This window comes from Xiphophorus couchianus, chromosome 20, assembly GCF_001444195.1.
Source record: "Xiphophorus couchianus chromosome 20, X_couchianus-1.0, whole genome shotgun sequence".
Classification (NCBI taxonomy): Eukaryota; Metazoa; Chordata; class Actinopteri; order Cyprinodontiformes; family Poeciliidae; genus Xiphophorus; species Xiphophorus couchianus.
In genome coordinates, this window is record NC_040247.1 from 19,633,029 (window position 1) to 19,696,738 (window position 63,710).

At 37.9% G+C, this 63,710-nt stretch overlaps 4 protein-coding genes across 7 annotated transcripts; all 4 read left to right on the forward strand.

Annotated features, from left to right (window-relative positions):
* Nucleotides 1-11,662: 11,662 nt before the first annotated feature.
* Nucleotides 11,663-13,589, forward strand: gpr25 (G protein-coupled receptor 25). Its single transcript, XM_028001888.1, has one exon. It carries the CDS (start codon nucleotides 11,775-11,777, stop codon nucleotides 12,945-12,947), a length of 1,173 nt encoding a protein of 390 aa, XP_027857689.1. The 5' UTR covers nucleotides 11,663-11,774; the 3' UTR covers nucleotides 12,948-13,589.
* A 10,627-nt stretch (nucleotides 13,590-24,216) lies between these two features.
* On the forward strand, nucleotides 24,217-47,328 carry inavab (innate immunity activator b). 3 transcript variants are annotated; one of them, XM_028004186.1, is made up of 10 exons: nucleotides 24,217-24,473; nucleotides 34,348-34,467; nucleotides 38,182-38,315; nucleotides 41,088-41,210; nucleotides 41,300-41,531; nucleotides 41,697-41,750; nucleotides 42,628-42,934; nucleotides 43,964-44,104; nucleotides 44,252-44,954; nucleotides 45,953-47,328. In XM_028004186.1, exons 2-10 carry the CDS (start codon nucleotides 34,413-34,415, stop codon nucleotides 46,043-46,045), a joined length of 1,842 nt encoding a protein of 613 aa, XP_027859987.1. In that variant the 5' UTR covers nucleotides 24,217-24,473; nucleotides 34,348-34,412; the 3' UTR covers nucleotides 46,046-47,328. The 3 variants fall into 3 exon arrangements, with proteins under 3 accessions (XP_027859987.1, XP_027859988.1, XP_027859986.1); XM_028004187.1 differs by lacking the exon at nucleotides 24,217-24,473 and adding an exon at nucleotides 32,211-32,356 and having other exon boundaries at nucleotides 43,967-44,104; XM_028004185.1 differs by lacking the exon at nucleotides 24,217-24,473 and adding an exon at nucleotides 32,212-32,356.
* Nucleotides 47,329-48,870: 1,542 nt separating this feature from the next.
* On the forward strand, nucleotides 48,871-57,198 carry adipor1a (adiponectin receptor 1a). 2 transcript variants are annotated; one of them, XM_028004195.1, is made up of 8 exons: nucleotides 48,871-48,974; nucleotides 50,470-50,684; nucleotides 50,768-50,881; nucleotides 52,740-52,911; nucleotides 52,996-53,182; nucleotides 54,174-54,361; nucleotides 54,594-54,787; nucleotides 55,144-57,198. In XM_028004195.1, the coding sequence occupies exons 2-8, from the start codon at nucleotides 50,538-50,540 to the stop codon at nucleotides 55,270-55,272; spliced, it is 1,131 nt and encodes a 376-aa protein (XP_027859996.1). In that variant the 5' UTR covers nucleotides 48,871-48,974; nucleotides 50,470-50,537; the 3' UTR covers nucleotides 55,273-57,198. The 2 variants fall into 2 exon arrangements, with proteins under 2 accessions (XP_027859996.1, XP_027859997.1); XM_028004196.1 differs by lacking the exon at nucleotides 48,871-48,974 and adding an exon at nucleotides 49,000-49,144.
* Nucleotides 57,199-58,373: 1,175 nt separating this feature from the next.
* Nucleotides 58,374-60,641, forward strand: rabif (RAB interacting factor). The gene is made up of 3 exons (XM_028004210.1): nucleotides 58,374-58,565; nucleotides 59,117-59,253; nucleotides 60,168-60,641. The coding sequence occupies exons 2-3, from the start codon at nucleotides 59,125-59,127 to the stop codon at nucleotides 60,414-60,416; spliced, it is 378 nt and encodes a 125-aa protein (XP_027860011.1). The 5' UTR covers nucleotides 58,374-58,565; nucleotides 59,117-59,124; the 3' UTR covers nucleotides 60,417-60,641.
* The last annotated feature ends 3,069 nt before the right edge of the window (nucleotides 60,642-63,710 follow it).

The window sequence follows — 63,710 nt, forward strand, 5'->3', positions numbered from 1 at the left end:
ACTATTTTTCTACAAATAACAAGCTATTATAGGAATCCAAGGGCAGGTGTGATATGACGGGTTTCATTCATCAGGACTCTGGGAACAGCTTTAGCTGACTGATTACATTACGGTAATTTCACCTTAGTAAAAAATCTGGCACTGTTTCTTCTACGTCCTGTTTTGACAGAAAACCCTTTATTCTGCTAATGTTTTAAAGATTTACTTCAGCTGAGTAAGTAGTAGACTTTGTGTAGATATTGGATTTAGGTCTGAGTGTATGAACTTGCATTTTTGGACAGAAAATGGCACGTCATGTAGTTACACGGAAATAATTATGTGTTATTGGGTAAGTGATTTGATTATCAGAGATTCTAGAGAAAAGATCTATGTGGCTCCATGACCCAAACTAGGGTGACAAATAAAAGAGATCTAAGAATGCAGCCTTGAGGAACCCCTTAGATGATTTTTTTTTATCTGATGAGGTAAAGTAGACCCAGTCCCTCCCAATCTTGCACAGACAATCCCACCCACTTTTCCAGTTTAGAAATCAGTCCTTATATGGTTTTGATTGCAGATTGTTTAAGCTTGCATGAAGGAAACAGAACCTGGTGGATATTTTTACTCGAAGAAAACATCTTTTTAACTTAAATCAAGGCCTGAAGTAGTTTGTAGTGCTCAGCTCAGAATTTGTCACTACCATCCACAAACAGAGAAAGAGCAAATTGGTAAAGTAATGCATAAAATATTAGGTTTAGGTAAAAAAGCATTTCTGAAAAGCCTAACCACATGAGAGATGCAAATAATCTGAAACCATGCAGGAACGGAGGAAACAAAACAACTCTCTGCTTTTAAACCACAAAAATCTTTGTTCTCAAGTAGCACTTTGCTTTCATGCTTTGAGTCCAAATGCAGCTTGTCAGAAGCAATCTTGACATTATGGAAAACAATTTTAAATTGAAAGATCAAAGGTGAAAGGTCAGAATTATTCTGTCAGGGGCAGAGAGGTCATCGAGGGGGAGGACTGACCGAATCGGAGCTCCTTTAAAGAAAACACGAATCCTTTACAGATATTTCTCAAAGAGTTACTCATGGCTCCTTAGCGGTTTAAAAAAAATGCGAGGTTAAAACCAGCAAGTGGGGTTTTGACGGGGTGGCGCCGTGTTTGGGTCATAGGTGCATGATTTGCAAGCTGTCACATGACCGCCGTGCAGATGAAGAGCAGTATCCCCCTTGTTCTCCACCCGGTGCAGGGGGCTACCCACCCCCCTTAGCTAAGAAAGCCTCTCCGTACCCCAGGAGAGGAGGTCTGTTGCGCCACGGCCACACTAAATCAACATCGTCCAAATGAGGTGTCACACTTGACCCCCAGCAGCCTCGGCCCCTCACACGGGTGTCAGAGCCACAATGAGCGACCCTCCATCTCCAGCGCCTGCCTGACACATTTTGATTCATGAGAGAGCCTGGGCCCTGTCAGGACAAAATTACCCCTATCAAAATGCCACCATCAACACATTCATCAACTCCACCTCTGAATCCGCCTTTTTTTTTCTTTCTTCTTTTCTCCTCAAAAAACAATTCTTCTCCAAAATCAACATGCTGGACATGCGCCTGCCCTCTGCCCGTGTAGAAGCGCATGTTTTCATGGTCAGCTCGCATGCAAATGCATGTTCCCACTGATTGCCTCCCATTATTGAGGGTGAGGGTCCGGCCTTCTGCTCTGTGAGGGCTGAGCTGTGTGGCGAGCCTCTTGTCACAAAACACTGGAAACAGGTCCTCACACATGATAGTAAAAAACCAGATAGAATCTAAAGGACGTGTCTATGAGGGCCCCATGCGCCGTCATTAACCTTGCATTTAAGAAGGGAAGTGAAACTAGTTTATCACGATCGCAACTCTGACTCGTGAAAAAGGACAAAAATGCACATTAAACAGAACTGACTTCAGAAGGACCCAGGCCACTCTTCTTTCCCAGGAGATCCTGTCCTCCATTTTGTGGACACAGCTGAGACTTTCCTCTGGCTGGAGTCACCCGGGGAACGGATCACCTTCCTCCTAATCTGCTGGGCAGCAGATGCTCTCCTGCAACTTTGGAGCTAAAGATCAATGATATCTCCTTTCTTACAGTTAGTTACAACTCAGCTTTTCCTCTGTTTTTTGCGTGTGTGTGTGTGTGTGTGTGTGTGTGTGTGTGTGGGCGTGTGCGTGTGTCTTTACAACAACAGCTAGAGCGTTTTGGCCCCATACTGAGAAGATCATTTACTGTTAAATGACATTCAACTTGGCCCACTGAGGCAACCATCTGCTGCAAAGCCTTTCCCCTGGGTGACGCAGTCGCTGCAATAAGACGAGTGTATCTGTCAACCAACTGGTGCCTTGGTGAGATGCTACAAATGTCCATAATCTCGACATCATTATCTTTCAGAATGAGAACCAGAAACTGCCACTATCTATTAGTGAAAACATCAACTACCTCCAAGCAGTCTTTTGATTTATAATTTGTTTATGACATTAATTCAAAAATCTTTACATAGAGCAACTGCAGCAAAGCTGAAACAAATGGTAGCTTTAGCTACGGGGAATAAAATGTTCACATTATGAACTGGTGTTTATGTAAAGTGTGAATAAAACTGAAGATGTAATAGTACCCAGCTGCAACAACATACATGGAAAATATTATATCTCACACTTGTGTCTAAATTTACTAGCATAAATGTCACAACATTTAAGGTAAATAAAGATGTTAAAAGCTCTTGTAGTTTTTCCAAATAACATTTTTCTCTTTCTTATGCCACATGTGTCTGCAAGGAGTTGCTGCAACCAGAAAGTGGCAGCAGCTTGGACAGATTTTCTTTTTTCAGTTCTAGCAGGAACTTCATGTCTATCTTCAACTTTCATAAAACAGAAAAAACATGATACAAAGGTTAAATTCCAAGTACAAGAGAGATGGAAAAGAAATTAGACAACAAACAGCTACAATAACATTTGAAGCAAGAACTGTTTGCAAACATTTGAATTTATTTTATGTCTTTATTTATTCATTATGCAACAAATACGTACATTCTAATATTTTGTAATATTTAGTTAAATGTTCCTTAAGTTGTGGAGAAATCACAGTCTTTTCCATCAACAAACAATCAGGAAGCATTTTATGCCAGAAGCATAAAATGCTTCCTGATTGTTTTTTGTTCGTATGCATTGTGTTCTGGGTTGTTAAAGAAGGTTTATGTTAGCTGCTTTATCGTTTCCAGCACTGCTCTTGGATCTGCGTTTAGGATCTTTGGGCTTTTGGAGCCACCAGTTGTGTCCACATCTCAACTTAATTTGAGGTGAAGTTGAAGAATTTGGAGATGGTTGTTGCACCAACTCTGTGCCAAAGCTGAGCTCGATGGACGCACAAAATCAAAACAAATCCAGAGACTATCAAGAGGAGGCAGCATCATGATGAGGGGCTGTTCACTGGAAGTGGTACAAGTATGATGAATGAGTGAAATAATGAAATCAGCAGCTAGACTGTTAACATTTGGATAACATTGTGTGATCCAACAGGACAAAACTGGTTTTGGAGTAAATAAAGCAGAATGAATTAATTAACTAGTGAGCAATGAGTTTATTTTATTTCAAATATATTATTGTAACCAATAAACGTCTATAACAGACCAGTAAACTCTGCTGAAAACAAATGGACTTTGCTGAAAAAGTCCTTGTATCTCCAGACATTTGATATTTGCAATAACTTTTCTACTTTGGTAGATGAATTATAATCTTGTTTTCCACTACCTGAGAAACTTTTAAAATATGTGCAACACTAGAGAAACAGGAGACTTTTAGTAGATGAAAGGACAAGAGATACAAGTAAGTAATAAGTAACAGAGCTCAGCAGATATCTGGTGCCATATCTGAAAGGGGATGATTTCTTTACATTTTCTTACTTTCTTTCTTTCTCTTCTTTCTTTCTATTTTTTTCTTTCTTTCTTCCTTTCTGTCTTTCTTGGCGTGTGGATATGATTCACACAAAACCTTTCTTTCTCTCCTTTCTTTCTATCTGTTTTTTCTTTCTTTCTATTTTTTCTTTCTTTCTTTCTTGGCGTGTGGATATGATTCACACAAAACCTTTCTTTCTATCTCTGTTTTTTCTTTCTTTATTTCTGTTTTTCCTTTCTTACTTTCTATTTTTTTCTTTCTTTCTTTCTGTTTTTTCTTTCTTTTGTCTTTCTTTCTGTCTGTCTTTCTTGGCGTGTGGATATGATTCACACATAACACACATCCTCTCTTTCTGGTTTGGCTTTGTGCCTACTAAATGCTCTGAGATGGCAAGATAAACCGCTATTGATTGAGACATGTTTTGACTCTAACAGCTCTGTCTGTTTCAAGTCCGGTTCAGTCTTGTGGGTATGGAAAAGAGAGCAAAGAGTGTTTCTCAGTTTCTGTCGCCTCCAAATATTTCTAGATTCAGATCTTAAGGGCAATTTCTGACCAATAAAATAAATAAGGTGCCGTGGAAAACTCTGATGCAAAAAGATGCGCTGATATAAAACCCATCAACACACAGTCAGATTATAATCAAATAAAACGAATGTAATTTCTTCTTGTAGTGAATTAAATAGGTCAGGATGCCACATGTCACTCAAATGTTCGACATTTAAATTTTTCTGCTCGAAACAAGCAAACGACATTTTAGGTTGTGATTTCTTGTAATTTCCTTCTGTGTGAGCAAAATCCCCTCATTTCCTGCACTTTTTAGTCACACTAAAAACCTATTTACTGTAAATATAATTACTGGCTCGCTTTGGCTGATGCTGTCTTACATTTAAAATGACTGCCTGATTGAAGGAGACTTGTCTGCGTGCTTGAATAAATCGAACATGTAGACGTTTTACTCTATTAATTTCAGTAAAACTGAGGTTCTTCATTCAGAGCCTAATGAAAAAGTCATTATGAAGTCATATCTTCATTTCCTATCATGCTTATGGATTTTGTGTGAAATAGGCGTGATTGAGATGCTTTTCTGAAGGTCATTTTTCAGAGATTTCTTCTTGCACCTGCAAGACAAATAAACAGAAGTCAAGTTCTCAGTCTGACTTAGGAATATTTTTGCATTTCTTTTGCCTTTGGGGTATAAAACACATGTTCACTGTGTCTGTCAAACCTTTTACTTTAATGTGGATCCCTATCCTATAGTTTGTTTGTTTTTCTCTTGCCTTGTACAAGACCCTGGACAGAGATTTTCACCTTCAACAGTTCTTGGTTAAATTCATCATTCTTCCACAATGCACAGATTTGTCTGTCTCACAGAAAACCCATATTGCTGCCACAGATCATACAATTGTCAAGTCCAACATCATCATTTTCTGATTTGTTCTGCTATAGCTTAAAGTGAGTGGAAGGTATTATATAAAATCGACTTTTCTGAGCTTTATATCATGTAATAATGTTATTTCCTCATCAAAAACATACCTAGAGATTTGCTTTGATTCATTCATGCACGTTTGAGAAATCCTTCAGTTTTCTGTAGCAGCCATTTGCAGGCGCCTTCATACAGTATGATGCAAAGTCAAACTTCTTTTATGTTGTTTTTGACATATACAACATTTTTATTACAACAAAAGGTAATTTAATGTTTACTTTCTGTTAGCTTAGCTTACTTTAGTTGATGCTAGTTTCTCATTTGATTTTAAGAAGCTGTAACATTCAAATTGCCCATATTTTATAAAATGTCAATAAATAGGGCTGTGAAGAGCATTTTTTCTGTGTATACTTTTTTAATTATACTAAAATATGCATTTAAATCAACCTTTCCCATTCTAAAGTTATATTCCATTTTAATCAGCCCTTTATTTAATTATTCAAGTTAATTTGGCAATTGTTTTTTGTCATCTGTTAGTAATTATTTACGTACTACAGATGAAAAATTAGCAAAGTTATGTACATACAATCTCAATAGAAGTGTCCTAAAGTAGAACCTTACTGAACCTCCATGTTTAATGAATTTACAAGATGAATTTTGATCATTTAAATATTCCTGTCTTCTAAATAAATAGTTACTAAACCGGTTGATGTTGTAGCATTGCAACATATCAATTAGAAAGTCATGGTTATTGGTAGTAACAGCAAACTGCAGTTGCCTTCACATCATGTAGGAAGTTTTAAGTGAATAAAGCATAAATAAAGCATATCTTAGTGATGTTATTCCTTCAAAGGTGCAAAGTAACACCTGGATGTGATGTTGACAGTGTGAGTAAAAACCAGGGTTTTGTTTAGCAGTAGTTCATGTCTCCTGAAGTGGCCGGTGTGGGTCATTCACCCCACGTAATGATGACAAATGAGGGTCAAACACCTGGGAGCTGTTGTGACATGGCGGCTACTATTTCTTGCTTCTTATGCATTAGACAGGAATCACACAGTGTAATGTTTTTTTTTTCTCCACCCACCCCACTTAAATTCTGTGTAATCCATTTTACTTAAACAGTTCTTGCTTTCATTTAGTGCGTGTCTAAATGAAGCAGAACTTTTCACTTTGACTATTTAGGGAAAAAAAATCTTTCTTCACGGCTGTAACAAACTCTGAACAAAGGGCGAGCAGCGGGTAAACACCTCTAACCACCAGAGATGAAACAGAACGGAGAGCGCATCATGTGCAGTTTTATTTGTGTCAGCTGAAATTTTGATCATTAAACAAGACATGCTTCAGAGCCACTCAGTGGGTTAATTTTCTTCATCTTTGCACATATTGAGTGTACAACAGTTTGTGCTTTTGTGGGTGGATGTCGAAGAGAAGGCTATGTAAACATATTTCTACATTACAACCACAAATTTCAGTACACTTGAGCATCTTTACTGCAGATTTACTGGAGAACAAACAGCATCATGACGAAAAGGTTGAGCAGGGTTTAGTTACGAAACATCATCTGAGCTCCTCCTGGGAGTTTTATTTCATTGATATTTAAGAAATGGAAAGAGTGTGGCACCACTGGAAACCTACATGGCCGTTCACTTAACATGACAGACTGAGCAAGGACAGCGTTAACCTGCAAAACAACCGATAAACCTGTGGTACCTCTGAAGACGCTGCAGAGCTCAGACAGTCTGCTGATAGTGAAATTATCAGTTTGTTCACTCTTAAACTCGAATCATTATTTTAAAAAACTACAGCTGAAAGAAAACCCTCAGATATCCACAATCCAAGCAAAAGAAGGTGCTCAGATGAAACCAAAATGAAACTTTTTAGCCTGTCCAAAAACTAAATGCATTTCCCTTAATCAGACACTATCCCCATTGTGAAACATGATGGTGGCTGCATTATGCAATGGAGATGCTTATTTTCATCTGGACGAAACGAAAAACAAGGTAATCCTAAACTAAGTGCATCAGAGGCTTCAAAATGGGGAAATATTGACTTTCCACTAGGACAAACTTAAACATTCAGGTTTAAGGTTAAACATTCATTCGACCAGAGCTACAAAGCATGGTAACACTTTATTTGAAGGCGTGTGCGTAAGAATAGCATGACACTGTCATAAACATGACATAACATCTGTCATGAACATGAAGGAGTCTTTATGAAAGTTTAAGACTGTTGTCATGAAGTGTTATTCAGTAAATAATGACACTTTTAATGCAAAGTTGTAAAAGTGGCATTAAACGTCCATTACAATTGCCAGCGTTACATTATTGGGTAAATAATGACATTTAATGCAAAGTTGTACTAAAATTTCCATTAAAAGTGTCAACTTTGCACTAACAGTGTCATTATTTACCGAATGACACTTCCATGAGAGCAGTCATAAACATTCATAAAGACTCCTTCATGTTCATAACAGGTGTTATGTCATGTTTATGACAGGATTGTGCCAGTCTTATGCACACCCCTTCAAATAAAGTGTTTCCCAAAGCATATGAGCAAGAATGGATAAAAGTCCAGACTTAAATCCAACAGTGAATAGAAAACAGTTTACATGGCTATTCACAGAAACTCTCCATCCAGTCTGGCTGAACTTGAGCTTTGTTTTGCAAACAGAATGGGCAAACATATATAAATATATAACATATCTCTAGACGTTCAAATCCTTAAAAAAAAAACCTACAAAAACAAAGGAAACTGCAACAAAACGTTCTATAAAAAAGTTAAATACTGGTTCACGGAGGCTGAGCACAAATGCAAACCAAACTTTAGAGTTTGGTTTGCATTTATACAAGGTTATACAAAACCTTGTATAATTTTACTTCCACTTCTCAGTTACCACTCATATTAGTGTATCACTTAAAATTCAAATGTGACAAATTGTGCAAAGTTCAAGGGATGTGAGTACTTTTGCGAGGCACTGTTTAAAATGCTAACCCGTTCTTCATTTGCTCAAAAACAAATCAATGCGAGAGTAGAATCATCTTTTCGAGATCCTCTTCCAAACAGAAAGAGTATCCATGGGAATCTTGGCACATTGGGAAAGGCCTTCCTCCCTTCTTTCCTTCCTTCCTTCCCCCCTGCTCCTCGCCACCTTCCCTGCTGCACCCGTGCACCAACGCAATTGTTTATTTTCTCCCATTGAGGCTGCTCCATTCACCGGCTCTCACATTTACTCTGCTCAACTGGAGTGAGACAGCACTTATTCGAGGAGAGGAATGCAGCGTTCCGCTGACAGAGCAGCAAGAATGCCGCAGAAATAATGAAACCTTTTCGAGTAGAAAGCACAGCTGAGGGCAAACCTCGTCAAACCGAACAATGACGGGACTGGCAGGACTTTCTGCCGCGATGAGTATGTCCGCACATCACCTTGACACTTCAAAGCCGAGGAGTGTTTAAATAACGCGCAGTGAGGATCCCATCGGGAGGGAGGCCATTCATTTTAAGTGCTTTCCTCCTCAGAACAATAAGCTGCTCTCTTGTAAGACGTGCTCTGTCCCCCGACCTCACTTTCCCCGACCACAATAAAGCAACAATAAGCAGCAGCACAAAGGTTATCTCTCTTGAGCTCGACCTTGCTTTGGAGAGCTCACTTAGCTCCTTTGTTTGAAGGCACAGGTGCTGCAGCTTCCTCTGCTCTGTCTCGGCCTAAAACCTTCACCCAAACACCACCGAACGAGTTCAATGTGAGGCAGAGTTACATCATTCTGGCCACATTACCACCAGTCATGTCGGTTTTGACGGGCAATGCCAGGCGACTCATAAAGAAACTGCGCTTAAGTTTCTCTTCTTTTAATCACAACCAGTGTTTTGTAACGCATTTTTTATGATGACGCATGTTGCTTTGTCATACAGTTAAATGTGTTTACAAGATTTTGTGATATAATAAGACCAAAACTGCTGACTACATGCTGAGCTGTGGCAAGCAATGACGGCGTGCGTATCCAGAACTGATGAAAAACTAACAATAACTTTAGGTTTTAAACCTGGAGGGTTCAAATAAAAATTGTCAGGCATTTAGGTTTGAAAAGTTGTTTTGCGCATGGTTTATCTGAGCTGCAAGATGAACAAGTTGAATTAATATAAGAGGATCACACCTGCATTGATGAGATTATTTAGAGTTACATATTTGAGCAAATGCAAAATGCAAACAGTGAAATTTCTTGTATGTCACCATTGAGATGGAGATAAGTCTTTGGCATCTAGAAAAAAATCACCCATACAACATTTACAAATTACAGCACCGCCAATAAACCACTACAAAAACAACAAAAACTTCATAAACCTGGAACTAATAGCAGCATTTTTCGTATTGACAATTGTACTCCTTAAGACAATCAGCTTAAATCAGACGTTTAGATGCTGCTTTTATTAAATCCTAGCTACAGTAATGGTAAAAACAGATTAACAAACAATGTTCAGCACTGTAAAGCGACTGGTTTTTGAACGGTCATTGACCTTCACTCTTGCACATCTGAATCTGGTAACTTGCAAAAGTGTTAATGTAGCTTAGCTTGAACTTTACACATATTCTTATGCTGTAACCACAGAATTAAACATCATTAGTGACGAACTAACACCTAGGACATAAAATAAAATGTTTTCCTAAATATTTTCTCAGATAAACAACTGAAAGTGTGGCATGCACCCTGAGCCGAGTGTAGCCAGCTTTCACCACAAACCTCCTGGTGTGTGTTTCTACTTTCTACCAGCTTTGTGACTCTAAAAAACGACATTTCTGCCCATTCTACCTTGCAAAACAGCTCAAAGTTGGTCAGAATGGTTTGATAGGATCTATGAAAAACATTTTTCAAGTCCTACAGCAGATTCTCAAATGGTTTTACACTCTTAACATGTGACTTATGCATTGATCTAAACCAAAGAGGCATTTTGCAGGTCTGTTTGTATGTTTATGGTTTTTGTCCTGCTGGGAAACGAATCTTCTCCTCAGTTTCAAGTTTTTTGTGGCCTCTAGCAGGTTTTCAAACAGAACTATTGTGTGGTTTGCTCCATTCAGTTTTCCGTGGCTGCTTAAAGAAAAGCATTCCCACAGAATGATCCTGCCATCGCCGTGTTTTACCATGGAGATTTGTGTTTCCACCATTCATAGCATTTTGCTTGTAGACCAAAACGTTTGGTCTACGAGTCTCGTGTGTGCCTGTGTCAACTAAATATTTATTTATTAGGTGACTTCTGAAGGCAATTAGTTGCACTTGAGTTTATTTAGGGATGTCAGAATAAAAGGCACTGAAAATAAATTCAACATTTTTTGTGGGTTGCAGCTATAATGCGACAAAATGCGAAAAAGTTTGAGGGATATGGATATTTGTAAAGAGCCAGTACAGCTGAGATTGATCTCTTACTACTTATTATACAATATTAAAATAAACAGGTTAATAATTTAAAGCATGGATTCAGCTGCTTTAACAATATCTCACAGTTCTTTCTTTATATTTAAACAACACAATGAATTTCATGAATCCAACAACTCAACCTCGTTAAGCTGCCACAAAGCTTTGTCATGAAACTGAACTCCCTTCAGCAGAAGCAGCTTATTTAAAAAACAAAAACAATACAACGACATGTAGCGCTGATGACATTTCATCCGCATCCAGCCTGTCGGGTTTAATTAGGGCGTCTGTGGAAGTGCGTTTTCACTTCACAGTTTCAGCAAATGCAAAATGCTTTTTTTGCATTTGCTGTTCAGTGATTACCGAACAGCATTTTCAGGTGATTTAAGAGATCATCTCACATGCAACTTGTTCCCCCGCAAAGTGTTGACATGTTGTTTACAAATGACACAAACTATTGTCTTCTAACTGGTTCAAAAATTTTATGTTAAGATTTTGCCACAATGATTTTAAAGGTTTGAATGTGTGAGAGTGAAGAAGAGCTTAAAAGCAAACAGAGAAGTAAAGCTTACCTGCCCCCTACTGGTCAGATAAATGTAGGAGACGTCAAACTAGAAACTTTCCTGGGCAGATATTAAGATTTTTTTAAGTGAAATCATAGCAAGCCACCTGACTACAGGCTTGTTGACAATCCACAGGCACATGGACGTCCGAGGAGAAGTGTTTTGAGGACATTCTCAAAAATTTACATGAAAAAAAAAATAGTTTGTTTTTCTTTTAATACAAAACATTTGTCGTGGCTTCCTCACAGTCTGTCAGTGATGCTTCTCAAGTTCCAAACTATATGTTTGGACTTTCAGTGCATTGCATTTTCAATTACATGAGAAAAAGCTCTAACGGGAAGTCAAGTCAGACAGATAAAGGAAGACCGTTGTGGCGCTAAGAGAGGAAGAGAACTGAAATAGGATCGCGTTTTTTTCTCTGTGGTTTGTACTCGTAATATCGAGTGGCAGCGTGTTCAGAGGGTTAGATCAGTCACCTCGATGCAGAGCACAACCTCTCCATCACCTCTCAGCATGGGGGACGAAGACTACGCTTCAGATTATTATTACTATGAAAATGAGACTAACATTACTGAGAATGACACTTATGAAAATGGCTGTGGTTTCTCCGCCCTGCCCGGCTCCCACATTTTCCTGCCCACCATGTATTACCTGATATTCTTCACTGGATTCTGGGGCAACATCTTTGTGATCGTGGTGGTGGGAAGCAAAGGCAAAAGAGCGGGTCGCCTGGTGGACATCTTCGTCTTGAACCTGGCCATGGCTGACCTGGTCTTCGTCCTCACGCTGCCTCTTTGGGCCCTCTCTTCCAGCCAGAAGAACGGCTGGGACTTTGGGTTTCCCAGCGAGTTCCTGTGCAAGCTGAGCAGCTACATCATCTCTGTCAACCGCTTCTCCAACATCTTCTTTCTCACCTGCATGAGCATTGACCGCTACCTGGCAATAGTGAAGATGATGGATTCAAGGTACCTCAGGAGTAGTAAGTGCATCCGCATTACTTGTGCTGGGCTCTGGATCATCTCTGGCATCCTTGGCACTCCCTCTCTGATCTACCGAAAAGTGGCGCCATCTGCAGGCGGTCAGTCCTGCCTCGAAGATGAAACTTTGGTGCTCCTGATCGGGATGAATCTGGGCATGGTGTTCCTCACGTTCATCTTCCCAGTGCTGATCATCATGGTCTGCTACGGAACCATCATCATGCACCTCAACAGGCACTGCGCCGCTGCTGGGAACGCCCGAGCCGAGGCTCGCCGCAGACACTCACTGAAGATGGTCCTCTGCATCATCGTGGCGTTTGTGGCGACCTGGCTGCCCTACAACACCTTCAAGTCCATCAAAATCATTTTCTATCTCTCAGAAGGCGATCTGAGATGTAAAGCATGGCTGCACAACGGGTTCCTCATCTCCTGCTGCTTGGCTTTTCTCAACAGCTGCGTGAACCCGGCCATCTACTTCTTCTTGGACCACCACTTCAGGCGACGGGTGAAGTTCCTGTTCCAGAGCTGCATCGGGAAGACAAAGATGCTGCAGAGCTTCAACTCCTCTGCTTCTGTCACCAACCCCGGCACTTCTGAGACCTATGCGACAAATGGTGGGCGAACGCAGATTCAGATGTCCCTGCAGGAGGAGAACAAGTCATTCGTTACCTTCTAAAAGTCCAGTAGAGGTGACGTCATTGTTTTATATTTCAACTAAAATCTATCTGACAACCATACGCAATTTTATTCTTTTTGTTATTTTTATTTTAGCCTCTGCTAATTTTCTCCTGTAGAGCCCTGAGGTATTACAGTAAAACATTAAATAACTCATCTTTTTGTTTGTTTGTTTCTGAAATACTTGTTTTATGTTTAATTGTACAATTTTTAAATTCTTTTTTTTTTTCTTTTCTTTTGACTTCCTCATCTAAGAAAATGCTGTTAATACTGCTTATGCTGGATGGCAGTGCATAACTTGGCTGTTTAGTTTTTGCATGTTGCATTATTATTTTAGCATTAACAATACTAACAATAGTTCCTAATCATAACATTAGCTTCGAATCATTAGTATTTTTATGTTTTTGGTCAAAACTTTCAAGTTTTGTATTTTTCTGATTCATCTTCTGTTATAAAACTGTGAGGATTAAAGTTTTTTATGCGGGAAATAAATGTGTAAGAAAAAAATATGTTTTTCCCAATTTGCATATTAACAAGTTCACCCAGATAAACACTTTTTTATTAAATTACAGAGAAACTGACAAGCTCCAGTAATCCATGGTTTACACATCTTAGCTACATCTGATGAATGGTTTGATTTGTATTATATATTTCTTTAAATAAAATCAAATTTTGTCATGAATACATATTTTTACTGCTGCAATGATGCTCATCCACTTCTTCTTCTTAAGCTTAACCAAATCTGTCAGCTGCTGTTTAAACATGATTTGAAAACAATACAAATTGACACATTGCAAACATATATAATATTGTAGTGACAATAAATCTCTTATCAACAAACTTTAATTATACAAGAAAGATTTTCACACAGCCTTGCGATTTACTGTGCTTTCAAACACTCTGCGATCCTGACAATCAAAGCACATGATACATAAAAAAATCAAAGTGGAAACATCTGGTTTCATATCGCACAAAAGCTGCTAATCAGGTCCTATTTCTTTGCTAGTTATTTAATCATCATAAACCAATAATGACAATATCCAAATTATTGTATTTTATTTGTATGATTTAATTCCCGTTTGCAGATTTGCATGCATGTAATTCAGATTAACTTTAGATACATTACAGAGAAGTTTGTTTGAGAAATCAACTCAGACACTTTTCTCACAAGCGCCTTTCTATAGAGAAAGTCATTTTAAACGAATGCTAAGACCACAAAGTACTGTTACGACTCAAGCTGTGGATACACGCTCAATTTCAAAATGTGTGCTTCAAAAACGAAGTGCACTGTATGTTTCTGAGCTTACTTCATTTTCCACACTTAAAAAAGAAAAAGAGATAGAAAGCCACAGGGTCTGAGAGCGTTGACCGCTTTCTGAGGTTTTTTTTTTTTAGTTTTCACACAACAGGCTCACTGTATGAACTTTGTGCACAGTGTGACCTGTATTGTTTTCTGTCTTCTTCAAAACTCAGAGTGCAAACAAAGGACAGTTAATCGCGGGGGGGGGGGTTGTTAAAAGTCTGTTCAAGACATTAAAAAGATTTTCTGCCTTTACATAGCAGAAAATGTGCCAAAAACACATAGAAAGTTAAAAAAAATAATAAAGGGAAAACACAAGAAAGAAAGGCACAAAGTTGACAGGGCAGTTGAAGAGCAATGCAGACGATCACAACAGGAAACAACAGGAAACAACAGATCTCAGTTCTTTGTTTTGTGCTTCTTGGTGTTGTTTTGAAATCTTAAGAGTAAAATACTAACAAAGAAGATCATATCAAATGTCATTGTCAAATAGTAGCCCACTGATTCACAAGAAAATATACATTTTCCTGAAAAATCTAAATTTAAATCTAATTCTCTAAAAATGCTTACATGCTTAATATGTATTCTAAACCTTTACATTTAAATCTACTGTCTCTTGCACGCCCACATGGTTACTTTTTGTCCTTATGTAAAGACAAAAAGACAACTGAAATCATTCGCCTCTTCAGTTTTCTCACATTTTGCACAGTTAGTCAAAAATAGATGATCTACATAAAGTTTCCCATTGGGGTAAGGTGAAAACACCCGTTTTACAAAAATATATTTTCTGTTGTGAATTCAGACTGATCACAGGTGCACCCCTTGTCCGGGGTTTTCAATATGCAGGTGTATAAATATGGTTTAGTTATGGACTTATAAAATACAAGTCCTCATGATTCAAATTGAGAGGGAAAAAAATGACCAACTCGTTTTTGAAGGGGCGTGTATTGAGGCCCTGTTTACACCACAACCATTTCTGGTGAAAATGGAAGAGTTGTGTTGTGTTTGTAGTGTACATTTACATGAAACCACAGAATGTTTTCTACGACAACGGCACAGATTGAAAACGGGTTCCAGAGTGCAATGGTTCTGAAACGTACAGGTGTCCGGTGTCTTGTAAACAGACTAAATGGATCTTTTCTGTCAGGGAATCCCTAGCAAAACAATAGCTGCTTCCTACAATCCGCAGAAGAAGAAACTACTGACAATGCTGGTGTTACTACAATTCGTGTTTCCCCATCAGACACGGGTCCCCCAGCGTCCAATCGCCGCTCCGCACCACCCAGGTGGCAAAATACACGCGTGCTTGTTCAGCGTGTATTATCTAGAGCAGTGGTTCTCAAACTTTTTTCAGTGATGTACCCCCTTAAAAATATATTTTTAGTCAAGTACCCCCTGACACGGGCAAAACATTTTTGGAATAAAAAAGAGGTACAGTGCCTTCTTTTTCACTTTATCTATACTTTCAGCAGCATTGCTGCTACGCTTTAGCCACGTCTCCATAGTTACAGTGTAATCATGATAACGACAGGTCGTTGACGAGTGCCCTGGGTCCATGGGTCAAACTAACTTGGTGGGGGGGTCAGTTTTATTTTAAAGGATATTGAAACTAAATACCGAATATAAAATTCAGTGCATGAACATACATTTATATTTTATCAAACTTTTTACAAAATAATTTTTCCCAAGACTTATTATGAGGAGCCTACTAATTTTTTAAAGATATTTTGAAAAGCTTCACGTACCCCCTGCAGTACCTCCACGTACCCCCAGGGGTACGCGTACCCCCATTTGAGAACCACTGATCTAGAGAACTACGGACACCGTGGAAGCTCAAACAACGTGTTTCAGTGAAGTTGTCCCATTTTTTTCCAATTGCACCCTAATCAGACACACATAGTGCGAGTTTTCCCCCCAATATCTCAGGGAACGGTATCTGATGTGGAAACGCGAATCGACGTGCTTTCAACTTGTTTTTTTTGTTTTTTTAAATACCGCGCACTTAGTTTCAAAAAACCTAGCACCAACTAGTGGCGTGGCGAGGGAATTACACCTATTCGATGTGTACGTTACTGTGTAAACAAAGATTGTAATTAGAATGTCTTCATGTAAATGTGTTAACAGAAACGGAACAAGAATTACATTTTCGTTGTATCATTGTCATGTAAACAGGGTCTTAGTGTGTGAATGTCATGCCTCTGTTATTGATCATATTGAATGTAGTTACTTTGTTTATTGTGACTACGGTAAAGTTCTGTGCTTTTATTTTGTCATCGTTCTTTATAAGGTTTCCATGGTAACAGTACAACAGTTCCACCTGGGAAGGTTAACTTCAATGTAGAAACAGGTTAGCAGCAAAGCAGGAAAAACGCATAGAAAGCAACTTAAATTTAGCTTCGGTCAAAAAGAGAACAAGGTAACGGAGATTGAAGTTTAAGTATTTTAATTCTGTGACTGCTTAATTAATGATTAATGAAATAAATTGTAGCAAGCTACGTCATGAATGGTGAAAGCCATTGTATTTTTTTTTTTCTTGCTTAGATCTTACCGTGGTTGATGAGAAACAGGGATGACTTTAATAAATCAACATTTCTCCATCAGCGTTCACACTGCTGCCTGAAGTGACCCAATTCCGATCTTTCTTTTTTTTGCCTTAATGCGACCTGTATCTGATATTTTCATGACAGCCTGAACAACACAGGCCGGATTTTTTACGAATGCGACCCAGTCCCTCTTATATCCAGGTCCCTCTTATATCCATATATACGTATCCGATTCAAATGTGATCTAACGGCCAAGTCGCATTTATTCCACTTGAACGTCATTGATACTCGACAAACGTCACTATTCTGCGTCCTGATACGCCCAAGCGGGAAGAAAAACTACAACCATAGCGAACAATAATGAGGATTAAGTTGTTACTGTACTGGCTCTGCTCGGACAGCAACTTCAAAATCGTAAGCTATGCTCCACCGTTAGCATCCATGTTTACTTCTGCAAGCACTGAGCGCTACTTCTTCTTCATGGCCGCTCTCTATTTGTGACGATATTGCGCCCTCTACTGCGCATGCGGACTACTTTCAGGTCGTTTGCAGTTTACACTGGAGAACACATACGGGTCGCATATATTTGGAAGTGTGAACGACCGCGCCAAAAAAAAAAAAATAATAGGACTTAGGTCACTTCAAGCTGCAGTGTGAACGTAGCCTAAGTTGACTGAATGCTAACTACATTCAGTTGGCCTTTACACATGTAGTTTAAAAAATGCAGAAACAGTTGTTAAATGCAGAGAATGACAACTCAAAAATAGTTTTTCCACCAACGTTTTGGCGCCCAATCCGGCGCAGCATATCCACATTGTTTTGGTGGAAAATGAATTATTGCCTATGCAATCTCTCTATATATAGCTGCTGTCATCTTACCTTCTGTGCAGACTGGTCGTCCACATCCTACCACAGATAAACATGCTTCATAGTAGGGTCGGAGTTTTCCAGGTCATGACCAGAGCGGTTTTTGTTGTTGTTGTTTTTTCTCTCCAGGCATGATTCAATAAGTTCAGGCCAATAATTACTAGTTTGGTTTCTACAGACAATAATTTTGTTTCATTCTAATTAGGCTCCTTTTAGCAACAATCAACCTGACTGCCAAGAGCCTTTTAGCTTTTCCTGACTACTGTTCTATGAACATCTGATTGGTGAACTGTAACAGCAATGGTTGATCTCCTGGGTGATATTATAAGACAAAGGAAACAGAGTCACTCTGTCTAAGTCAGGATGTCTACAGTCTGTGGAGTTGGTGTGCTGCAAGTTTACTTCTCTCTCTGGTTCAACAGAGCATGTTAATTTTCTGAAGAGGCCTGTTAATAAACCTTCATTTGATTCATATGTGTTGAACCAGAGAGCGAACTAAAACATTTCAACACCCTGGTGCAAGTGAACAATTGAGCACTGAGTTCTTGGTCACCTTCATTATCAAGACCTTTTATCCCTGAGTGCTCCCTTTGGTCAGATGTCCAGATCTAAGGTGAGTCCATATGATTCCTAACTAATGTTAAAAGTTTCCAACATTTTGTTTTTGTATCCTTCATCAGAACTGTGGTTTACACAATCAGATCCATATACATTTCCTTTGACTTTACAGCTTTGTTTCTGATCTGATTTGCAGCATTAGCTGTGAGATTTTATATAAAGTCCTATTGCAAATCATGTTCATTTAACTGAATTTAAAGTGCATCTGGAAATCGTTCAAAATGCTTCTCTTTTCCACATTTTGTTATGTTACACCCCTATTTCAATGTGTTATGTATTAATGTGGATTTTTTAAAAAAAATCAAAATTAGAAATCCAAGAAATCATATTTACATGAGTATTGCAGCCTTTGGCATTAAGTTCAAAACTGAACTGGTTCCACTGATCATCCTTGAAAAGTTTCTACAACTTAAATGGAGTCCACTTGTGGTAAATTCAGTAAATATATGTAAATATATTTTTACTCAAAGCTGAAAAGCAGAAAAACAACTAACCATTCCAGGTGGCAGGTTCTGCTGCCGGGATGAAGCTGTAGTACAGTAGAGAGCAAGGGGGAAGATGTGAGCAGTGTACTAGGATGATTGACAGCACTAAGACCCTCCTGCAGGCTCTGATTGGTTGTTTCTGAGTATTCCTGCAGAAAGCACTGGAAGAAGGCAGAGGAGCTTGATTAGTGACAGTTTAACAACTGTGTAAAAACATTTAAAAAATGTATAAATGTTTCATATGTTCTGCAGCTTTCAGATTCAATGTTAATGTCAGAAAATGTTGAAGAAATAAAGGGGTGTGAATAGTTTCTGGCTCTTGAGACTTGCTGACATAGAGCAAAATCCCCCCACTCAGAGAAAAATTAAGCATAAATCTATTCTGTTTTACTCTTCAGAAACACATCTGTCAGGTGTGAGGTCTCCTGGGAGGAAGTCGGCAGGTTCACCACCCTGAGAACCGGCTGTATGATTGAACATGCATTCACCCACACACACACACACACACACTAGACAGACAGTCAATACTAAAATGTAGCTTCTCAGAATCCGGCTGTATTCACTTGACTCTGAAAAGGAAGTTCATGTACTAGAAAGTTCAAATGTTCAAACATGCCCACTGCTTTTTCAGTGGTGGGCGCAATATGAATCGGAGAGTTTCAAAACCGAGAGAAACAGGCTAGATGGTAGCCCTTTAGTGGCAAGGTCAGGAAATTCCCTGTCTCCTGCTTCGGGAAGTTGCCAAACATCTATGTTCGTCACACAGAAACAAACTCTACCCTGAGAGGTCAGATTGATTTTTACTGCTTTTACACAAACAGAAACACTCTTACATTTCTTAGGAACCGGCTCTTTTTTTTAAAGAGCCAGCTTGTAAATTTAAAAAAATAAAAACACATCATGTAATCTTCAAAACAAATGCATAGATTTCTGCCTCATATTTGAAAAAAAAGTCATATCAGGAACTATACAATAACTAAAAACACGTATATTTTTGCTGATTTAATTTAAATTTGTGGAAGAACTGTGCAGCGTGCACGTTGTTGCCATAGTTTCAGTTCTAATATGAGAGCTGTTAACCGCCCTCGAGTCTCTCTTAGGGCACTGCCACTTACTGCTGCTCTCAACTTCAACATCCACCTAAAGTGCACTAGTTTCTGTTATCTGAGCACAAAAAACATGCAAAACTAAGTTACTGCACTTGAGTTTGCATCTCCTTTTTAATATAATTTAATTCGGCTCTAAAAGGCAGGTCTTCCTCCGGTAAGGTTTAATAATTATGCCAAATGTTTATCTGACTTTCACAGTTAAACTCAGAATACATGTAGGGTCTATACCTGTACACAACATAATACCATGACAAAACACATGAAAGCACAGGATTTGTTTTATTTGGAACATGAAATTATAAAGCAGCTTTTTACAAAAATTTATATGTTCCACCTACATTCCTAACAACTCTTTGTCATTGTGTTTCTAATATAATTACATATTCTTTATAGCTATTTTTACATTAAAAATGTACATATGAAAGCAGTTTTTTCTGGTTCAAATAAATCCCCGTGACGATCATATGACTGGTCTGATAGTCTGGCATACACAAAATGAAAGGTGAGACAGTGACACTTATGTCTTATCAAAGTTTCCGTTTGTTTCAGCTGCCCCTTTCTGTGCATATCAATGGTGAGACAAACAAATTGTAATTTTCCCACAGACTTCTTGCTGTACCATGTGCAGTGGCTGTGCTTTGCTCATATCAGGAATCTAAGCTTACTACGACATCCCGTCTGATCTTCTTGGCGTGAACTTGAAATCACCTCACTAGATGACATTTCCATCCAGTCTTCTTCCCACAGTTTCTCACAATATGTCACAATGCCTTGCACAATGTCGCATATAGCATAGGTGAAGAGGACCAATATAGATGTGTCTCAGTAAATTAGAAAATCTTAAAGTTCATTTATTTCAGTAATTTAGTTCCGATATTGAAACATATGTTTTATATAATTAACTACGGGCAAAATCATATATTTGAATGGCTTATTAATATTAATGATTGTGGCTAAAAGCAAATGAATACCCCCAAACAAAAATGGGAAAATTGCATTCTAAAAAAGCAAGTTTAGAATGCATTTAACATATGAATTATATGGCCCTGGAAAGGGAAATACTGAGTCGATAGTTGCCAGACAGTCGTTGACACACTCCACAAAGAGAGACAGTCATTCTTAAAGAAGCTGGTAGTTCACACACTGCTGTATGTAAGCATATGAATGGAAGACTAAGTGAGAGATTCAAAAGGCAGTAAGTGTTCCAAGAACTACTGCACACGAACGTATCTCCATGTGATAAACCCGTCCTGAACCAAAGACAGTATCATTTTATCTGGGCTGAGAAGAAAACCACCTCCTGTTGCTCTGTGGTGCAGTTTTTTCTTTTAAAACAGAAGATAATTTTACATTTTGAAAATCAATTTTTAGCGTATTTTTGTGCTGAACATAGATGCACGTTTCAATAAGTTGATATTTCTGTATGCATTTTCTTTTTCTTTCAAGTTTTTTTTTTTAATCGTCCAAAGGAACTGAAAGTAAAATGTGTAATGAATCAAGCTATTTTAAATTGTATACAATTACATTTTAGAAATTGATGTGAGGACATAAATAACCTTTTTCAAGAATATTCTGATTTCTTAAGACCCATTTTTTCCTTTTAATTCATGTAAAGCATTTTGAATTGCCTCGTTGCTGAAAATGTGCTATATAAATAAAATTGCCTCATCTTACTTTTACCATCTGACAAGGATGAGAGTTTGGCAGAAAGGACTGAGGACCTTGAACTACATGTTGACTGAAGGAGGTAATGGTTTGAAAATCTGTGAGCCATAAGAAGCAGTGAGAAAAATAACCAAAGATGAGAGAGATATTGGTATGACATGAATATGACATGAATAAAATGTGACACATCAGCTGGAGTTTATTGGTGATCTGTCTTTGCTACAGGAGACAATATGAGTAAAATTTTCAACACATTAATATAAGCAAAGAAAAGGCAAACAGTTGAGTTGCATTAATTTTATGTTTTTATTTATTTAGGTATTAATAATTTATATCAGCTTGTGTTCTTTTTTTTTTTCTCTCTAAATTCCTGTCACCCAGTTCTTGACCCACACTCAACTGATACCAGAATCCCATATTTAGATTAAACATTTGATGAATCACATTTAAATTTTGTCTGAGCTGTTAGAATAAAAGTGACCCCAGAAAAGAGCCTTGTGGATCCTCGAATGTGATGTTTGTTCACTCATATTTGTAACTGCCTATTGACAGACGGCAAGTTCAGTGTGCCAAAGAGGATCTGACACAGTCTAGCGTTGATAGTTTTAAAATTGCACTATCAGCAGTCATTTTCATGAAAAGGAAAAACTCTAAAAGTGACTTTAAAAAGTTTAGTTAATCCACAGAAAATGTCAGCCTCGTTGTTAAGATTCTTCTGCAACGTCGCCCGGCTCCAAGCATAGCTGCCCTCAATTCTATCTGTGGCACCATGCATTCATTTCTCACAGTTAAACCACAAAGATGCAGCGCATTCATGCTGCGATCATGCCAACGGTGCAGCCAATAAATGAAACAACTTGATGTGGTTTCCTAGTTCCTTACAACTTCAGCTCAAGCCTGCATGAGCGACATTTGATCTGTGCAAACGTAGCTGAAGCTTAAAAAAGAAAAACAAGGCCAGAAAGTGGCTCAGATGGTGGGGACCAGAGAGGTGGTCTGCTTTACTCCCCTAACTGTAAGGAAAAATATGAGTCATGCTACATAACGCTTGGCTATGTCTGTGGTGCACTTGAGCAAGGCACAGAATATGCTAAGAGTGACTGCTCAATACTTACAGCCCTGGTGTGACAAGGACATTTTTGTAAAATAGATAATCTATTTCTAAGGAGTATTTTAAAATATAACTCACATGCATCTTTATTTTTATTTCAGATTGATTTGTTTGTGGTGTACACAATTTTCACACATTGTAAGAGGTTTTTTTCCTATCCTACCCACACTCGGATGTTTACTTTAATGTGAAAAAAAACAACAAAAATAAAAGATTGGATGAAAGAAAAGCAAGACAATTTCCACCTTTTGATCTTGCATAGCTTCTAATTATTTTATAATTATTTTTTATCAATTACTGACTCTAAAGCATGTTGTGTAAATGTTAAATTAGCTTAAGAATGACTTCTTTTTTTTTTTTTTTGCTAAAGTGTTAGCAAGTTATTCGCTATTGAAAAGTAAAACCTTCTGTATTAACACATTAACAAGACACCACATGTTTTACCGAATTGATGTTAAACATGTTTACAGTATAATTTTCTGTAAGACATACCAATAAACATACAGTATACACACTATCCAATGTCACTGTCATTCACATAATGTAAAATTGAGGGTTTTGGTTTTGTTGTTTTTTTTTTTTTTTTTTTACAAATCTCAGTTCATACTGCTGCGATACAGTGCATGTTCTTCTATATTAATTGGTCCCGAGTCTCATGTAATGCTCTGCTGTCCTCTAGTGGATGGGTTTAAAACTACAGTTCCGACGCATGAGAGGTTTGAGTTTAGGGGCGTTTCATTGATTTCATCAATGCATCATGTAAGAATATCACATCAAGTGGAAATATCATTCGCTGTCAGTCTTATAATGTTGAACATTAGTGTCATTTAAGAGTTTAATCTAGAGATTTTTAGTGTCATTCAATCGGTCATTCTGCATTACAAATCACATTTTACATGGTATGAACTCAGAGTTTTCAAGAAATTCTTAATAATCTGATTTTGAATTTCAAAGTCTAAAATTATCACTTTTAATCTATGAATTATTTTGACTGTGTGTCTCGAATTCAACATTTGAGACTCTATATAATAATCGTGTCTCTCTAAATTACGATTTAAATATCAAGTCCTCAAAGGTTAAAATCCAGACTATGAGAATCAAATGTATTACTTTGAATCTATTTGATCGTGTATTACTTTGAGTCACTTTTTGCTCTCTGGGGTAAACTGTTCACACACCGATGGGGCGTTCAAGCACACAAAAAGCCCACAATTTCTTGACCGCTGGTGCAGATGTGTAAGATTACTAAACCCTATAGGGTGATTAGTTAATTAACTCACAATAACTTACGTTGTGTTTGTTTTTCACACCGTGACTGTAACTAAGTAACAGCATACTTCAGCGTAGAAACAGAAATACTTAAATAGGATGGTTTCTAATTTTTTTATTTTTTTAGAGTATACGTGTTGTATGTATTTTATTTCCTTCTTATTTGTAACCATTTGTTGTACTCAATAATCCCGTTTTTTCTCGTCAAAATAACTCTGCACAAATTAGGCGGTTACCTTGGTGAATGCTGGTTGATTCATGCTCGTTTTCGACCGTACGTGAAGGCAACACTACATTGCTTTACTTTACTGAGCTCGTGGAGTATCTTATTCAACAACGGCTGCGTTTGGGGGACTAAATTTATCTTAATGTTCGGGTTTTGTCATAGTAATTAGAAATTTTAACCTGACACAGAAACTTGGCGGGGTTTTCATCACTTTTGTAGTCGGCGTAAAGAAGAAACTTCCAGGTTAAATCTGGGAGGATGCGAGCAGCCGATGGAGCGCTGACTGTATGGATGTAGCTGGGGCACGATGCTAGCAAGCTAACTGACCGGAGAGGTAAGAGGAGAAAAATCTTCTCTGTCGTTTTGTGTTTTTTTTTATTTCTGTTGTTTGTTAAAGACGCCCATTTAAAACCATAAAGTTTTCCATGAGTGGTGGTTACTTAAAAGAGATGATCGATGTTAGAGGGGTAGTAAACTTTCAGAAACTCCTTCAAAGCTGCGGCCCAACAGCAACTTAATGCTGCTGACTGATTACATGATGTACATTCAGGGTTTCTATGATTATGCTAATACTCTGTGCTTTGAGGGTTATAGCGGGTGCTCAACAAAAACAATTTGATAAGTTGGAAGTTTAAAAACATAATTCCTCTGGTTTGCAGTGTTGTAGATACAGGTGGTGTGCAAAGCTGATAAACATTACAGTTTATCTCCACTGTAAATATATTTAAAAAGATTGTTTTATAGAGAAATACTTTTTAGTGTCTTGTAACATTTAGAATATGAGTATGTCTTGTTTCAATGAAAGGCAAAACTAAGCAGAGCTAAGTCTGTAGTGAAATGTATTTACACTACTTATCCCTTTAGTAAAATGGTTCAAATATACATTTAAAAAGTCACTTTGAAAAGTTTTTTTAGGATACTTGCATCAAGTGATGTGTTTTATGTTGCTGTATGTAGTTGTCAATGTTCGTTTTGAGGTTTATAAACTTTTGAATTTATACCCCATCACATTGTTGCATACTGAAAGTCACGACAGTATATAAACATACATTATGGTGACCAAGTAGTACTCTAGCTTCACCTTCCCACTTGTTGGTATTGGTGTTGACCCAATATCAACACCACATAATGTGACGCTACCCTCTGCGTGCTCAGTCTGCGTTGATGGAAGATTCATTCACCTCTGTATGCTTAATGCTTGAAGCAGCTCCAGCATCAGGACACTGTGTGGGATTAATTCAGCTGCTAGCCACTGGAGCACTTTGGTAAAGAGTCATAGACTTTTGTAAAGAGCATTGAACTTTCATCCACTGGTAGTCAGGCAAACAGGAAGTATAAAGAAACTAGATTAAACTGTGAATTAGTCAGAACATAACATCCCTTTCCTCTGCTGCACTCCTAAATGCTTTCTCTTTGATACAGAAGTTGCAAAGCTTTGCTTGGCTTCGCTTCAGTTGTTTTAATGTCAGGGGAAAAGTCCAGGTTTTATCATAGTTTTTTGTAATTAGTCTCCAGAAACTGAGGGTTGAATTTTTCCTTTAATGTGTAAATGATTCAGTATTCACCAGGTTAAACATTTATTTAAATCTAACCTCATGGGTAGAAAACTAGATACCATAGAGGTAATTATTTATTAAGCAAAGAGAACACCAAAGATATAGAAAAGTTTGACATGTACATATGTATGCCCTTAAAATGCCATATAATAAACCAGATAATTTAAAGAGTTTGAGCTTTATTTTTACTGTGATGGCTTTAACCATCTTACTGTGTACATGAAGTCAAACTACCATGAAAGGGTCCCAGTCGCCACTTCTTTCTGTTTATTTACTCTTGCTCTACTTGTAATTCTGGGCTTCATCTCTTATTTGTCCACAAAGCAGAAGAGGAGAAGTAGAACAGTGTAAAGATAGAGTGGACAGAGAAGTTATAAGCTTGCAACATCCTCTTTGACTAGACAGAAACAAAAAAGGTCAAGGCAGTTAAAACACAAGCTGCTGAGGTTTGAAAATCACGTTTTCAAAAGGTTTAACACAACTTCTTGCAAATTTGTGTCATAAAAATTCAAGTGCATCATATCAAGCATTGTGAATTGCTTGTGGCAGAAATTTGCTATGCAAATAAACCAGACTTCACAACTGTGACAGGCAGTAAAGGGAGATCTCAATCCCAAAAAAGAAATTAGTGAAAGGTAAATTAACACCAAGTTTTATTCGAGTGATCCAAATATTTGCAGCATTGATTCCTGTATGAACGTAGCTGTAGCTTCAGTCAGCGAAAAGCCTTTCCACCCCGCAGCACTCTCATTAGTTAGCTTGTGATTTCTGTGCGATGAAATGTCTCTGCAGTTTATGCATTCCTGAGCTCTGACCTGGGGGCAAGTGGCTTAACCCCCTCAGCTTCACAGTCCTGCCAGTGGGACGGTCATTAAAAACCCACGCTGAGTATCCCCACTCGGTTCAGACTTGCATTCCTCTAGTAGGGTTTCCTCGGCAGCCACAGATACGAGTGTTGCCAAAACACGCATGAGTGATTGATTGGTTTAGAGGTGAATAATTGAGTGTTCACCTTTTGCATCAGGTTAACATAAATTGTCATAGTACCAAGTTTGAGGATATTGAGGGTTTGTGAAGACGTTACAGATGTTTCTGAGACCTAGGAAACATGAAAAATTAATTACTGGTTGAAATAAATTCTGCATGGAAGACAAAATATGTCTTTGTTGTAACAGAAAAACATTTTTTTAAGAGCTTCTGGTCTTTATCACAAGGTTCAAGTCTTCTTTAGGTCATGGTCCTATTTACTAATTTAGTAAATTTCCTAGGCTTGTGATCATCAAGCCTAGAAAATGCTAACAAAAGCCACTGAAGGCATCTGCAGTTATTCAAACATGTTTCAATATGTTTTTAAGCTCCAAATGACCACAAAAACAGCATAATTAAAGCTGACAATTATGACATTTTTGGATTGTCTAAATCTTCTCCAAAATTTTAACCGTTTAATTTCAGATTTACTTTTTTGCCATGCAAATTTGGTATTTATTGCACACCACAACACTGTAAACTGAAGCTTAAAGTATGTGAAGGTATGTTAGGGTTCCTGAAAAGCATGAGAAGAATAAATAAACCAAAGCCCAGTATATGAAATATAGCAAAATTGAACTGGAAATAAATAAAAAATAAGGTTTATTACAGTGTGGAAGTTGTTATAGTTGATGTCATTAATTTCTTCAGCCAGTGATGGCAGGCATCCATCCATCCATCCATCCATCTTCTTCCGCTTATCCGAGGTCGGGTCGCGGGGGTAGCAGCTTCAGAAGGGAGGCCCAGACTTCCCTCTCCCCGGCCACTTCTTCCAGCTCTTCCGGGGGAATCCCGAGGCGTTCCCAGGCCAGCCGAGAGACATAGTCTCTCCAGCGTGTCCTGGGTCTTCCCCGGGGCCTCCTCCCGGTGGGACGTGCCTGGAACACCTCACCAGGGAGGCGTCCAGGAGGCATCCTGACCAGATGCCCAAGCCACCTCAACTGGCTCCTCTCGATGTGAAGGAGCAGCGGCTCTACTCTGAGTCCCTCCCGGATGACTGAGCTTCTCACTCTATCTCTAAGGGAAAGCCCAGCCACCCTACGGAGAAAACCCATTTCGGCCGCTTGTATCCGCGATCTCGTTCTTTCGGTCATGACCCAAAGCTCATGACCATAGATGAGGGTGGGACCTCCATGGGCTGCCACCTTATCGTGGTGGAGGGGTTTGAGTGCCCCAATGATCCTAGGAGCTATGCTGTCTGGGGCTTCATGCCCCTGGTAGGGTCACCCAAGGCAGACAGGTCCTAGGTGAGGGACCAGACAAAGTGCAGCCCGAAGACCCCAATGATGAAGGAAAACCTTGGACTTGGTGTTCCCTCGCCCGGACGCGGGTCACCGGGGCCCCACTCTGGAGCCAGGCCTGGAGGGGGGGCACGATGGCGAGCGTCTGGTGGCCGGGCTTTTACCCATGGAGCCCGGCCGGGCTCAGCCCGAAGAGGAAACATGGGCCCCCCCTCCCATGGGCCCACCACCCGTGGGAGGGGCCAAAGGGGTCGGGTGCACTGTGTGATGGGTGGCGGCCAAGGGAGGGGACCCTGGCGGTCCGATCCTCGGTTGCAGAAACTGGCTCTTGGGACGTGGAATGATGGCAGGCATACATGAGTAAAAATATTATAAGAACTATTTTTCTACAACTCCCATCTTGATCATATGTGAGGTTTGTTGTTTTCATGCTCTAATTTTTGATCAAATTAATTTGCACTTCATAAAATATATATATTTTTAAAAATTCACAATGCCAAACTCCACAATAAACTTAAAATGTCATATTTACTTTGTTTTGAATTCATGTTTTGAATGTTCAATAATTTTTTTTATCTAAGTTTTTAACATTTCTATAGAAACTTTACTAGAAGGACCAAGCTACAACAAAGTTAGTTACATATTTAAAAAAAAAAAAAAAGATTATTTACAGGATGCAGCTGAAGTGAACTGGATGTGATGCAGGGTCATCTGGTGGAGGATTGGGAGAAGGAGACTCTTTTTGGGTAGTGTATAGTTTCATACTTCCAGTCAATTTCATGAAACGTAGAACAAAGACGGAGATTTAGGGCATCTGAGTGAATAAAAGAGAAGATTAAGGCAGGGAAATTTGGAGAGATAAATGAGGAAAATGAGATAAAATGGAGGAAGAGACGAGGGATGAAGAGATTCCCTACTGAGCATATGGGAGGGTGGGGTTGAAGGAATGCAGCTAACAAGTGATGCATGGGTATAAATAAACTGGAGGGTAATTAGAGGTATGGTTAAGGCATATTCCAAAACCGAGTTTACATATATTGCATCAAAAACCTTAAATTACTCATTTCTCCACGTTCACATTCAATAATGTTCACATGTTAAGCCCAAAGCTTTTGCAGTGTGGATTTACACGACACACCTGGGGGGGCTTTAGTTTGTTTTCACATCATCATCGGATTCTCATAAACAAGAAGTTAATTACAGGAGAAAAGCTGAGAAGGAAGGCAGTGGCTCTGAGTGTGATTGTCTGTCACCACATGTAACCATGAACTTAAAAAAGGACTCAAGAGTATTTAAAGAATTTGTTTTGCCAGCTGCTGTGTAGCCGACACAAAGCTGTCTCTCAGGGACTTGTAGTTTATATAAACAACCCACCACATCCAGCAACTGGTTACCTCCACGGCCCTGGTGGAAGTTGTGTTAAAGTAGCGTTTTAGAAAATGTCGCCCACAGACATATTTGTGTTCGTAAAACCCTGACTGTAGTTTCCCATGGCCAGAATAGGTCATTACTCATTACTATGACAGCACTTCCCTCAGTTGGGGTTATCAGACTGTTTGGATTACGGCATGTTTATGCAATATGCTGCTTCTGTTTGGGATGAAAAAGATTATTTTTTCCCTGCTGCCTTCTCTCAACCCAACCCAAGTTGTTCTAAAATAGTCCCTTCCTGTCATCAAGAAGTTTATTTGTATTTTTGTAGTCTTCACCTTTGTTGTAAATCCTGTGAACATACTTACGTTTTTCACAAATATCAGTTTTCAATTGTTTTGTTTTATCAGTATTACTTAAATAAGGAAGTCTTTATTTAATAGGCTGTTTTAACAGAAATGGCAGTTCTGCTTTTGTTTTCCGAACGGAAGCCAGGCAACAAACATGAATCATCCGATAAAGATTTCTGCACGGAAATTACCTTCCTTCAACTTCTCAAGGTTTGGCCTGCCAGAACAATAAGAGGCCCAGTGTTTTTCATGTGTCCAGTTGTGTTCGTGCCGTCAAGGCTGAATGTAATAAATGTTGCTAACCTAAAACTACAACCTCTAAAGCCGCTGCTTCCTGGGTGCCGTGTCATTTGAGATCTGTCTCTCCAATGTCTGGGAATCGCCGGACCTTTTGCTACATGTCTGAGACCCAACATTCCTGGAAAGCCAAAATGAATGTGTAGATTCAGAATGAATTTAAGCCATGCAGGAGCGGAACAGGTGCTGCAAGTCTTCTTAAATCATGTGGACTTCTCGCTGCCATTTGCTTCTCCATGTGTTTCTACATGACAGGCCACAAAACATCCTCTGGATTGTTCTGAAAGCAGGTCGTCAAGTGGGAATGTTTAAGTGGCGACACTCATATCAAGAGTTACGAGTTAATTACAGATTTTTTTAAAGTACTGTTAACAGGGTATTAAAAAAACTTAAATATGTCTAGATTTTTTTATATTGAAATGTATGATTTCTATATTTGTTCATTTGTTGTTTTTTCCATTGACTACAAGTTGTGAAGACAACAGTAAATAAAATGTTGCATTTCCTACAAAACCACAAAATAATTCTGGTTCTGAAACTGGTATATTTTATGTTCAAACTATTAAAATCAAAATGTTCTGCCTACCTCACCTGGAGTAAGTATATTTATATATATTTCTAGTTTGTTGGTAATTGTTAAAGAAGCTTACTTAAACTTAAACCCTTGAATAAAAAACTGACCCACCTAAATTATTTAATTCATCTACATTATTAAACAATTTGAAATATGTTAAACACTGTAAACTCCAAAATGAACCAACCTCAAGACCTTTCAGATTTAGGTTCAAAGTAATTGTTTAATTTTACCAACACGTGGCTTGTGAGTGGAAGAAATAACATTTTGAAGTCGCCAAGTTAGAGTCCCAACTTGAATCTATTGAAGAGGTTACAGATTAGGGTGATGACAAAGAGGCTTTCCAGCTTCAAAGATGTAGCAAGAAGAAATTACCAGAAGAAACAGGCCAAATGTTCGATTGTTGAAACTTCAATAACTATTTTACCACTGATTATTGAGAAGAACATAAATAATTTTATTTTCTGAAATGTCAAAACAAAAGTTTTTTTAATTGATTCTTCTTCTTTCTTCTTGGTTGATTTAAAATTATTGTAAATCTAAAATCACCAGAAGACAAATACTTTTGTGATTAACTGTGTGCTGTAATGTAAATTATGTTTTTATTGAGTTTATTTCATAATTCAAATATGTCTGAAATCTCTTATAAAGGTTTGTGAACTCTTAACTTTGTTTTACTGAAACTTACAGGAATCCTGTATTCCACAACCAGGAGGTGGCAGTAGTCAAAATTACTTTATTGCATGCCTGAATCACTGAAGTTAGAAAACAAGCTAGAATGGTAATTATCAGAAAACCAGTAAAATAGCTTCTAAAGTCATAAAATCTTTTTATAACCATTAATTAAAGCAGTGGTTCCTGAAAAGGGGTTGGGGAGCCCAAATCAGGAACTGTGGAGCTTCTTTTTGGAAATTGAAGTAAACAACATATAAAAGGACCATGATTAAAGCATTTTTATAATATTTTATATTAGAAGAGACAAAAACATGCTTAAAAATTGACAAAGCAAGTTAATGGTATTTGGCGTGGGTTTTATTTTTATTATACTAATGTTTAATTGATGGCAAATTTTAGTATACACAAGCATTACTAGTCAGTCACACGCTACATTGCTATTTGGGGATCGGAAGCTGAAAAGTTTGGGAAGCACTGGATTAAAGAAAGTTTGTCTTTAGTCGTCTCTTAAAGACACTTTTCAATCTTTCTCTGAAATCTGAGCCTATAAACAAGTTGTCACAGGAAACTGTGAGCATTACTGCTAAAGACGGATGACTTGTTAGAATCGTCAAAATAGACTAAGCATGGGTGGGAATATCAAACATTGGTCACAACATATTAAAAATGAGAAAGTATTTCTTGAGCTGCACCATTTGTTTTGCCTTTCTGATGATCAGCTAATAGATTTATTTGCTTGTTACTTTATTTTTAGTTAGTAAACTGCTTGGTTTCATTAGAGCCGTAGCGAATGTGAAGGAAAACAGTTTTGATCAAGTTGCCACTCGTGTGTTATTGTGCTGATAGGAGGGTAATGCTAGGTCTAATTCCTCAGTGTGTTGGTCATTGTTGTTGACACAGTTTCAGACTCTGCCAGTGGAGTTGAGTTACCCGACACCGTGTTTAAAGCGCTCAGCCCTCTGAATGCAGCCACTCCTCTCCAGAAAGCAGCGCGCTCTGTGGGCGAGTCGCTCATTCCTGTCCAGACTCCACACCGCTCACATTTTTCTTAACATTCAAGTCACGGATTCTCAGGAGGATTATTTCACCTCTTTGATTTTGGCTGTTTTTCTTTCATTTCCCACAGAGTAAGTACATGTCTTACTGTTTTTTAGCTGGAAGTGCCTGAGAAACATCTGCTTTCATCTGCTTTCTTATTTATGATAGTGTAATATGGTGTGTTTTAATTTTTTTTAAAAAGGGGTGTACGTCACATAACTGTACCAATATTTGAAAACTATAGAGTTAATGAATATTTATGCTTATATTTTATGCTTCAGAAATATTCTTTTGTCTAGCCATATCAGAAAAATCGTTTCTCAAACACCTTGCGTTCTTCAGACATCACAATACTGAACGTTCAGGGCTTTTCACTGCTTCAGTTGTTTAAGTTTTTGTAAATTACAAGAAGCAACTTCAGTCCTGTTCAAAGCATAATAAATGAATCGATTACCTGTTTATCTCAGCTTGAACCAGACAATGAGAAACGACGAACATCTAATGCTCAGAGGTTAAGACCTCTCAGGTGGTATTTCTCTTCGTATTCTAGAAAAATCAGCTTAGCTGTTTAAGTGATGCAGGTTTAAACTGAGTGCTGAAATATCATTTCATATGGATCTGTGTTTAAATAATTTAACAGGATACTTACAAACTTTTCCAAAAATATCATCTGGATAATTTTCTTCTTTCGACCTTTTGTATATTAGTGATTTCCGTTAATTTCTGCGATGACGGAAGCAGCTTATGTGTGGTTTGATGGTGCAAGATTTTCAAAGTCATGAGATTTGTGGAGGCAGTTTGTCATCTGCTTGTCATGTCCTGAATTAAGAAGGGAGATATATTACTAATATCTGTATGTTCCTCGTGTTATCATGTGCCAGCACCATCGGTATATTAGCTTATCTATCCAAAGGCAGCAGGGAGCCTTCTGGTGTTGGCCGGAGTGACCCTCTCCTGTGTGCTGGAATGCCGTCACCATCACATTCCTTCATTTTTCTGGTTAATAATCAAACCAACAAGCCTCACAGTCGGCCTCTCTTTGACATCAGATGGATTTATGTCTCAGGCCAGTTATTACATGGACTGAGCTAACAATCATCAGAGTGTTAACAAACATGCAGTCACAGGAAACACCTTAGACAGAGCGACATGTGTATGTACTCACCCTCTTGAAGACGCTGACTATACCTGTCTGTGAGGTCAATAAGGCACGTCACACCTGAATCACTGAAGCAACACAAGATTAGGTAATTGGGAAAGAACATTTTGCTCATGTTTGTCTTGGCTGCTCGTCTGTTGTCGAGCAGTTTGATTTATGAAAGAAAACTATTCATCTTTTCAATTTTGTGAATATTTGCAGTGTTGTGTCAACTCTCTCTATTGTCTCTCTATCAGATAATTAGGCTTCTGTTGGCAAAATATGCTTCAGAAATTTCTTGCAGCCCGTTGACGGTATGATAACTTTGAATAAAACAACTTGAGTTTATGGAATGCACTGTATTAACACAAAAATCTAAATAAGTTTACATCATGCATTTTTTTATTATACCAAACATAAAATATAGAGCTAAATTTAGGAGTGGTTTTCTTTTAAATGCAAACCAGCACTATGACGTTGATATTAGCTGGTCAGTAACCAGCCAGCAGTCATGTAACAGACATGCCAATTGCAGAGTGGTGAATGCTTCTCCTTGGTTTCCACACCATGACCATTGTGTATTCTCAATCAGAAATATTTGCAAACAGCCAAATTTGTCCTTGTTGAGTGAGAGAAAAATGTGTTGGGGGCTGTGTTGCTACATAAAGCCAGTGAAATCTTCAGTCCCTCCCGCACTTTAAGGGATTGTATGAAGGGAAACTTTTGTAAGTTTGCGACTACTGCTGTTTGCAACTGTGCTACTAACTACTGTGACCTGGAGTATTTCTAATAATTTTTATACTTATAAAAATCAGTTTCCATTTGTCAGCAATAATTACCAATTTGACCATGATTTTTATACTAAAGACTCCACAAACTACCCTTCCTTTTTGTGTTTATTTTAAAGTTTAATGTAACATTGGCTGGTGTTGTACTTCACAGGGCATGGTGTGGCTCTTATCGTTTGCTTCAATCGAAAACCAGTAACAAGTAGTCGATCAGCTGACATGGAAGTCACTGGAGAAATCAGCGACACGGACAGCGGCATTATTCTTCATTCAGGTAGAAAATAGTTTATGTTGAATTGATGAAAATGTTGTTCTTAAGTATTGATGTCATGTCATTAATGACATGAATTTCTGTTTCTGGTTGGAAAACCAAAAAGAACGTCTCCCAAGAGTAAAATTCCTTCTGCAGATTCAATATGGCTACTGCAAGAACGCTTTGTCGAGATTCTTGTAGTGAACTGTTTGCACATCTTATATCACATTAAACACACCTGTATTTTTTTTTCACCAAACCAGTTCTATTCATAAACTGGAACTAGTTTAGCGCCAGTTCCAGTTTATGAACTGGCGTTAAACTAGTGTTCCCACCAATACAAGCTCTTGTTCTGGTCCTTAACTGTTTTTTTCTTTATTATTATTATTATTATTGTTGTTATTATCAGCTGCAAAAAAGACAGTAAAACAGAGCTCTTCGAAATTAATGGAAAGTCTTAAATCTCTGCAATAACATGGGCTCACTGTCTCTTATCTTCCTGCTATTTAATTTGATATTACCAGCAACACCCACAGCCGTCCATGGATGTAATTTCCAAATCGGTTCTTAAACGCTGGTTGTCTTTTGGCTTTGCTTCAAACATTGCCTTTTGCTTCTTTTTCCAGCACTTCTGGTGTCAAACGGACCAGAGACCCTCTGATTGTGATTCTAATGTGTTCACAAATATGGCTTGTTGTTTTAGCCTGGTAAACATCTAATGAATCCCAGCAGCTATCCGTCTTACTAATACGACAAGCCTGACAGTAGTGAGACGTCAATCCCATATCCAAGCTCTGACTTCCAAGACGAAGCTAATGCAGCATTAGAGCTCTACAAAAACATGAGACAAGCTGCTGAACTGCTTTTTAATTTAGGAGGCTCATATAAGGAAGGCCGAACTTTTAAGTGATTTGAAATGCAAAAACTAGTGCTGAGACATTAAAAAAGTGTTAAAATTCACATTAAGCTCAGGAAAACCTTGTTTGTTACAATTGTTATACATGACAAATGCGTTGTACCTACCTTCAGCAGGTCGTGCAAAGAAGACATACCAGATGAGTGAAGCAATGCTTTTTATGATGACAGCTCTGTACTAGCAGTAAGAGGCCTGTATCATTAATCATAGTTTAATGTATTTGGTTGAGATAACACAGGCTGTCCAACCATGTTTTCTCCTCAAGCTCATTATTTGTCCAGGCCAGGCCGTCAGCTGGGCCTCAACATGACTGGGCCTTCCTCTGAATTCAAAAACATTATACTGGATATGGTGGGGGTTTTCTCATTTACAGTCTAAATCAAATGAGTTTGAATTAGTAAGACAGACAGTTAAAGTGAAGTATAAATGGTCAATTTTGTGAATGAAAAAAGTTGTTTGGTATACTCAGAGAGCCATTTCAAAACTGACTAGGAGCACCAGGTTAGCTTCTGTCCTGACTCTTGATTTAGATTAAATGACCATACTGATTTAGCATTTCTCTTTTTCTGACTAGATGATCCACACAGAAGTACCTGCTGCTTATTTTACCTTCGAAGCAATAATAGGATTTGTGGTTTTCCATAAAAGCTAATAAAGATGAAAGCCTGTGTTAAAATTGACAAAGTGCCTGTGCAGACAAGCCCTCTATATTTAAATGTAACTACATAACCTGCAGATTTGCTCATTGTGAAACTTTTGGTTCCTGGATCTAACAAACTGACTCAAATTACATCACTTAAGGCAATCTCAGTCAGTGCTGTATTTGATTTTATTACACACACTTCTTTATTTAGGTAATATTGACATGTTGCAGCAAGCTGCAAAAAAGCATTTTGTTATTTATGTCCATTTTGTATTTCTATTTATTATGGTGTGCTTGTGAGCAGAATTTGATGTTTGATAAAGACTGATTTCATCGTGGATAAACAAAGCTTTTCTTTTACCATTTTAAACTTGTTGACATGGATGCATTCATAATTTAAAGATGTATTTAGACCTCTTATTATCAAATTGATTATCTTTGGTTTATAAGCACTTACAAACATATAACTCTTATGCATCCTTTGACTCTAGGAAGGTTAAGTTGCTGTCTGATTTTACAAGTCTTGTTTATTCTTCAACATTTCAAACTTCTGTTTTAAACATTTTTTTGCAATACAAGTCTCACTGAATATGTGCTTAAATGGATTTGAGTTTAATTTGTTTACTTTTTTTGTAAAGCAAATGAGTTTAAATTTGGTTAAACTCAAACGTAAAGTCAAAAATGTATCTTTGACGTTGGTTTATATTTCTTGACAGATCTTATCATTAATCTTTCGCTCTCAATCTCTTGGACTTCTAACCCAATACTAATGGTTCTGAATGGAAAATATAAAATTAGATATGCAGAAATTGTTAAACCAGCACACAAATGTGAATATTTGTTGTAATTCCCTTGTCATGAATACATTCTTTTCACACCAGTAACACATTCTTCCTGTTCCATAGAGCCTCGGTGGATTGATTGCACACAGCCCACACAGATGACACTGTTACCAGCAGCCGATAAAATCCATATTCAAAGCTTATTGAATCAATAAATATTAACTAAATTACAGTCCTCATAAATAAGTCAGTCAGCATTTCTTATCTGAACTTGCATGAAACTTAAACTTGCTCTCTGTCTTATCTCTCTGCACCCACCGCTGTCTACTGATAAGTTGTCCTCTCTGACATTCCCCGTGCTTTAATTGAGCCACGTGGTTTCTGCTTTGCACAATGAAAACGTGTCAGTCCACATTGAAAAGTGGATTGTGTCTGGAAATGGGGGGAATCTTTAGCCTATTGTTGTGCTGTCACGTTCTCTTCCTGTTGCACCTCAGATGTTTGTCAGTACCTGCAGGGATTCTTTCGAGTAATCTCTGAAAGTATGCAGCACTCAATGCATTGTGGCTAATAGCCCCTCCCAGCCTGAGACTAATCTTCATGTATTCAGTCGCCATGGCTACAGACGGCACCAGTCACACTCTAACATTGTCTGTGATTAGAAAGATTCTGATACTGATTGTGCAGTTTCGGTGTCACTAATGAGGAATGCACCAAGAGTTTATTCTTCACCTAAAGAGTTATGTCTTCTCCAAACTGCTGTGTTGGCTAATCACCAAATGAACAAAAGGCTTTCCACTCAAAATGTTTATTGATTCACTATCTTGTTTTTATACCAGATTTGCTCAGACAACAGAAAAAAATGATTTCCAAACATGACGTCAATTAAAAATATAAATAAATGTATTCATATAAATTAATCAGAGAAGTCCAGTTTCACACTAACACTTTAATAATTCTTGAACTGTTCCTTTACTTATTAAATAGCTTTGTTTAAACAATGGATGCTTTTCATGTTTTGTGCGCATGGAGCAGGCGTTCAGTTTGCACACTGACTTGTCATGATAATGCAATGCAGTTCAGCAACAATTAAAATGATGCTTGAAACAACATGTCTGTGACCAGGAGTCAACACATCAACGCTCACAAAATGTTCTCTGTACTGGGGTTACAAACTCATTAACACCAACAATAAGTTTAATAAAGTTTTTCTGATGTTTTAGTTTGAATTCCTGTTTTGTTTTGATTTTACTGAGTTATTTATTAATTACGTTCTACCCCCCCGTGAGCTTTATTATTAACTACTCACTCCGTAATGAACTTTAGGACAGTCACAATCACGATTGTTGATCTCAAACTCAGTCGTGTTTTGTTTCTCTTGTTGCATGGCACAGGCTCCGACAGTCCAACTACGCATGCAAAAGATGTGACCACACACACGCGGGCCATGAAGCTGAAACACCAGGCGCTCCAAGACCGGCTGGAGATTTGCATACTGGAGCTGAAGAAGCTCTGCATCCGAGAGGCTGTGAGTCACAATCTCAGACGAACTCTTTAAGAACAAACGTTCAAGATTGATTTTGTTTGAAATGATATGCAATGTTTTTGTTTGACAAAACTAAAGATATTACATTTAATTTAAGTGACCCAATCCGCAGTCAGCGTGTTGATGATTCATTGCCTGCTTAGGAAGGCTTAGATTGGTGGGGCAGTTTTGTGCCTCTGACTCATTTTACTGCTTGTTAACCATAGTTGGTTTCACAAAAGCTCCAAGGAGATCTTATGTGGAAACACAAATTTTCACAATGTTGCTTCAGACATGTGACAAAGATTCTCCATTTTTCTGTCTTGTAAAATATCTTGAATATCATAAAAAAGATTTTTTTCCCCCCCTACAATTTCAGGTCAGAAGTGGTTGTAGTTAGTATTTTTATATTCAGTGAGATACCTGTTTGTTTCTACAAAGGTTTGCTTACTTTTTTCAAATAAGACTTGACAATAGCACAGAAGTTAAAGCATGGTAAACTGGACTTTAAAGAGAAAATCTGACTTTCTGTTTCCCTGTAATTGGCCCTGGGAAGTTTCCTTTTAGAGGGATATATTGGTCCAACCCCGAGCAGGGAACTGAAAGCTGCGCATTTCTAGCTGCTTATGGGTCCTCAGCCGCCCCGGAGTGACTCTTAATATAATAAATTAGAAGTTAGATGTACTTTCTTAATAAAGAGGCAATGCAAAGATTATTTATCATTGTTTTTAAATTAATATCTGCATAGAATTTACACAGACTGGTCAAATTGAAGGTATTTTTCTTTCTGTTTTGGAATCACGTCACCAATTAGTTTTATTTTTCCTTAGTTTTCCACAAAATTGGAGCACTAATTAGGAAAGTGTTTGTTCTTTTTTTGTACAAATTTGATGTTTATTTCTTTGTTCTAAAACCTGTCAATGGAAATAACCATAAACTAAACTATTTGTATACAGCAGTTATTTTTTTAACAATAAACTAGACAAGGGTCATGTATACTTTGGTCTTTTAGACTTTTTTAGAGCATTTTATTCTCTATTAGCAAGGGCAAAAGCCACAGTTTGGCTTGTAAAGGGTGCTGACACTCCTAGCACCATTTGCGGTCATATAAAATGTTCACACCATGTCATACGCATGGTGTGACCCTCGTTTTTGTTTGTTTCAACCTTGAAAACACTTCTCCAGCAAACAATCTGTCTTTGCAAAGTGGAAGAAAGAAAAACAACTGTAAATATTTTTTTATTGAATTGCCCAAACATTCTCCAGAAGACGAGTTATTAGTATATTTTATCTTTTCCTTTTTGGTGTGAAAATGTTTCTAGCTTATAAGGTTTTAGAGTTATTGCAGATCTTTGATTAAGAAAAATGTTGAAACATATTATCCTGAAATTTAATCCCTGGCCTATCATCCTCATCTGTCCTGACAGTAAGACATTTTTTTTTTTTTCCTTCTTGGAAGAAAAAGTTCCCGTAGCTCAGCAGACAGAAAGTGCAAAGCTGTTTCTCTAAGATAAAGCAGATTGAGATCAGACTGCTTTCATCTCCACTCTGCTGGCAAATAACATAAACACTTAAAGTACTACAAGCAGATAATGGCGTTCACTAATTTTTCAAGAGCTTAATACACATGGAGGCTAAAATGGAAAAAAATAAAGGAAAATACTGGTTAAGGTTTTAAAGATTAGCATCTTCTCTGCTTCATTTTTGTCATTCATAGCAGCATCCATCGTCTCTTGGGGTCATAAGAGTCAAACTCTGGTTCAAGCCTGTATGGTTGAACTCTTTCAACTCAGGTGTTTCTCAAATGTTTTGGGATATTAGTCAAAATCTCTCAGAAGTTGTTCATCTCATACAAAGTTTTGTAATGCTCGCTGAGCGTCGTGGTTATTGTGCGTCACCAACCCAGGGACATGAAGCAGAATCAGCAGTTAAATATATTTAATGTCATTTTTTGTTGGAAATCCATAGATAACATCTTTAAAGAGATGAGAGGAAACGGTAAAGCTTTGCATTTCTGTAGAATTGAATCTAGTTCGAGGTTGTTGTTTTTTCCACACACATTTAACTTCCTCTTTCCTTGTCTATGCGCCAGCTGAGTGAAGGGTTCAATAAAAACTGGCATGTAATTTCCAAGCTGGACATATTGGGAAACAGTTGTAGTTTTCACACGCACAGGTGCTCAAAGGTGGAATCCCAAAATGGGTCGCTGTTTCCCGTTGACACTTGGGCTGGGCAGTCCTGTTGGGACATGCTTACATGAACTAATGGGAGTCACACCTCCCTCTCTCACATCTTGGTGACAAAGAATAAGGACATTCATAAACCACAATAAATGGGGTTGTGTAAGAATGATGTCTCTGAAACAATTAACTTCCCTAAAATGTATTTATTGTTTTATCTGCGTCTTGCTGGATATGCAAACCGATTCTGTCAGAAAGTGAAATTTAAAAGTATGCAGTTGTGAAACAAAATCCCCTGCTTGGTTGCATGCAGAATTGTGCAACCAAGTCTTTGAATCTGTCTGTCTGAACATGTTGGAAAGGATCTGATACAGATTTTTGTGTATTGTTTCATAACCGCCGTGGAGGATGTTGGATAAACCCCTTCAAAAGAGTGCAACAGAAACTAAACACGGGATTTAACGGCTGTGATTTTGAACAAACTGTTGTGATTAACTGTCTAATAAATCCTCTGTCTGTCCTATAAAATGAAAATTTCAGTGTTATTAAGATATTAATGAGCATTCTAATGATTTTTTTTATTATTATTGTGTAGGAGCTGACAGGTCAGCTGCCAAAGGATTACCCTCTGCTACCAGGAGAGAAGCCTCCACAGATTCGCAGACGCATCGGCGCTGCTTTTAAACTGGATGAGCAAAACATTCCTCAGGGATCAGAGGTACCTGGTGCATTTTCAGATGGCAGAGTCTAAGATTTATGGTTTTACATGACGCAGAAACCCAACATTTCTGGTTGTTTAATCTCCAGAGTTCAGAACTGAGTCTGGTGGATGCCGATTTGGCTCTTCAGATGAAGATTTACGAAGCTGCCCGCAAGCTCTGTGAGGAAGATCACCTGAGCAAGTCTGTCAGGAAGAGTCGGATACTGCACAGCAAAACTGAAGAAAAGAAACTTAAGAAGCTTCAAGAAAAGGCCTTTCAGCTGCGGCTGGAGCGTGGCCGATCATCGCCACTCCCTGGTCTTAATGTTACACAACAAGGTGAGAAACTCATGACCACAAAAAGCCACAGACTGACAGTTCGATGACAAATCCCTTTATGACTTTCAAAAGTCCCTCTGATTTTGAAAGTGATAAAACTTCAGACTTGGTTAGATTCAGTTGTTTTAATATGAATGTATATTCTTTGTTTCCTTTTTCTATCAGATCTTGGCACATCTGATGACAGCTCTTTATCTGATTCTGCGGTGCAAGATGAAGGTAAGAATTAACCTGTCCCGATTTGTACAAATGGAAAAGTTTAGTTTCATTTTTCCAGTGGGAGCAAAAAGCTTGGATGTTAGCGCTTGAGTTATTAGCAATAAAACATACACTGATGTAAATAAAAAACAAAAAACATTTGCACTCTTACAAATTTTCTTCTGTTTTTTACTTTTTTTGTTGCACCTAAATGTTTCAGATTATGATCTCAAAGACAAAACCAGCAAGTACAAAAAACTATTATTTGCTGTTAAAATTAACCTGCTCTTCAAAGAAAAGTAATTGTACTCTAAAACTAATAACTGGCTTTGCATAATGATAACTGGCAACATTTCTGATAAATGACAATGAGTCTCTTCCATCTCAGTGGAGGAATTTTGGGCCCAGTTTCCTTTTTATAGACACTACTAGCTAGATGTTTTCATGCAGGATTTTGTGATGGAGAAAAGATTTCATGGTTTTATCATTTATGGTAAATTTTTCAACTCCTGAATCAGTGAGACCTCCCGGACCATCACACTCTCTCCACCACCATCTTCCAAAACATTCGATTTATGTGTCCAGTCCACTGATTATTTTCCCAAAGCACTCTGGTACCATTGTGGGGGTTTTTTGTTTTGTTTTGGGGTTTTTTTTGTTGTTTCTTTTTTTCCTGTGGAGGACAAGTTGTTTTGATTAATCTTCTCCCTCAAATAAAATCATAATTTTAAACCTGCTTTTCTAATTATTCAGGTTATCTTTGTCATTGAAAGACTCGGTTTCTATTTTGTGAACCACTCCTTCCCTGGTTGCATTTCATAGAAGACGCTCCAAAATAATCTTTGCTCAGCAGTCATTTATACTAAATACTTTACCATAATTATTTATTTGTTCCCAGAAGTTACAAGCCAGACCTCGCAGCCATCCTCTGGTCTTCCTTATCCAGTGGAAACGGATTCGCCCCGGCCGCTCACCATGTCCTCACATTCCTGCGTCAACAGCTCCTACATGTCTTCATCAGCGGCTCCTCGGTCGCCGCTGTCTAACCCCTGTCAGTCTCCCTGCCCCAGCATCGACTCCAAGTTGAGTTTTAGCTCCAGCCCTGCATACGACCCCCCTCCCATCCAGCACTCCCCATGGTCGGAGTCCAGTCTTGACCAGCCGTACCAGAAGAGCAAGAAGTCGCGTTCCTCCAGCACAAAGAGGTGAGCCAGACCAGACAATGGTCCTGCTTTTTTAAGTCTAGGTTAAGTGAGCCATTTTGCCTCTCATAAGAAGGTTGAAAATCAAGTTTTATTTCTGATTATAAATCATTTGTAATATTACACCTACCGTATTACCTATTGATTGATATTGATGCTTGGTTAAAGCAAAAGTTTCTGTTTAAAAGCTAATTCCCTTTACTACATGCTCTGATTTACGCTGCTTTGTAGAAGAAGTCAAGCTATTGGAAAGTGCGACACTGCCATCTGTAGGTGCAAAAAGCCAACACACACAGAAAGAGGCACAACATTATGACCAGTGAAACAGGAAATAAACAGTACATACGTCTTGATTGTGGAATCCACAAGTGTGTGTACAAATTATAGTAGGCAGCAAAAAGTGAGTTAAGCACTAGAAAATTAAACAGACGTTTGAGGCAAGTTTGTAAAGCTCTAAAAGTGGATGCTATGTAAAAGCGCATCACATTGTAAAAAAATGTTTAGGCTTCATTATCCTAACAATTTCTGGAGCTGATCAAAACTTTTAAGCTTTAGAAATGAAAACAAAAGTAATGTATTTCAATAAAATAGTTTTCTGAGGGAATCCCTTTTGTTTCCCAAAGGTGTGTATTGTTTTTAATTTCTTGTTTTTAATGTTTGTGGTTACAGTACTATTACAGTTGGTTATTGCTTTATTTTGAGCCACATAAAGGAAAATAAATGCAAATTATAGGTAAAAAAGAACAAAGAAAATATATATACTTCCACACAGAAATATATACAGTAATATCCATACAGTAAGAACATTGTTTGACTCATCAGTTTATGTTTTATGTAATAATACTGTATTTAGACATACAAAGAATACATTTAGCTCAAAAAGGAGTGGAAAAAAGACAACAGTTCTTATTGAGCCTCCAACAAACTTGCTTTGAATCCATATGGAGACATTAAGAACAGAATCATCCTCCAACCACAAGCCCTGTAGTGTTCATCCCAATATTAACAGGAAAATCTGTACTTTGTGTTCAGCAGTCCAGCCAAATCTGAATTGTTGCCACCGTTGGAGGCTTGCTTACCTCAACAACTGTCCCATATGAGACTGGGCCGCACCCAGTCCAGCAGCACCCCCTCCACCCCAGAGATGCGTGTGCACAGACAGCTCTCCCTCAGGTAGGCACATCACAGACATACCTCCATTACTGCATGTTTAAAGTTCCTCTTGGGGCGAGAACATTAATATATTTTATATTTTGGTGTATTTTCATTGTTTTTGCCATATGCACTCTGAATCAGAGCTGTTTCCGTGTTTTTCCCCAGGGTGTCCAATCCTGAATCGTCATTTTATAAGGAGCGTGGCCGTACCAGAGGTCCCAGGCGACGTCTGACAGAATACCAGATAATGTTACCAGAAGCTCATTCTCCTACGATGAGCTACAGCAGCTGTGCTAGCTCTGAAGACAGCAACTCTGAACGCTCCTTCTCTATTCACAGCAACTCCCCATGTCAGGAGTTCCCCTCTCATCCACGCAGACAGTATCAGGCTACACCCCCTCTCTGCAGCCCAGAAGGCAGCTATGGTCCTCAAGGTCTCGCTCCCACCACCTTTCATCGCAACCCCAGGTCTCTAATGAGTCCTGTGGTTCAGAGACCGTATTACGATGAAGAAATGGTCTACCCCGCTGACATGGACCTGACTCGGCTCCGTATCCCGCAACAAATGGCTTGCTCCCCCAACACATATGAATATTATTACAGAAAAGCTGCTATTCCGCACCAGAGAGTACAGAGGCCTGTGCCTCCTGATATCAGACTCACCCCCCCAGCACAGATGGACAACATGCACTACAGCTTCCACGGTCTCCCACGTCAGGTGGTGAATGAGCAGCTGAAGTCCTGGCACCGCCGCAGTCAGTTCAAACCGCCACGGTCTCGCTCTCTGGACAGACAGGGAGCAGTCAGGCTGAAAAACATGTCAACTCGAGAATCAACCAGCTTCCAGAATCAGAAACACCACGACCAAGTAAGAAAACCCAATTGTGATTGTGTTTTTTCACAGCAGTAGTATTCTACTTTAAGATAAAAATGCAGCGACCTGCAAGAGTATTCAACTGTTTTTCAAATTTTTGCCAGATCATAGTCACAAAATTGAATGTGCTTTATAGAGATGCACTGATCTGATATTATCTGTATTGATCCTGATATTGAAAAAGATTTTAGATCAGCTATCGGTGAAAATGTACCTGATCCATAACGGCAGATCTATTCAGTCTAATTCTATGATTTGAGCTCTGAGCGACGTGATGCTTTTTAAAATTTATTTTACATTGTGTTTAGAATTTCTAATTGCACTTTCTAAACCATTTTAAAAAAAGATTGTTAGTTTATTTTTTAAATGTTTGACCAAAGTTTGTTTTTGTCAGTTTCTTTATTGGCTGTTATATTCCTGCACTGGGGAAATGAAAGTTGATTTTACATGTTTGGCCAAGCTTGTGAAGCTATTTGATGTATTTAAGTTTGCTCTACTAGTGCAGAGTATTAAATAAATTTGCAAATCAGTACACTGTTAAATGTTTAATAAAAGAAACGTTTTAAGCCAATTCAGCAGTTTTTCTGTATCGGATCGGTATCGGCCGATACTAAATATACTCAGATATCGGTGTCAGTAATGAAAGAAGTGGATCGGCGCATCCCTAGTATTTTATTGGGGTTTTATGTGATAAATCAGGACATAAATGTAAAGTACAAGGGAAAAAAATAAAATACAGCTTTCTTTTTACTAGTAAAAATGAAAATGTGGCATTCATGTGTGAGCCTATTTTGTAGCGAATAATCCCTTCCACCTTTACCTCCCAGTTTTTAATGTAATTAGTTTTTTTATAGATTGAAGTTTATGATGAAAAAAGCTTATTATACTTGGAAACAGAGAGGTCTTCCACTGAGCAGAAAATATTCTGCTAATGCACTGTTGCCTGTCATTATCAGAACCTTAAAAATACATTTAATCTTTTCTCTTTAAAGGTTATCCAAAGAGGAGCCATGCAGAAAGCTGAAGAAGAAGCTCCAGAGCACTGGATGATCGACAATGGCTCTCACTACATGAGTCAAGTGTGAAGATCAGAGATTAATTCACCGACTGCAGTTTTACATGTTGAACCACAATACAATGGTCTGAATATCAATAGTATTGTCCGAAGGTATTTTTACCATTCTGTTTACTCACTTTATTTCATTTGCGCACATAAAATGAGGATAAAGATTGGAACGTCTTGCCAACAGAAATCAGCAGAAGGTCAACATTTCCTCAGCAGAATTGAATTTGCTGCAGATGTTTAGATTTGATTTAACATTTTTAAATACATTTTGCCATGTTAAGGGAATGGAGTCTTGCTGCTGCTGCTCTTGTTCAGTCTGAAATGCTTGTGTCATAAAACCTAAATCTTTAATATGTGGAAAAGTCATACATTGTTAAGTAGGTGTATAAAGACAAAAAACTAACAATAATTGTTTGCTGGACATAAAGTTTCATTTAAAAAGTAACTTTATGTCCTTAAAGCTGAAGCATGAATTATGAAATTCAGGTACCGAGCTTTAGGTACTAAACTTTTTTTAGTTGGTAACATCGCAGGTTTCTGTGAGGATGTACAAAGAAAAGTTGTCTTTTTTCTAGTAGATGTGAAATAATGTCATCCTTTTCAACCTGTTTTAGGGTAATGATCCACTATGTAATAATAATAAAGATTAAAAGCATATTTTTATGAAATAATCCCAGTTAATGAGCTTGGGCTGCCTGTAGTCAGTGTCCTGAGATTAAAATCTTTGTTGTGTGTGTATGTGTGTTATATATATATATATATATATATATGTATTTTAGGCTTCACTGGCTAACTTGAATAACTAACCCACTGAGTTAAAATAGTCAAAACAAGGTACTAACCTAAACATGTGACGACTAAAGCAGCAAAATAACAGAAGCAAAGTCGAAACTGAATCTCTTGGCAGCTATTAAGAGGTCAAACTGAAATTCATATCCTTAAAGCTTTAACTCTACCTTGGGTTGGTTTTATTTTTGTTTTCATTTTAATTTCTTTTTTTTTTAAGCACCACCAGTGGTTGATTAACAATGTAATTTGCACCCTAAAAACCACACAAAGCCAAACTTGAACTCAAAGCAGACATGGACCAGAGTTTGTAGAACAAATCTATTTTATTGCTGTTTTTTATATATATATTTTAAATAGAGCACAATCATTTTACCTTGTGTGCCTCTTGTTTTTTTACTGCCTTTTACCTATTTATCTGTGTTTGCAGTTAGTATTTGGTAAATGTGTTGCTGTTTAACAAAACCTGTGATTTTGGTTTTACTGTGGAAGTAAAAAAGTATTGTTTGAACACAACTTGGCTTCATTTATTTGTGCATTTAATCTTACATGACTTTAGAGCTGTTTCAGAAAGACTGATATGAATTGTAAAATGGTTTGCAAATAATACCGGTATAAATAATAGATTTCAAGATGCCTGAGATTCATTCATTAGATCAGAATGTATATCTAATTGTTCTATGAGAGTGTAATAACCATTAAGCTGATTATTTACACGTGTTGACAGGTAGAGATTACACCCAAGTTATATTTCCATATAAAGAATTATTTCCATATTGACTCTGTCGTTAATGTACGTGCTACATAAAGAAACTAAATGTATATCATGCTATTTTAATTCAATTACCAGTTGTTTTACTCCCAAGTTTAAGTGAGGCAGTAACTTTGTGTCCTACCTTTTGACTTTTTTTTTTTTACTTGAAAATCTACCACTTCTGTCACATTCATAAAACATGTACAAAGATTTAGAATAAATTGTTTAATCTTACATTACAAAAGGTAGAAAAAAGCTTTAATTTGACTAGATTTTATGAAAAAGTAGTTTTTCTGTTTTGTTTTTATAGATTTTAAAATTCACTGCACAATTATTAGACTTCTGAAACACTTAATACTTTTTCCACATTTTCTTAATGGAAAATTGGTGTGTATTAATTGAGTACAATTAATAAGGATGTAACAAAATGTGGAACAAGTGAAACACTGTGCAGGTGCTCCACCATATTTCACAGTGAGCATGGTGCTTTCGCTCATATTCATACTTCATTTATATAATTGTTACTTTTTTAAAGTCTGTTGGTTTTGAAAAAATGTTTATACTTACTGTGACAGACAAAAAAATATTAATTTGGTTATTTAAATTCACCTGCTTGTTTCTGCTGGGTTGAGGTAATAACATTTTGGAGGGGTCACGTGTTAAATCTCATAGAAAAATTGTGGACAGATTTACAGATTAGTAAATCTGTGTGATTTACTAATCACAGTAAATTTCAAGGAGGCCTTCCACCTTCAAAAACCTGGAGCTCGGTCTTCAGAGATAACTCTTAAATACTAGCAGAAACATGCAAAAAGAAGGATTGTATTACTATCATTTCAGTATAAAAAATCATCCATTGGTTATTGTAAAATGTAAACCATTTATAACACGCTGTTTTTAATAAAATGTGAATTTTAAAAAAAAAATCAAACATGTTATCATGAAAGCTGACAATCCTTCTACATTATTTTAATATCTTTGAGAGACGCCTACCTCATTTACTATCAGAATCAAGCCTCTTGGTTGAATGCAAGTAATTTCAAACCTAAATCTGTCAGTGGTATGAATAGTTTTGGTCATGTGCATGCAGACACATTCCGCTTCGCCCCAACAGAAGAAATGCAAAATATCGTTAATGTTGAACGGTTTTCGGATGTGATTCAGTTTTATCTTGTGTAATTTTATTGCGTCATTTCTCTCACAAAATAAACTAGCTGGACATCTTTCTAAATAAAACGTCCAATGATTTGGCCAGTGCCGTAAATAAACGACTTTGATTGTGGCTTTTATTTTGGAAGAACAGAACAGGATCTAGCTTTGCTGAGAGACCTCAACTTCCGGAAGTGGCTTTTGTTTCGCACAACCATAAATAATTTACCTTCCTGGTTATAGGAGTCTTCCTCGTCAGGTAACTTCGGGACATTTAATTAATATTTGTTGACAGTGTTAACCCCGCTGAGTGTTTAATTAAGCCTGTGGCCTGCTGCCGTTGTGTTTGGGTCGCTGTATTTCTGGCAGCAAGTGCGTTGAAAAAGAATCAATTTCCTGTTCGGCTGGTGGAGCTCGGTTAGCTAACAGGTAACGTTAGCAACCAGATATTTATCAGGTTGTTAAAAACTAGATGATTTATCCACCTAATCTGCTGTCAGCATATACTAACTCTGTATATTTTTATTATAAGCTACAAATCGTTCATTATTCCCACATTTGGTGGACTTCGTTTGTATTTTAGGGTTGTTTACATTTTGTTCTCCATGTTCCGTCAGACGCTTTGTGATGTTATTCAACATCCGTCGGGAAGCCGCTTGCCTCCAGTCCTAACACTAACTTTGTTGAAGGTTTAGTCCTAGCATCGCCTCAGAAATCATTATCATAAAATAATAATATAGAACCATCCTGTCAGGTTAAGTAGCCTTTGGAAAATAGTGAACAATAATCCACACTACACTGTAAAAACAACAAAAAAGGGTATTATTGCTAAGTAAAAATATAAAGCAAAGGGGAAAATTAGAAGCCAAGTTTCTCTTCTTGCTGATTGAAATCTCCTGTGATTTGAACATTTGGTGGGTTGGATCCGGTATTGATTAAAATCCTTTTGTTAGTTGATCTAGATCAGCTTGATTTAAAGAGAGTGCTGTATGAATCTGTGGTCTGACTTGGATTAGTTATCTTAAACTGTTTAACGCGCTTGACTGAACTTACATTTTTTCCATTATGTATGTACAATACCTGGTTAACTAATGAATCACAGAGTTTTGAAATCACAGTAAATACATATAAAAAACAGAAGGGAGGAGAAATGTGTATTTATTACAGCTGATTTCGTCCTTTTACAATTTGTTTTATGATGCTTGTGTGTCACGTTGAAAGGATTTTGTATGTGTGAAAATGCATGTAAGTTTTACTAACAATGAACTGAACAGGCTTTTCTTGACTGATATTGGTTTTCTTTAAAAACTGACCTTCCGACTCCCAATTTCTGATTTTTCTTTTTCTTCTTTGCACTATTATATGTAAAAAAAGGAAAAAAAAGTGCTGCAGGTTTTAAGATGGGGATAGCAGGCTTTAAATGCAGTAGAAAGTAGTGTTTACGTTAAATACAACACAATATTGTCATACAATTTAAGTCCCTGATGTTCTTTTAAAGTTTTTGCATTATGAAACAGAAAAAAAATGTCCTATGAACCGACTTTTATAGTTGACGATAATTCTCTGTCATAAAGCTCCTTAAATTAGACATTTTCACCAAGATGCAAATACTAACTTTCAAAGGTTAGGGTGCAGTTATATTTATCCTTTGGTATAAATGTAACTACGTACTTTGAACTAGTAGTATTTTTCTTTGATGTGTTAAAATAACAGGCCAGTGTAGCACATTAACCGCTGTCATTCTGGGTTTACAGGAGGAAGTTTCCTTGTCCCGACTGAAGCAGAAAACAGAACTCTGATCAGGTCATCAGGCAGTCTCCCTATGTCAGTCCGAAACGGGTCTGCCAGTGATGCAGACTGCCGGATCTCTGAGGACTGCAGCGTCCCAGATGTTGAGCTGATGGAGCTCGGGCCGCTGCTGAAGGAGGGAGGGGGGCGGCAGGGGCCATGTAAAGGCGTGCATCCAGAGGTAGGAATATTTTGGGGGTTTTTCCTTTGAGGACCAGAGAAAAGTTTACTTTCTGTGTCTCATGAACAATCGTCTGTTTGAAGGGAGCAGCGATGCTTGCTGATGAGGAAGAAGAGGATGATGAGGTGGGCGAGGTTTTGACTTTACCTCTTCAGGCTCATCATGCCATGGAGAAAATGGAGGAGTTTGTGCACAAGGTAACAAATTGATTCAAGTGGATAAATGGGATGTGTAGGTGGATTAAAGGCCAAAGGAAATGGCTGTAGAAGAATAATGTTGTTATCGATTAGGTTATTCAGATGTTTTTACCGCTCAGGGCTTTTTAGCATAAAAATTATATGTAGATATATATTGACTAATTCATATATACCTTTTTTTTTAAAAATCAGAAAATGTCATGTAGCCTGATATCAGTTTGCTTTAGCTTGTGAAGTTTGTGGCACATGTTGAAGTGAGCTGCTCACAATCTTAGTAAAATTAATGAATTATTGATGAGGCTTCAGACAAAAAGAAATTATACTCTTTCAAACATCGAAACATCTTTTTAGTCACAGACTAAGGTTTCCTTCATGGTTTAACATACCTGCCTTACGATGTAGTGGCACATAAAGAAATAATGCTCCATTGTTACTTCAGACCATGTTAGATGTTAGACATTTCAACATGCATGGCAAGCTGAGGATGAGTGTGACAGCCGCCCAAATTCAAAATAAGTAGTAATGTGTTTTTTGGGGCGGTTGGCTGGAATTAAGCTCCTCTCGTAAATTTGGCCTTTGTAAATCAAATTAGTTTCAGCCTGTTCCAGTTTCCCCCTCGTCGTCACTGGCCCTCCCTCTAAAGCTGCAGTCTGGGTGCCCTCAGGACGGCCTGGCCCCATTTTAAAACCGCTACATGTTCCCATGTTCATTTTGGTCGGCTCACCCACTAGTTGGCTTCACGTCAATGCTTTCACATCCTGTAGTGGAATCACTTTCTAATGCCATTTTACAGTAAATTGATGGTCTGGAGTTACAGTAAATGTTGCCTGCTCTCACTCTCAGATGAGATAAAGACTGCAAACTAGTTTATCTTCATTCTGTCAAACCTGCATGGCCATTGCAGCTGCTGGATCAAATTACCTCAGTTACTTGACAAGCACATAATTGTTGACCAGCTTTTTGTAAACTATTTTTGGTTTCAAGTGACTAAATACTGTAAGTCGTGACATTTCTTTGTCTGTTTACACGACGATGCTGATCAGAAAACATTATGAAATGATTTGTTTCATAAGAGAGGTTGAAATATTTTTCAGAGAAAGTTTAGAAAAGCTCTGTACATGTGATTTTTGTTTGTCCGTAAGTCAGGAAACTTTGCACATCTTTTGACACTGGATATGTGTGAATATAAACTGTGGAAAGAGAAACAAAAGGTAGCAAACAGCAATGTTGACGTCCTAATTTATGGCTAAAGTGGACGTTGAATTAAAAGAACTTTTTGCAGGAGGAAGGAATGGAGAGGACCACTCTGATCAAGATTAATACATGCTATCTAAAAACATATTTTACGTTTTTAGAGTTTTTAACTCAGTTAAACTCTGGAACTGAATTAAAACTTCTTCTATTTCAGAAAATGTTTGTAAAAATCCACAGAGCTTTAATAATTAAAATTTGCAGGATGTATTTTTAGGAACAATAAAAACACAGCAGCTAAAACTAATCATCAATTTAAATCTTTGAACGTAAATACAGTAAAACATCCCAACTTTACTAGTTAAAAGGATGTGATGAGAGTGTTGCTCTCTCTCGCTTTCTCTATTGAGATGCTGAAAGCTGAAATCTTTTTTTTTATTATTTTAATAAAGATTTTAACAATTTTTGCTGGATTCAACATGTTGAAAGACTGTAAAACATTGTGACATTCATAAAAATAAACATCTGGTCCAGGTTTCTGGTTTGGAAAAGATTAAGGGGAAAAATAAACTGACCCAGAAAAACGGCCAGATTCCTGCAGAGGAAGCCTGTCTTCACATGTGGTCTAGTCCTTTATGCTCAGGTAAACATTCTTGCTGCGCTGCAGGTGTGGGAAGGTCGCTGGAGGGTCATTCCTTTTCATGTCCTGCCCGACTGGCTGAAGGACAACGATTACCTGCTGCACGGACATCGACCTCCGATGCCTTCGTTCAGGGCCTGTTTCGGAAGTATCTTCAGAATTCACACTGAGACGGGAAACATCTGGACTCATCTGTTAGGTGAGCATGAAAACTCATACACAGTTTCTCATGTTTTTGATGCTGAACTTTATGAAGATCCTAAAGATTTCTTTCCTTCCTCAGGGTGGATCTTATTCGTTTGTCTGGGCACTTTAACCATGTTGCGCCCCAACATGTATTTTATGGCACCTCTGCAGGAGAAGGTTGTGTTTGGGATGTTCTTCCTGGGAGCAGTCCTGTGCCTCAGCTTCTCCTGGCTTTTTCATACTGTCTACTGCCACTCGGAAAAAGTCTCTCGCACATTCTCCAAGTAAGGATGTAGAACAAACTAACACAAAGGCCAGAAAATAATAAATAAAATTGCACACAGATAGACTGTTTACAGGCATTGCTCTGTAATTTACTTAGTAGCATCAAGAATAAATTTTTATAAGATAAAAGATGGAAAACTATACACATTATAATTATGCATGACTTTGTGTTGGTCAAACAATCCCAATAAGGTTATATGAAAAAATTTGAAATTTTCTTTGACTTCTCTGTACTTGTTGGGGGGAGAAAAGAAAAACTACATTTTCCATTAAATTTACATCAGATTACGTAAATGGTACATTTTTATGTATAAGATCATTTGAAAAACGCCGGCAGGTTAAGAAGGTTTACCTTAATAAAACTCTGTCCTCTAATAGAAACATGGCTGCATTGCTTAAGTTTTCTAACGGTGCATCTCAAACATTCAAAACGTTCCTGCAAATTCACTGCATCACATCTGGAGAAAGCCAAACACAGCGTATCAGAACAAATACCTCACACCAACTGTGATGCACAGCGGTGCTTAAATGTGAGGCCATCTGTCTGCATGCTCCAGCTAGACCCAAAGTGAGTCACGCAACAAGACGCTGATCACGAGCAGAGTATCAAGTCTGAAACCAAATAAAATGACTGAAAAGCTGTGGCGGAACCTTTACAGAGTTTGGCGTAAGTGAATATCTGCAAACCACAGCGGAGATGTTTGATTTATTAACATAAAAATGGCAGCATCTCACATTTACAGTCGATCTGCTCTTTTTAGTGAATTATTAAGTGTGGATTACAGCAAATCTCCTGCAGACCAGCTGTTCAAAACTGCCCCTCCTTGTTCTTCTTTTCTGCCTGCTTTGTGTTGGTTAGAAAAATCTAAGTTGCACATGCTTGGTCCAGACAGAGTTATCCGTTTTGTTTGATAAACTGAGATGTGAGAAAGTGTTTAGAGTCTTGTTTGGAGACGTTGCGATCATCACTGTCTCACCTTCTCTCCCCAGGCTCGACTACTCGGGCATCGCCCTCCTGATCATGGGCTCCTTCGTGCCCTGGTTGTACTACTCCTTCTATTGTTCCCCTCAGCCTCGACTTATCTACCTCACCATCGTTTGTGTTCTTGGCATCGCTGCCATCATAGTGGCCCAGTGGGACAGATTCGCTACCCCTCGTCACAGGCCAACAAGAGCAGGTGAGGATAATGTCTTTTTCAACACGCTGTTGTGTCTTGAGGCTTTTTGCTTGGGCTTCATTCTAGTTTTATTGCACACATGCTTTTATTTTGGCTTCATTTTTTCACAAGTGGAATTTTGTGCTTGCAAAGGTTGCAGGGGGAATAATAGGAAACGTTGTCAAAGATGGCTGATTCTTTTTTTTCTTTAATGTCTGAAATTATTTAGCACACGTTCCTTTGTTTTGCTCAGGCGTGTTCATGGGTCTTGGACTTAGTGGCATTGTCCCCACCATGCACTTCACCATCGAGGAAGGATTCGTAAAGGCCACCACAGTCGGACAGATGGGTTGGTTTTATCTGATGGGCGCCATGTACATCACTGGTGCCGGTCTGTATGCGGCCAGAATCCCAGAACGTTTTTTCCCCGGAAAGTGTGACATCTGGGTAAGTGTCAAATTGTAGACATTTGTCAAATGTTCACATAGGAACATGTGCTGCTGATACAGAGCTAGGGTTTAAGCAAAGTTATCCAGGTAACATTTAAAGACAGCACTTAGTTTTTACCTGAATGAATTTGCTTTCTTGGTTTATATTTGTAGTTTCAATTATACTTTGCTGAATAAAAAGTAGATCAAATGCTACTTTTTATTTGATCTCATTGTGTGTATGTGTAGTTTTAATATTGAAAAAGACAAGTAATCATTAAAAATTACACAGAAAAGTGGAGATGCACTGAGATTTTCTGATGATTCCCAGCATTTCTAACCAATTTTTTTTTTCTCACGTCTTTCTTTTTTTAGTTTCATTCTCATCAGATTTTTCATGTCCTGGTCGTGGCGGCAGCGTTTATTCATTTCTACGGCGTCTCCAACCTGCAGGAGTTTCGCTACGGCCTCGAAGGAGGATGCACAGATGACTCTCTACTCTGAAAGGCCCAACTGTGACTTACTTTTCTTTACAGCTACACCCACACAAACACACACCCATACACGCAAAATGCTGCTGGACATCAGTATAGTCTCTTCTTGCTCCTTCTGTACTTCTGGGTTGCTTACTTTGGGTTTTAGTGGTCTTTCTGCTTTGGCTTTTTTGCTCCAGTAAAGTAGCACTTACTAGCCAACGTACTATGGAGGGATCAGACATTGCTTATTACTATGATAACTGTCAGATAAGTGTTACAGATAGTGTTTTCAACTAGGATTAAAGTGGGATTTTAACCAAATCTGATAACCTCTTCATAGGTTCTCTCTGTTACCCTGAACCTCTTCATGGTCTGTTACAGTTGCACAAAAGGGTTCGGAGAGTAATATTATTTATGCTAAAGGAGAAGGCCTGGACTTCAAGTCATCTCCCCTCATATGCAGGTTAGGATGGTTGGAGGGTTTACAGCGGCGTGGAGGCTGGAGAGAACAGACACGACTGCGTAAGGAGTGGGAAACTGTCTGAATGTCACCGGATGTTTGTTTTCAATACTGATATTGATTACCTATGTTTGGCTTCTCAGCAATAAAGGAAAAGCAAAACAGTGAAATTTCTAAAACCCCATTCAGTAGAAAACTCCAGTGTTTTTATAATGTTTTAAGGCGAATTTGAAACAGCTCTCCAGGCACTCCAGATGAGAAGAGTCTCTAATGTCCGAGCAGAATAATTTAACGTGTACAACCTTTATTGAGGAATCAGGTGAATTCATAGTTTCTGATAACATCTTTGGATGTTTTGCCTCCTTTTGGCAAACAACCAAAATGGATTACTTACAAACCGTTCAATGCAACAGAGAAGCTAATTGTAATTATTTGTAGCTGCTGTGCAAAAATAAACCTAATTCAGGTTACATTGGGACAAAGTCTTCATCCCATCGCAGATCAATTAGGAATAACGCTTCAATTATAAACTCTTAGTTGGTAGTTCTTGAGCTGCGACCAATGTACGGATCTGAATCGGCGATCAAACTCCATCTTAGTCAACTGGAGGTTTTTCTTTACTGCTTGATTTCAGATGTAAAGAGGTGTAAACATTTAGCGCACCTTACGTACGTTAGAGGATTAAATTCAAGACTGTAAATCATTAAATGAGGTTTAAAAATGTGTTCTGGATGATTGGTAGAAACTTTTGAGTATTCCTGTGCCTTACGCCAACGGAAATGTTTTTAAATAAAACGGCCTATCTTAACGGTCAAAGGATCATCCAGGATTTAGGGTTTTTATTTTCTTTCTCCTTTTCCTCACCATGTATACAATCAAATCATTATTAAAGTTGCAATTCCATTGATAGGTTGTACACAATGCTGTTAAAGACTCTTTTTTTCTAGATGATCTTATTCAAGCTTTATTACAAAGACTAAACATGAGTATCCCTGACTTTGTGTAATGTTCTGTGTAGAAGGTGATAAAAATCATACATTTCTTTGAAATGTAAATCTAAATATTTATTAATGGTAATATTGGAAAATTATTGTAATAAATTCTTTTCCATATGTAAGAGGATGTCGTTTTATTTTCCCACTGTACATTTTAAAACACACAAGTAGCCAGTAACACCTGCATACAAAAGTATTTGTAACTCTTTACTAACTCCTCACATTAAAGTGGATATTTTGAGTGGATATTTTTGCTTGTACCATCAGGAGAAACCATTTTCTATAGATTCTCAGTGTAAGTCCAGACTTCTGTAACATTGTACCTCTGTCTGCATGTCTGTTGGGTTTTTCCCCTGCTTGAAGTTGTACCTCTGTCTGAGTCTTAGGTCTTTTGAAGCCTCTAGCAGGTTTTCATCCCTACACCCTGGTATTTAGCGCCATCAATCTTTCCATCAACTTTTTTGTGCCTCAGGGAAAAAAAACAAAAAAAACATCTCTACAACATGATTCAGACATTTGGACATTTTTTGCTATCTGTTACATCTTGCTCACTGTCTGTGTTGATAAATATGGGCCCAGCATTGGGGCCACTTACATACTAATGTATGTAAGGGGGTTATAAACTCCTGTTTATAACCCAGGAAAATAGGAGTTTAGATTACATAGCTGCCAAGAAACTGATCAACGCAACGTGTATTAAAAATACATTTGAACAATTGTGCCACCTGTAATTTTTGATAGAAATTATATCTTTTTTAATAAGCAGAGATGGCAGGCAAAGAACACCACACAATATAATTTTCTTTCTTTTTTCTTTTTAGCATTTTTACTGTGTTATACACACTTTGAAAACATGGAATTTCTTAGTGGTTCACAAGTTTGAATGTGGGAAAAGAAATTAAAATAGTGGAAACAATAAAAAATTTAGAGCTAAGCAGTGTTTTTCTCTGCTTTACCTTTTTTATTTTATTTTAAAAATCTAAAAATAAACATATCCTTAACAGGCAGGATGTCATTTTCATTTGAACGTATTTTACTAAAGATAAAACCAACAACAAACTAAATAAATTTGAAATGCATACTTTATTTCATTAAATTTTATTTTGTAACACGATATTAACATATTAAGGACATAAATATAAAGATGTGAAACAATTCTTCCCAAAAACAAAGGCAAACATGGTTAACAATGACAACACGTGTTATCATTTGGGTTTCAAAATCACTAAAACTAATGTTATTTACTTAGTTTAATAAATAACTTAATAACCATTATTTTTTAAATGGTTATTAACTTCTGGGTGTTAAAAGTTTCGTAAAAAAATAAAATAAAATACATAACGTAAAATGTGGAATAAATTCAGGAAATTTGAGAATGAAATCTGTTCTTTTTTTTTTAATCCAAGATGTAATTAACCTCACTAACATTAGAAAGACAGTTCATATAAATAACTTAGAATGAATAAGTTATTTATAGGAGAAAATTCAGATTAATTTCTCAAAAAATAACAAAACAAAAAAAACCACTGTTTCCCTTTTTGTTCTTCCGGGCCTGAAATCAGGAATATTAGTATTTTATTTCACAAATATAATTACTTTATTTGAACACATTAAGATTACATAGAAACGCTTTCAACCAGCCCTTTGTTGAAAGTTGTTTGCCAACCGCCGTAAAAAAGAAGAAGAAGAACCCTTTGTTGATGTGGTTAACATGTCAGTGGATGCGGTACCTTCTCGCTGGTGGTTGTTTCGCTTCGGACGCATTTAAGGGTTGCACCGTAACATCAGCTAGCATTCCAATGACTAATTTGACTGTCTTAGCCGATTGTTTTTCTGAATAGTTACTGTCTCAACGTCATAACTCAGGTACGTCTCAAATTGTTCGATGTAAATCCGCATGAATGATGTTCAAAGCGTGCCGTTGAGTCATTTCTTCATTTGGTGTAATGCAGTGTTTTTTATACATATTTTAGCGATAATTTGAGAGGCGGCTCATCCTGACTTCCTCATTTATTTGAGATTATAGTTTTGCAGCCTGATAAATGTTTATAAAACACTGAGCGTTTTTACTTATACTTCCGCTCTCCACAGCCCTAGTTCCGGGGTCCACTCGCCCTGTGAGCTCAGGGTTTGTTCCATTTAAATGTTAGGGCTTTAATGAATCAGCCGTATAATGCTGAGTGACACTTTGAGGCTCAAGGCTCACTGTCCTACATGTTTTAGATGTTTCCCTGCTTTAATGTGCCTGATTTAACAAACGCCGGTTAATCAGTCATCAATTGAAATCAGCTGGACTGAAGCAAGAAAATACCTTAAAACATGCAGGGCAGTGAGCCTTGAGGACCAGGGTTGGGAAACACTGAATGTGATTCCCCGATTGAAGAGCCGCTGTAGTAAACATCCTGACTGCTCATTAGGATTCAACATGGACAAAGAAGGCACTGAGAGATCCGACCTGGTGTCTGAGGACGGGAAGAACATCAAATCTGTCCTGTGTCAGCGGTGCGGGTCCAAGGTGTTGTGTCCTGGGATGGCTGTGTTTGCTGAAATCGAGGTGTGTTTCCCGATGCAAAAAATTAACTAATGTAAAAAATAAAAATTTCAAAACCGGATGCAATACTAGGGACTTTTCAGAAACCAGCAGCCACAGTGCAAAGTTTTTCTTTCCATATTCCAAGCTGTAATGTGGACAAGTAGGGGGATAAGTGTGTGTGATGCCTTAAAAGCATCTCCAGCAGGTTTACAGCATCTAATTTCATAGAAACACATACACAATTTCACATAATAGAAGCAACACAATAGTGAAGCCCTTTGACCTTCATCTACATATTCTGAAAGTAAACTGAATCCTAATAGGGTTGGGGAAAAGTGTACATTTACCTTTGTAGTGCTTAGAATAATCCTGGAACCAAATAAAAATAGAGGTACCATTCCCTCTTCACTGTCTGAAGTTAAATTAGACCAAACTTCTCTTCTCAAATGTGTTAGTTGACCTCTGATAGGTCTCCAAAGTCATAGCATTATTATTTAAAGAGATGGTAGTCATTTTGTATGTGAACATTTGATTTTAAAGACAAAACAAATCTTACATATTTTCCCATTTGCTTTTAGCAAATATAAATAATTTTTGTTTAAGTGAATTAAAACTTTTTTTTTTTTTAATTGGAGCCTCTCATTAGTAATAGGTCTGGAGAATTTAAAGTTATTCAGAGTGGAAATGTTAAATGTCACTTCAGTGTGAGAGATCTACTGAGGTGTGGAGTTGGACCTTTGTAGAGAAGGATCAAGACTTTTACCAGTTTCTGAAGCAAGAGCAATCCTTGTGCAACCCATAGCAGGAAGAACAACACAAAGTGTCGTCCAGCTTTATCCCGTTCTGATTAGATATAAATAAATACTCCACAAACCTTGTTGTGCTCTTAAGCCATTTTTTTTCTTCTCACCTGTTTTCTCTCCTCCTCACATCAGCTGTTCCTGCCCTCCATGCGGAAAAAGAGCAGCCTCAGCAACACCGAGGGCTCAGTCGACGGTGACACTCTAACGGCTCACTGGTTGGTGGACGACATGTTCAGCTTTGAGAACGTGGGCTTCACAAAAGACGTGGGAAAGATCAAGTATCTGATCTGTGCAGATTGTGAGATCGGACCAATTGGATGGCACTGTTTGGATGACAAGAAAAAATTTTACATCGCTTTGGACAGAGTGAATCATGAATAATGTTGGTGCAGATGTGAGCCTAATGGACTTCAGGAAGGTTTTGGCCTGCTTTGCATTCTTTTATGGATTTCCCCCCCCCATAAATTGACCCTGAATCAATCCATCATTGACACGTGTAAAGAAACGGCTATGTGTAAACGGTTTGTAATAAGAAGATTGTGCCACATTCATTCTTAACATTCTCATAAGAATCACCAATATTATAATAAAAGTATTGAAAGTTGATTCAGATTTTCTTTCATGCACCTTATAATAAGAAGTTACAGTGTATTCTGCAGACTGTTTTATAAAAAATATTTTCATTCTTCAAACTCTCTATTTTTTTTATTTTTTCTAATACTTGAAAACCACCTTTAAAATCCTTAGTTTTTCAGACAATAGTGGATCACACAAATTACTAACATTTTTTGTACTGTTGTAACCATTAAAAAATCTCTTCAGTTCAACCTTATAAGTGGAGACACATTGTTGATGTTACAATTATAGAATAACTTGCAATTAAGTATTGGCAAAGATCAATGTAATTTTCACAGGAGGTGGAGTGTTGTTGGCAGCTGCTGAAAGTTACTTTTAATGAAACTTGGTTACTTTCCAAATCATGTAGTCCATAATCTTAAGTTACTTTTTCAAGGAGTTTTCAGTAATCTGAATAAAGCTACTTTTTCAAAGTAACTATGCCATCACCGATGGGCACTTTCCACTATTTGCTACAGTACCTTTCTACTCTGCTCATGTTCTTCCATTACATGCTGTATCCTTCATTACATTAGAAGTATTTTCTTGGTGTCTTTGTTGTGACCTCTTTGTATTTATGACGCTGCATTGATTATACAGGCACTGCTAAAAAAAAAAAAGATATCCTTGAAAAGTTTATGACTGCTTTTTATGACAAACGGTTGGATAAAATTTGATTTATAGCATGCAACACACTTTAACAAAGATCTTATTAAGTATTAAGTATTAAATCAGGCCAGTGGAAATCATGTGATACAGTAGCTATTTAAGAGTAGAGTTCAATCCAAACACAGCATTCATCTGTTCTTCAGCTTAACCAACCTGGTTAATCTCTTAGCATATCTTCGGTGGATTTCCTTTAAAAACCCCAGCGTGCCATTTCAGGATGCTGTTCCGCTCTACGACACTAGATGTCCTAATTTCACGGCTTGACAAGCTTCCTGACTGCAGCATCATGTGGTCTATTGTTAGTTTTAGTAACCAGAGGTGCGGCACACATTAACTGACTTCTTAACCTCAAAACAGCGGTTCACAACTTGGTGTAACAAACACCACTGATGTAGTAACGTTTCCAAGTATCAACAGAGCTTGAGTCAAACTGCTGCAGTTCATTTGCACCAAAAAGGAAGACAAAAGTGAAGAACATAATCTAAAGACCAGAAAACAACTATTATTATTGTGGTTAAAACAGATGCAATGAAATCGTTGTGTTTTTTGTGTCATTTATTTTTTAATTGTTGGAGGTGAGAGGTAACCAACCTTCTGCTCTGCTGCCAGAGGGTTGGTTGTCCAGTGTGTCTCTGTTGTCCTGTGATGGACTGGTGATCTGTCCAGGGTGTTCCCTGCTTATTGCCAAAGTGACAGCTGGAGACTGGCATTGGTGACCCTGAAAGGATAAGTTGGTGTAGGTGATGAGTCAGTGACGTGCGGTGAGGTTCATAGCTGGTGAGGCACTGACGTCATCAGAATCAGATTTGCAAATAGATGCATAGATTGACAGCAGTTTACAGGTTGTTTCACTTCTGCATCCTTACACATACAAACTGTAGCTCACAAAACACACATTTCCTTAAAAAACAAAACAAAATAAATGTTATTACTGTCTTACCTGCTTCGATTGAAAGTCCACTTGAGAAAACTTTTTTAGTGTTGTAATGTAGTCATCCATGTCGAAAGTCGGGATGAGCGAGAGGAAAAAAATCACTATCTCTATTATAATCTATCGCTGCACTTGACTTGCTTCCCGAATCGTTTAGCCTAGCTCGCTGTCACTTACTCGGCAGTTGAGGAGTGAACAAGACGAACGTCTGGGATCTTGAGCGCCCCCTGCCATGAGGCAAGAGAACTGCCTGCCTCACCTCGAACCTGTTCTCTGCCGTTTATAATCGCTCATTACACGAAACACGTTACACAAACACAGTTGGTGACAAAAAGCACTGTACATTATATACATAAGCTAAATTATTGGAAATAAGTTCACATATTAAATTTGTTTAAACCATTTTATTGACGCCGTACAGCAACAGGCTCTCTCCGCTTAGCAGCCAGCGCAGAGCCAGGGGTTGCGCAATCCAAGGTGAGGCAGAGCTCGCTGCTGCCTCACCGGCATCGCTTCCAAGCATTTGAATGGGAAAATAAGAAAATTCAGCGATTTTGAACAAATAAAAATCGAAATTGGTGAAGCTACATGAAAAATAAATATTTTTTAGTACAAACCACCGGATGAATATAACAATTTAAATTACTTTATGATTATATATTTTCTTTCTTTCCATGATGGCTGGTGAGGCACTGCCTCACCTGCCTCCCCTGACCGCACGGATATTTTGATTTTAATGCATAAACTTAGAAATGTAGATTAAACAACTGTAGCACTATGAAAAACACAAAGTGATCTTTAAAAAAAAAAAAGTAGTTTGGTTAGCGATTACGTTAATTAAGAGGATGTTAAGTTAATGATGACGTGGATGATGGATCGACATGTTTGCATCCCCTGTATTGGTTTACTGCGAGTTCAGCCCGCGCTGTGTCCAAACGGAGAACGCGTTGGACTTTTTCTGGGAGACATGATCCTTCGCCGTGGCGCAGTGAATCCTGGGTTGTGTTCATCCGAGGTGCTTTCTGATAACAGTGCATTCTGGGAACGCTGGCTGGGACTGATTCTGACGTTAGAGCTGTTCAAGGTTGATGACAAAGAGCAAATGTGGGAGGTGTGTGTGTTTTCTGGAGTGTATCTGGGAAGGAGACCCGTTCATGGTTCCTTCTACAGTTCGACTCTTGGATCTTCCCAGATGGCATGCAGTGTTGTCATATTGGTATGGGGCTAGCTGAAGGAAAGTGCTGCTTTGTACAGTTATTTCTGAGTCAATAAATATTTCCCAGAACTTTCTCACATCGGCCGTTGAACGCAACTAAACCCCCTTATACACAACAATTCTAATCTGTCTCTTCTGGAGTAGACCTTGAGCACACTGCTGTGAGTCTATGATATCTATATTTTACAACAGTCTCTCTCTGAAAAGGAAACAAATGGCTTTAAAAAAATAGTCACATCTATTT

What these genes read in the sequence shown, in the direction of transcription:
- rabif (XM_028004210.1), top strand. Translation starts at nt 59,125, where the DNA reads ATGGACAAAGAAGGCACTGAGAGATCCGACCTGGTGTCTGAGGACGGG. An exon ending in CTGTGTTTGCTGAAATCGAG is followed by an intron (nt 59,254 to 60,167) that starts GTGTGTTTCCCG and finishes TCCTCACATCAG; the next exon opens with CTGTTCCTGCCCTCCATGCG.
- inavab (XM_028004186.1), top strand. Translation starts at nt 34,413, where the DNA reads ATGGAAGTCACTGGAGAAATCAGCGACACGGACAGCGGCATTATTCTT. An exon ending in ACATTCCTCAGGGATCAGAG is followed by an intron (nt 41,211 to 41,299) that starts GTACCTGGTGCA and finishes TTTAATCTCCAG; the next exon opens with AGTTCAGAACTGAGTCTGGT. An exon ending in CACAGACAGCTCTCCCTCAG is followed by an intron (nt 44,105 to 44,251) that starts GTAGGCACATCA and finishes GTTTTTCCCCAG; the next exon opens with GGTGTCCAATCCTGAATCGT.
- adipor1a (XM_028004195.1), top strand. Translation starts at nt 50,538, where the DNA reads ATGTCAGTCCGAAACGGGTCTGCCAGTGATGCAGACTGCCGGATCTCT. An exon ending in GTAAAGGCGTGCATCCAGAG is followed by an intron (nt 50,685 to 50,767) that starts GTAGGAATATTT and finishes GTCTGTTTGAAG; the next exon opens with GGAGCAGCGATGCTTGCTGA. An exon ending in GTCTCTCGCACATTCTCCAA is followed by an intron (nt 53,183 to 54,173) that starts GTAAGGATGTAG and finishes TTCTCTCCCCAG; the next exon opens with GCTCGACTACTCGGGCATCG.
- gpr25 (XM_028001888.1), top strand. Translation starts at nt 11,775, where the DNA reads ATGCAGAGCACAACCTCTCCATCACCTCTCAGCATGGGGGACGAAGAC.